Source organism: Perna viridis, chromosome 15, assembly GCF_037379345.1.
Source record: "Perna viridis isolate PV_CMFRI_1.1 ecotype Kerala chromosome 15, ASM3737934v1, whole genome shotgun sequence".
In the NCBI taxonomy this organism is placed as follows: Eukaryota; Metazoa; Mollusca; class Bivalvia; order Mytilida; family Mytilidae; genus Perna; species Perna viridis.
In genome coordinates this window covers 20866257-20938345 of record NC_142459.1, presented here as the reverse complement: position 1 = coordinate 20938345, position 72089 = coordinate 20866257, and the positions used below count along the sequence as shown (strand labels likewise).

Sequence of the window (72089 nt, the reverse complement as noted above, 5' to 3'; positions counted from 1 at the left end):
TTTTTTCTTAGCGAAATATAAAAAGTGTTCCACCCACCCATCTAGGACATCATATACATATTCTAGTTATTAATGCGTACAGAGAATGAATGACCTGGGTGTGAAATTCACCCATCACAGTGAAATTTATCTCAATGATCTATGCAAACACCATGAACACTGATAAATATTTATCAGCAGAGTTCACGAGGACCCAAGCCCACCCTACACCCGGACCTCAAAAATTAATTGGAAACCCATGAAAAATACAACAGGGGAGTCCAGGGGTCTTGTGAACATCCTCAATTTAATTGCAGAAATCTACAATATGTAATATGATTACAGGGGCGGATCCGGACACTTTGAAAAGGAAGGGCACCAGACAGGGCTCCTCGGAAAAAGGGAGGTGCTTCGACGATTTTACCTCCCACAGTCCACCACTGAATAACTTAACATGGGTCTGTCTTTTTACTCAAATACACTCAAATTAACATGTAAATGTCTTGAAATACTATTGAAACGGCAGTTAAATAGATGTTCAGGGCAAATTAATCATAAATATCCTAATATTTATGGCTTATGCTTTGATCTTGCAAAGTTGTAAAACATAGATACAATGAAGGATATGACACGAATTTCTGTACTGGATTTCAATGTCCAGCATAACTGATATTTTATTTGAAAGAAAAATGTCTGATGTTTATGATTACTTTGCCCTGAACATCTATTTAACTGCCGTTTAAACAGCATTTCCAGGCATTTCCATATTGATTTGAGTGTATTTGAGTATATTTAAGTGTATTTAAGGAAAAAGACAGACCGACTTAACATGAGGTCAATTAGCCGAATTTGATCGTTGAAAAAAAAAATGCAATCAACAGTAATATGCCATTAACAGAAATTGTCATTTCAAGGGAATGCACCTGCTATTTTCAATGTTTAAGTTGGGTATATTCTTTACTCATAGCTAATTAGATTCCTGCTTTAGTGTCTTGTGAAAAAAAAGAGAAAATATTGTTGTAAAAAAATTCTAAAGAAAACTGAGTATTTCACTGACAATGTTTGGTTGTTTTACCCATTTAGATAAATTTTAGTAAATTTTGAAATATACATATGCAGTTAAGAAGAATTTTTCTCATTTTAGACCTTGTGCTATGCAAATATGAGGATTTTTTTCACATGAATAAGATGGGAAATGTTTTTGTTCTTTGAGTTTTTATGCAATTAACAGAACAGATATGCAATTGGGTGGAATCCACTGTAGTCAAGCTCCAGGAACTGCATTACATCCCTGTTATGTCACAAAACCAGCTAACTCATTTATTAAGTACATATCATTTTATCTTTTTTCAAAATAAAGTTTATCATAACCTAAAGAAGATGGGAGATCTGCTTATACGAGATCATTACGCCCTGTAACATCATGTTCACATGAAGTCAGGTGTGCTTTTTCGAGCTATCAAAGAAAAATATTGGTAAGACTTTTGTTACGGGAAGGTCCATTTAGCTTTCCGTATTTTTGGTTTTATTAAATTAAAACTATTGATTTTGATAAAATTTGATATACATTTTATCCAAGACATTTCATTCATTAATCATTCATTACATCATCAGTTCATATTAACTGACGGACCAAATTTAAAAGTCAAATGCACCTTAATTTGAATGCACTCTTGCATGAAAAATATCACCTTTTTACTAACTGCCTGTAGTCATTACATTGTATGGGCATGCGTGGAACAGAGTGGACTGTTTTGCAACAGTGCCCTGTATTTTCAGATTAGTCAATTATAAATACAAAAAATGTTCGGAATTATTTAATAGTTCAATACGAGAAATGTTAAGCTCACTATTGTAATTTTATTTTATTTTCAGAATAACAAATATACAGGACGACATTTTTCTTAATGCAACAAAATACCCCGCAACACTTTGAAAGATTAAACAAATGATAACTTTTGTGATCAACTAAATTAAAATCAAACTTATATATTACTGTTCTTATCTAATCTTATCTATTTGTATCTACTCAAAATTATCTAATTGCGGTCACCAGACCTTGTCCATGTTAGTTTAATTGTTGTTAATAAAAGCTTACAATTTGCTGTTTTGAAGTCCTGTTTTAAAATGCTTCAGTGATAACAGACTAGATAATATAAGAGTCAGCATTGGGTTTTTTTGCAGAAAAAGCAACTTTTAAATTTGTGTCCCCAGCTTTGGGAATTTCGATTGTTACACCCAATTTTTGGGACTGCTAATGGATTATGAGGCCCCTAAGCAGCACTAAAACATATAGAAGAATCATCACTGTAGATCTTACGAGACCGGTTTCAAATAATCCACTGCTTTGATGGCAAGAACCAGTCCCTCAACCACCTTGTACAATTATGTCTTTGGCTTGTGCGTCGACATTACCTTCAAGATCTTCTAGTTGGGAGTCTGGCAAGCATGTTTGTGAAACTCCCTTCATCTCTAGAATAATAGTCACTTGTGATGAGTCTGGCTGCTTGTCTGCACTTGCTCTAATTTGCTTATGTGCGGAATGGTAAATAGGTACCACATGATAGCTCCGTATTCCATCATTGATCTTACTAGTGAGATATAGGCGAGCTTTTCGCAGTTGTATGTGCAGTAGTACAAGTGAGGTAGTCTAGGACTCATTTTATAATTTCAAGGGTAAAATATACAAAACCAAGGCCTAGCCCTAGGCATAACACTGGCCAAACTAAAAGCGGAGTTGTCAGATGTTCTTACCCACGGAGGCGACCAAGCAAAATAAAAATTAGCCTCCTAGGACGACATACTTATTCTGAACCAAACCTGAAGTATCAATATCCAAATAAAATATGTTTACGATGGCAATGTCAGACGAAATTTTGACTTTATTCAAAACTGTGTTACACTTACAGCTTATACACGTTCGTGGACAAAAAAAAATATCGACTTGACTTTGTGGTGTATTTTAATTCATTTGTAAACCAGTGTCATTTTCAGCTTACTTTTAGATGGTCCCAAATCAATGCGTGTTTGTCTCTACAATCAGCAGGGGATATCATAGGAAAAGGGGAAGGAAACAGAGAAATATGCCGCAAGAAAATGGCGATTATTTCCTCTCGGAAAAGCTTTGGGTTCTTTAAAAATGCCCGATAAATATATAAAGTAACGCTGTGTTCTCGCTAACGAGATGTTCATTTCATTGGCTGTAAACTTAGCCGAAATATAAACGAATATTGTAATTAGCCACGTGCATAACAGCTTTTGTTTTAGGTTAAACCTGTAGATTCGGCATCCTTTATATAATAATTTACATGAAAACTGATTTATTCAACGGGTCATAGTTTTCCTTTACTCGTTTGTCTACCCCGGACTTGACTTTTTATGAGCAACTCGGCGGGTGTTTCTAGAAAAGCAGAGGACGCTTACCCTACCGGTGCACCTGGTCCATGCTCCCAGTTTTTAGCGGAGTCCGAGTTGCTCATTTACTTTTGTTACTTTGTATGTATGATTTTAGTTACTTAATGTTCTTTGTTGTGTATGTCTGTTTTCCGTGTCTGGTCTTTGTCCCTGGATTACATTCTTTTGATTACCGCTATTACCTTGGTTCCCTTGATTACTCTTACAAATAATATTCAAACCGTAGACATTTATTTGAAAATTTAAACAAAGCAAGTACATATATCCAGGGGGTCATTTTTTTCTGTAAGTGGAAAAGGGGGTTCAGTTTTTTTATAACTTCAAAGAGGGGGGCGGTCATTTTTTTGCACATGGATTTCAAGGGGATCCAAATTTTTAGTTAAGCAGAGCATTACACCAGTCAAATTAAAACATATTTTACCACCATTAAACATTTTATTTCATTGTCACATGCATGATCTCTGGTAAAATCAAGTTCACACATCAACATAACCATCAGGACCTAAAACATTTACAGTTATTAAATCAAATTGGTCCGACTTATCTGCTGACGATTCAATTTCCTTACCAATATCTTGAATCTCAAGAGCTGTGTCTGATTCTGCTTGATTTTGATAAGACTTTTCCAAAGCATCAAGTTTTGGAATTGAAGACTTGAATTTTTTATTGTAAGAATTCTTTAACATCTCAACTGCTTTTGCTTCAAAGAGTAGTGAAGGGAACTTCGGTTATAACGGTAATAAGAAGAATGTTATCCAGGGACAAAGGCCAGACACGGAAAACAGACGTACAAAGAACATGAAATTTTGTTAAAATCAAATATACAAATTAACAAAAGCAAATGAGCAACTATGACTCCACTATAAACTTGGAGCATGGACCAGGTGCGCCAGTAGGGTAGGCGTCCTCTGCTTGTCTAAATACACCCGCCGAGTTGCCCATAAAAAGTTAAGTCCGGGGTAGACGAAAGAGGAAAGGAAAACCATGACACGTTGAACAATTCAGTTTTCATGGCGCAGATGGATACACCATAGCTATCCACGATTTCATGATGACGACCATAACATAAAACTTCTGTAGGGATGACTTCAATCTTGTAGCAACACAACCCTGTTCCAGAAGTTTATTTGTTAGAATTCTAGCGCGATACAAAAACTCTGCGTAGTTTCGGAAAGCTCTGGCATAATGTAAGAGTTGTTACATGTATATGAAAACACCATACGCATGTTTAATAGAGGGGGTATCACATTTAAAAAAAAAAGTTTTTAAAGGGGATAAGAAAATATCATGGGGGGGGGTCAAGAAAACTTTATATGATTTCGAAATGACCAGTTCCCCCTCCCAGGTAAATAATGATACATTTCTATATCCATTTGAATCGTAAGGGGAAAAAAGGGGGCTATATAGTCAAATTTTGTGTCCTGGGTCTTTTTATGTAATATTCAAACCAGAACCTTTTTTTTTCGCCTATTGCATCTTTGTATTTATATAAAATCATATATCATTGTCCTGCCTTTCTATTTCAAATGTGATCCTAGCCCCGACCCCATTCATAAAAATCAACATGGTTACTCGGAGGCGTATTCTGGTGGGGGAGTGCGCCCCCTAAAATTTGCAAAGCATGGGTTGTCATAGGTAGATTTAGGCGGTTTCAAATTGAAACTTAAAATTTCTCGCTAATTTTACCACAAAAGATATCTACATTGCACCCACTCTATAATGTTTCAAAAATTTAACCTCAAAATTTGTGTCACCTCGCCCTGCTCGGCAGAATTTTTACTGTGCGCCCCTATCTAAAATCCTGGATCCGTCCCTGTTACTCCTACAACGTACGAGGTTTGGAATTCCGTTCCTTTATACCCTAGGATGGCACCAAGTCAGAAAATAGCTTGCCAGACAACCTTTAGCATTGCTGGAGTATGGTATGGTTTGCTACTTAAGCATTGTATTTTTTTTATATATATTTTTTTATTGCTTTTATGGAGAATATTAAAATAGTTTCAAAACAGGCAACTTGTTTCATGCTAGACTGTAAAAGCAAAATATGATGAAAGCTATTTACAGATTAGTGAACAGGGACGACTCCAGACACTTTGAAAAGGAGGGGTGCAAGCCAAAGTGATGGTGATGCTAACACATTATTTTCCATGTTTTGTCAATTTTACACATGAAAATGACTAATTTTCTGGTAAAAAGGAGGTGTGCCAACCCCTTCTGATCAATGAACAGGTATTACCAGCACAGTTGACTAATAATTATCATTCGATAAGATGTCCTATTAAACAGGTGCATCATGAGCTTATGGTATGATTATCCTCACCTCAACATCTCTCTTAACTTGTGAACAAAAAAAAATCACAATTTACCAGTCTTGTAGAGTTTATACAAGGAAACCATGAATTCAGATCAATTCAATGTAAATTATAGGAAGTACATGGCATGATTATGATTAGCTCAAAATTCAACAATAAATCTCTTCTTTTTCAAAATGTTTAATGTCTGTGAATGTTTATATTTTATTCTATTTACCCATGGAACTTGTTGTTTTTTCATTGATTGGTTGTGGTTTCAATGCATATGGCAATTATTTCTTGCATTTCAGGACAAGAATGTTTTACTGTATGAAATGATCCTGCTTTATACTTCTCTACTATTATGACATTTTGAGGCGGTTTCATAGTGCAACCTCACAGAATCAACAGTTGCTTAGCCAAATAGTTGTTACACAAAATTACTTGTTCGAGAAGTAGTGAAAGATTCAGCACTCACTAGTCATAAGTAGAAAACTTAAATACATGTACCATTTATGTTTGCCAATGAGATAGTCATTCAAAAAACAAAGCAAGTAACCATTAATCTTCTACAAGTGAAATCACCACATGGATATCAATAATGGGCAAACTACATTCCATTAAGCAATCTATAAAAAGGCCCAAAACAAATAAAGTAAAAATACTTAAAAAAGACCATAATCAACCCGATCTACAGAAAACAATGAAGTAATTTTTTAGCTCAGTTGAAAGAGTGACAGCTTGCAGTGCAAGGGATTCTAGGTTGTATTCCAGGATGGTACTGTCAAGGAGTATACATGGCTGTTATTGTATACATGTATGAAAGTGACATTTACTTTTGAAGCACAACACATTTAAACCTTGTACATTTGCATAACAAATATGATTTTGAAAATATTTATTTTCCAACTTCAGCTTCATATCAGCTTTCATTACAGTGCAAGCAGAGATTTGAACAGCATTGAAGATCATCTAAATTATACATGTATGAATTCTTGTCAGTCATATATATATATGCCATGGATGACCTGGAAGTATAAAAATCAGTAATAAATATACATAATACTCATATTCAAAGTTATTGTGATTCATGAATCCTGTATTGAAGTAGACCTCTATTTAAGTAAACCATACATTATATGGCTCATTGGATGTTTTTTTCTTCAAACAAAACATCCAATTATGCTAAAATATTATGTTTATGTTACAACCTTCATTTAAGTGTCATGGGAACTGTAGTGCTACATTTTAAGCGATAAACACATATGGGATCTATCTATATTACACATGTAGAAATAATACAAATACATTTCTAAAATAAATTGACTAATGAGAGTTTCTAGTGAACAATCAAAAGACTTTGAAAGTGGGGGTCCAAGCTAATAATTTCCTCATTTTTGCAAAAATTTACCACATTACTTCCAACATTTCCCAACAAAAGAGGTGGGTCCTACCTTTGGAACACCCCAAATCAATATTAATTTTTTTTTCAAAAAAAGGCATAAAAATATTGTATACTGAACCTCAAATACCTACACAATCTATTATCATACTTCATTTGAACAGAGCTTCCTGTTATGTATGACTTGTCTGGTAACTTGTATCATTGGTAGGTGAACATGATGGCTGCATCCAAAATTTTCTGGAAAATATCAAAACATATTTCCTTTAAATATGGAAAGAGATACTGAAAATCAACATGGATAGACTTTTATCATACTGTGATGACTATGGTATAATTGTACATGTTCATGACAACATACTGTGCAAAAGAATTCTGATGACTGATAAAACTAGTTCCTTATCCTTAGTTACTGATATACAATGTAAGTTAACAGCTTGTATTTATGGATCTATTCAAAAAGTAAAAAAAAAATAGCAAGACAAACTTCTTAAAAAATTGAAAATTGTGTCATATACAAGGTCATACAAATGTATATGTTAATGTTTAGATTAATTTCCAAATCATATAATTCATGTAGTTTACTTCAAGTTATGTATGAAATGTTCTCATATGACTTACATGTACAATACCATGGAACATTTAATATTGCTTTTGATTGATCTTGGTCAACTGTTCAGCAATACTTGTTTCACTGGAGTTTCCTTGACCTTGTACATGAATTTATTTTTGTTCTCAAAAATGAAATATGGGGTACTGTATACACAAATAACAGATTCTTGTTAGGTTTTGTTTGTGTTACCCTCATCATGTTCAACAAGTTTGTATCATAGACTTTTTCATTTAAATGAAAATCAAGTCATTGACTCAACGACAACTCTTCAAGTCTTTATAAAAATGTTTGTATGGACTATGGAACATGTATACAGTACACATGTAAGGCTTTGTCGAAGATAGGGGCGTGTATGCGTGTGGGGGTTCTGGAAGCATGCACAATTACCTGTAATATATATAAATGGCACACACTGGAGTTATCTGATAGGAGTTGTTGGAACACACGTCCGACCAGTTCAAGATCCCAGGAATAACTCGTTGAGCCCAGTTCAGTTGTCCCACAATTACCTACTATTTATCTTATATTCCGCCTATCCCGGAGCACTCCAACACTCCTCCCCTTCATATCCTTTAAGTCCTGTCAGCAGATGTCTGGTAATTCAAATAGATATTTACAATTAAAAGTTGAAATGCGGAACACCCAACTTTTCCTTGTCCTCTATTTACACATACATTTAAAATTAATGTGCGGATATGTACAATATATACACGATGTACACAATGGTATCTACCCTTCCCCATATATCCTCCTCGTATTGCTGCTAGTTATGGTGACCACCTCCTTGAAAGATATCTGTAGAATCCCAGCTATGGCTTGTGCCACAAGGTTGACATCGGAAGGGCTGGAATTCTTTATGAAGGGGGCGTCAGACTCCAATACCAGATTGCCCACTCCATTTTTAGCAATTATCTCCTTTACCCCCGGGTATCGATGGGAAAGGATGAATGGCGTTACTCCAAAAACAATGTTATTAAAATACTTTTTCGCAGCATCGAAGATTGCTTGATTGCCACAGAAGCAATGCCAGTGTACATGAATGTCTGGAGAACATATTCTCACCAGTGACTGGAGAACTGTCTGGTGTAAGTTGGTGTCCCCTCTACAGTGCACTACCACAGCTAGGTTGCGTTGAACAGCTAGACTAAGTTGTTTTTCGAAGTAGCGGTGTTGTCTTTCTAGCTCATGGGTGTTCGGCTTATCTGTCGTATCCATTCCACATTCCTCAACTGTGACGGTTCTTGTTGACTTGACCAAAGTTTTGAGCTTGGCAAAATAATTATCAAGCGTTGTGGAACTCCCAGCATGAACTATGCGTGGATGGATTCCATAGGAGAAGACCACTGATTTATTTTCTCTGACCATGGAGCGTTTGGCCGAAGACGGGTAACGCTCTGGAAAACAGTAATTGGCCACAGCGAGGGTTAGTTCAGTTCCATACTGTTCAGTTGATCCAGAATGACAGAGCTCATGAAGGCCAGGGAAACCGGCTCTAGCCATGAGCTTGTCATAGTGGAAGTGGGCGTCACAGATAGGGATAAGTGCTGACTCTTCGGATACAGGACACTGAACTAAGTTTCCATTGTGATCCCTTCTCTCTGTGAAATTGATAATCCTTTGTTGATTATCGTGTGGCAACTCTAATATCAATGTTAGGATCAGGTTCCAGTGTAGCGTGGACTGTAGGGCAAAAGTAGCATTAGTCGACAGCACGGAATGTCCAAAATCAGGGTGACCATGGTACACGATAAAGTCTCTAGCAAGTTCCTTCTCCTGATCACTGAAAACTTTATCACGAAAGTCACCAGGATTTGCTATGGCATTCAAACGTTCCACTAGCCCATATGGAAAATCAGTTGAGAGAAGTCTTGCGATTTCCCATAGACAACCATTCACCAATTGCACCCACTCTTCCTTCTGTGTGTTGGGATCAAATTTCTTGGAATCGTCTCCATGGTGTTTGTCCTTGATGTGCTGTTCTAGTAAATTCCTGTTTCCAAACTGTTTTTGCACTCCCAACAACTCGTCCTACAAGCCCAAAACCAAGGCAAATGTGCTGCTATCACATGTCTACCTATGTGTCGAAATTCTTGATGGCAAGCCCCACATGTACTGGTCCTTATCATTCTCCTCTTCCTTATAACAATTCTTGTATCCGATGGTTCGGACTCTTCATCGTCCTTATCTTCCCAAGTACACTTGTAGTGTTCCACATAATCCAATTCTTCTTCTAATGAGGATGGCCGCTTCGACATACTTCCTCTGGAAAGACAGATAAAATCGTGTTGTATATATTGTTTTAGACAAATATTAATAAAACATATTAATCTATTTACATTTAATTAGACGATCCTATGTATAGTCTGTTTATATCTGTTTATTTATAGATTAGATATCAGAGGAACATACATAGTCGGCCAGATGGGCAGGGGGTCTCCTGGTTCTAACCTTCCTACCATCAGAGCGAGGCACAGGTTCAAAATCATTCGCGACTGAGTAACCTATGGTAGCGTCCAAATCGTCAAAGTCTTGCAATTCTGACAAATCAGTAATGACTTTGCGCTGTCTATCTATGTCCTCTGTATCACCAAGATCCTCCTCATCTAGTTGTGGAAATGCAGCATCCACCTCAACAGAATTTGGGCCAACCTGAGTGAGATGTACCTCCTCCGGATCACTCCCATCTTCAGCAAACAAGCCTGACAAGTCCACCTCTTCTTCACAGTCAAAAGTCTCATCAGCCTCCTCACGGACTGCATTGGAAAGCTTGTGACGGACGTATTTTACCCACTGCGGCAAATTCCTGTCTTCACAAGGCTTGAGTTGGTCATGATGTATAGTAATTTCCCGCTTTCGGTTCTTGACCTTGTATAAAACACTTTGCATACTACCAGAGGTCCCTGCCAATGTGGCTTCAACTTTTTGCTGTGGCCAATCTTGGTGGCTGCATTTAGTCTGTACACCACATCCCCAATGTTGTAGGTTTTTTGAGAGAGGGTTAGGTCGTAGTCCCTCTTCTGTCTCATTTGAGCAACATTCAGGTTTTCGCGTGCAATTTGCGATCTACATTCACCATGGCTGTTCCAAGGACAAGGTCAGCTGGCTGCATTACCTCACGGCCCAACATCATCATATTAGCAGAGACCCCTGTATTCTTGTTAAATGAGGAACGGACGGCTCCCGCCAGCAATGGTAAATTGTCGTCCCATTTTCGCTGTTTGCCTTCGAGGTAGCACCGGACTGTGCTCATGATAACGGCATTATACCTTTCCACCTGGCCATTGGAACAAGGTCTGTATGGTGTTGTCCTTGTTTTTGTTATCTCCAGTAGGCTACAGAGCTCATGAAATAATTGTCCGTCGAAATTCCGACCCTGGTCAGTATGGATCTGAAGAGGACATCCAAATCTTGAGAAAAAGTTATTAACGGCCGTCTTTGCAACTGACACTGCATTTTGATTGGGCAAGGGGAAGATCTCAATCCACTTAGTATATTGATCTATCATGGACAAGATGTATTTTTTGCCACTCTTACTTTCCACAAGTGGTCCTAAAATATCCATATGGACTCGTTCCATGGATATGCCGGCATGGTACTGGCCTAAACCACCCTTCGCGTTCCTGGAAGCAGCCTTGTTAACACTACACGCTTCACAGGATCTGACATACAAAATGACACCCTGTCGCATTCCGTGCCAAATGAACCGTTGCTGCAATCTGCCCAAAGTTTTGTACCTACCTAAATGGTCCGCGGATTTATTGTCATGACAGTTCTTAAGGACCTCCTTCTCCAATTCCTGTGGAACAAAAAACAGGAAACGGGATCCGACAGGTTCGATCCAATGATACACTAGACATCAATCGACAATTTCCAGCTGTTGTTTACAGCTCCACCAGTGCTTAATAGCTGCACTGGACAACTGAAGCTCAAGTTGTGAGGGTGGAACATTCTCCTGTAACCAGATCATTACTTTTCCCAGGTCTGGGTCAGCTTGCTGTTTCTTGCCAATGTCTGCACTACTAAAGCCAACCATCCAATTGGTGGCTGAACTTCCATGTTTTTCCTTGGACAGCTAATGGGACAACATTGTCTACATCATCTTCAAATTTCCGCCACTGATGGTGGGCTCTGGAGGAGTAGTTACATCCACCGCAAGGTAACGACGTCAGTTCAGCTCCTGCATAATAGAGTCACAGGGATCTATGGTATCTGGGATGCGACTCAGGCTGTCAGCGTTTATGTGCTTACGTCCAGATCTGTGTTGGATGACCATATCATACTGGGCAAGCTCCTCTAACCATCTAGCTAACTGTCCTTTTATGTTCTTAAAGCGCAAGAGCCACACCAAGCTATGATGGTCTGTCCTGACTACAAACTGCCTACCCATTAGATAAGTCCGAAATTGTCTGGTAAACGTAACTAAAGCCAACAGCTCCTTCCTGGTGGTACAGTAGCGTTTTTGGGCAGGTGTTAATACCTTGCTGGCATAGGCTATAACACACTCCTTTCCATCGTGTACCTGTAGTAGTTCGGCAGCAACTGCAGTGTCTGATGCATCAGTGTCCAAGATGAACAGTTCATCAGGGGTAAGGAAAAGCCAAGGTGACAGCGCTAACTATTGCATCTTTGATGGTTTCAAAGGCAGCTTGTTGTTGGTTAGTCCATTCAAACTTAGCTGTTTTCTTTGTTAAAGCGTGTAGTGGCTGTGACAATTCTGCCAGGTTGGGAATATGATCCCGATGATAGTTCGCATATCCAAGGAAAGATTGAACATCCTTTTTTGTGGCAGGTGGTGGCCATTTTCTGACGGTGTCAATGTTCTCTGGATTAATCGAAATGCCATGTTCCAAAATCAGCTTTCCAAGATATACAACCTCTTTTTGAAACAGAGAGCACTTCTTTGGCTTAAGTTTCAGGTTGTTATCACGGAATCTTGCTATCACCATGGCAAGATTTTTCAGATGACCCTCAAAGCTTTTCCCCAAGACGATTACATCATCCAGGTATGCCAAACATTGAGACCAAGTCAACCCAGACAGAATCAATTGCATTACACGTTGAAAGAAGGCTGGACTATTGCACAGTCCAAAACTTAGTCATACATGCTCAAACAGCCCATAATTTGTTATGAAGGCTGTTTTATGCCTGTCATCCTCATGGATCTGGAATTGATAATATCCAGAGGAAATATCTAGGCAGGACATAAATTTAACACCACGCAGTTGTTCTATGCATGATTCAATCCTTGGGAGTGGAAAAGCATCCTCACTTGTAAAGGCATTCAACTTCCGGTATTCTATACAGTACCGTATCTTTCCATCCTTCTTTCTGCAGATGACAGGGGCTGTGGCCCATTCGGATGAGGAGAGCTGAATGATTTTCTTGTTCAGCAGATCTTGTAGATGGTCCTCTTCCTCCTTCTCAAACGGTGTTCTTCTAATGCTTTCTTTGGTTGGTAAAGCAGCTCCCGTGTCTATTCGATGTTCAATCTTAGTGAAATGTCCTATGTCCATATCATCCTTTGTTCTGATATGTCGTTAACAGCTGCCATACCTGCTCGATTTGCTCTTAGGTAAGATATTTTTTGAACCTGTCTAATAAGTCACTTAAATATGGCGGGACAGGAACTTGTGCAACTTGGCGTACTTTCAGGGTGATATCTGGCTCAACACCAAGCACTTCCTCCACTTCAATTCCAACCCCTATTTCAGTATTCCTTGGGAGGGAAATGCAGTTGTCTGAGAGGTTCTTTATGACCACTGGTACCTTTGAGTTGGCGGAGACAATAGCGTGTGGCATAACAGCTCCTCTTAAATGAATTTCTCCATTAATTCTTTACGGTCGTCCTTTAACTCCAAGATGTGCTGTTTTGACTCGTCCAACTTTTGTTCATGTAACTGTCTTTGCGCCTGTAACTCAGTTTTTAAATTTTGTTGACTTATTTCTTCCTGGCTTTCCAGTTATTTTGTATATTGTTCCAGCCTATCTTCATTTTCTCGTAACCTCTTGTCAAGCAGTTCATTTTGCTTTCTTAACGTTTGAATTTCATCATTGACATGCGTTTGACTTGATATGATATTTTTAATTTGTTAAGCTCTAATGTAGTAGCTACCTCCCCTTGTTTTGCTATTACCGCTTCTGTTTTGTATTTTTCAACCAACTGTTTGAGATGTTCCATATCTGTCGTCTCTTCTACAGGTATGTCAAAGGTTATTCTACCTGCTGCAACTAAGGGATCCCATATTGTAGAAGGAATTCCCGAAAGTAACTTTAAATCTTCCAATGTGAAGCGTCCTTTAGTTTTCCTTTCTTTTAATATGGTAGTCGCTCTCTTTTCCCCGATGTCACGGAGTTGCATCAATTCCTCTTTTGTTGCCGTGTTGACGTTTACCGATGTACCCGACATGATGTTATATTAAAGTATTAATGTTTATATACACTAATATTATTTATCAATATATATTTTTAAACGTTGTTATGGTTTATTTATTAAATTAATATATTTCATATTAATGTTGTTTTAAATTATATTCTAGTTAGGCAAGGAAAACCTGCGCAATAACAAGAATATCGATAGTTATTTAATTGTTTGTTATTTTTAGCCGGCAAGGGAAACCTGCACACAGCTAAATTAGTATTTATTCTGGTTTTGGTAAGGGAAACCTACACAATAACCAGATTCGGTACGGTCACGTAATTATTTTAATGTTTATTAATGTTTCAACTAGACAAGGGAAACCTGTACATAACCAAAACACTGACTAGAGTAAATATGGATTTGTATGAACACAAAATTGCAAAGTTTAAATGTGTTCTTCAGTATAGATTATAAACTAATCAATACTGTAATCACTATGACTATCCATAATGATTAAGAACTAATTCATAAATTTTAATCATTATTAAATTTTAATTGTTATTAAATAATTAATAATAAGTTAAAAGTTTAATATACTAACCAAGCAAGGAAAACCTGCACTATGGTCAATAATATTCACACAAAAATATTACATACATGTACTATGTTAAGCCGCGGACTACACAATTTGTAATTAACGACTTTCAAAATATTATTCAAGACTAATAACAATGTAGCCAGGGAAACCGGCAGTTGGTTACAATTGTCCTGTTGTAATGGACCAAAAAGAAAAGCAAATGTTTGTTTTCATTATGTTATGTCTGTGTGAATGCAGATTTAATAACAACAGGCCAGTAGAACCGGCACTGAATTGCTATATGTAGGCCTAACTTATTGTCCTACCAAAGAATACCAAGGGTGAAAACCTTTTCAAAAATAGTTCGTTAATAAATAATTATCAACATAAAAACTATATTGATACTGAATGTACAAAAAATTTGCAGACTTTCACCCAAATTTATAACATATGTGTATGCACTAACATAATGGGGTGGGCTATTTTAATTGGTGCGAAATTGTGTAGTCCTACAACAAAAATAAACACAATCCGTATCAGAACTAATTCCTGACACACTACAATAATGGCAGCAGACTTGCTGACAGTCAACCGGTATTAAGCTTTATTGACAATATAATTGAGGATATTTATACATTGTCATAGTGTGTATGCATACTATTTGATTGTGTTTTTTATTTGCGATTGGAGGGGGGTTACAACGAAAATGTAACCTGCACGTATAAAGTGGCAAATAAATATCACGCCACCAAAACAAATCTGATGAAATGAACAAAATACAAAATCGATTCCAAACACGAGAATCAAAATAATTTTTTACACATTTTCCCGCGTAAATTTGACAGGTAATGAAAACAAAGAATGACAGTAATGTCACCGTGAATTTACACCTGACACCAATGTCGAAGATAGGGGCGTGTATGCGTGTGGGCGTACTACAAGTATGCACAATTACCTGTAATATATAAATGGCACACACTGGAGTTATCTGATAGGAGTTGTTGGAACACACGTCCGACCAGTTCAAGAACCCAGGAATAACTCGTTGAGTCCAGTTCAGTTGTCCCACAATTCCCTACTATTTATCTTATATTCCGCCTATCCCGTAGCACTCCAACAGCTTAAGAAAGTTTCTTGTGTACCATATCTCCTGTAATTTGTACTGCACACATTTACTTAGACTACAGCACATGATTTAGACAAATTATAATTAACAAATACATAGTATATGATAAACACTCAAGTTATTTATCATAATTCTTCATTATTGTAACTGTGTTCGAGCTAAATAAAATATTTGTATTTTCATCATGGCGGCACTGTAAACAATAATGAATGCATATCATTAATGTTCGTTCGTTTTGCTAATCAATTTTTTGATATATAAAAATATAAAAGCAAGAAAATATAGCAAACAATTGAAATAAAAACAAACTGTCATGTTCGAAATAAAAAATATACTCAAATAAAACATTAATTTAGCGACAAATATGCCGAAGTTCATAAGCAAGCTGCTGATGAAAAAACACAATAGAGAAAATTTTAAATAGTTTGGTGTTTTTTGTAGAAGGTTTGGAATTATCTCAAACTACGATTTTCAGGTTCACTTGTATTCACCTTAATGTGTCACTTACTTTTTGGTGGAATATATGTCCATATGTGAGTACACGAAACTCAAATTCAGACGACCCCCCCCCCCCTGTGACAGAATGGTTTTTCACAAAATACCGTTCGGAAGTCTGATTTTAGTTCAAAAGTCATATAAAAGTCCGATAATTCCGAACTGCTGTTTCCATGGGCTGCAATCAGGGTGCTGAAATCAACAGGAAGCAACGCGCACAGCACTGGTTTTCACCGTTGTCAATGAAGCGTGCCGTCTGGTTACCAAAGCTCATTCTTACTCTGGTAACAGTTCGCTGTACGACCAAATCGTATCTTTTTACTTCGTCCTTACTATCTATTAGAAAGTGAAAGCTTTTTACTTCGTCCCACACTAATCGAAAATGAAAGTTTTTTCAAAAAGAATTTTAATTTGTTTTGCTGTTGTTGTTTGCCAGTTCATTTTTCACAGAAAAAAATCATCGGAATATTTAAGAAATTAATATTGCACTTTTGCATTGAAATGGACGAAACAGTAAAAGGTACGAAATATCCGCCAACCTGCTACAATAACACCTGTACATGTATGTAACCGGTCTGTAAGTCACCTCTTCTACAAACATTTTGGGCTTATAACTATTCTTTCCTTCTTCCTTGAATAAATACCAATGGTACAGAAACAGATATGCGAAAGGGAATAAGATAATTCACATTACAGCCGTCATAATTAACAGAAATGTCAGAATAAAATCGATTTGTTGAACTGAAAATAGGAGCCTTAAAATAACATTTCATCATTGACATGCGTGTACCTGAGGCTGAGCAATATATAATATGCTCTTCACAACAAAGAAAGTAATACCAATGAACCAAAAAAAATTAAGAAAATAATTCAAGCACCATTCATTGACTATACTTTATTAGTACAAATTAATTAACAATTCATGGTGATGGCCTGTTCCAACAATAAATGAATAATGCAACATATGATATACAGCGTTAATCTTTTGATATTATATATTTATAATATTTCTGACAATTTATATGATTTCACTAGTACTATTGTTGATGGTAGTGAGTGCATGGGTGAGACGAGGATTATGCATATTTTCGTAGTTTTGTGAGGATAAATTGCTGTTTTGTTGTACTCCAAATCATACATAAGAGAGGCCCAAGGGGTACTTGTAGTTGTACACTATTACAAGTTAACCATTGGGGCACGAATGAGTTAGACAAACCGTCTTGTCATTCAGTTGCAGTCTCCAGAGGAAAGTTAGGGTACATTAAATTGTAAATTGATACAGGTAGTCTTTGGCTTCTGTGTGAATAAAAATAAAATAAATTGGAATAAATGAAAAATTAAAAAAAAAATGAAATAAAAACAAACACAAAAGAATAAAGCAAACAAAAAGCAAATGTATATTGTAATAAAAAATAATTTACTATGTGGATTAAAAAGTAGTCAAGAAACAAAATAAATCAACACAAAACTAAATAAAATAGGGCTCTGGACATCCCCCTTATTCTGATATAAGCAGTTTATCTGTAACTTATAATATACATTACTTTCATGTACATGTACAGTTGTACATGTAAATGACAATTTTTAAAGTGTTTGTTTTGATTATAATCCACATGTGTTTGCCTAAATTCGCCCCTATTCCTTGAATGCCTACAAAGTCTTTATGAAAATTGTCAGCAAATCAAAGGATGTTGGCATTTAAGAAACAAACCTCGAGCTAGAATATCTGTATAACAAATGGCAATATCAGGTAAAAATTTAAAAGTTGGAAACCTGATCACAGTGGTCCTGACTTGGTAACAGACATTTCCAGTAGAAATGGTTGGTTAAATTAGGTTTTATAATGCTTAACCTATTATAATTATTTCCAGTATGTTTGTGTTGTAATATATTTGAAATAATTAACCCTAATCATGACTAATGGAAGGTGGCGGTTCATCACTATAAAAAATTAAATAGCCACTGGGAATGTATATTAATGATTTTTCTAGGTAAAATAATTCACTTTGATGTGAGTTTCAACAAAGAAATTTTTGTGTCACGAGGTTACTTTTGTGGATATTTGTAGTTCAAATTACCCCAAACAAAAACCTCATTTATAGTATTCTCATATTCTGTTCTATCACTTTGTATCTTAAGTTATTGATAGATCATACTGTATACAATATACATGTATATGATTAATATGGACATAGTGTCAGACACCTTATACATGTAGAATGTACAACCAGAGCTACATGTATGAATGGCGAAAAAATATTTGGACAGAAGTGATGAAATTTGTAGACATGGAAGTAGATGATCGTGCAAGTGCAGGAGGCACTGTTTTTTTTTCTTTTAATATGTTGACAGATACAATTTGATATTTATTTATTTATTTAGTAATAATTTGGAAATTATTGGCTATGTAGAAACATATTCAGCTTTCCTGGAAGAAAGTCTCAAACATTCTCCTCACCAAATGAGACTCCTTACATAGCAACATGGTGGTGCACTGTAAACAAAGAATGAGCTCCATCCATCATATGCATAACCTAAAATTATATTAAAATGTATTAAGGAGGTAGACCTAGGGTAAGGGATATACATGTATCTCTTTAAATCAGTGATATGCTTGTATCATATTCAATATTACCAAAGCCTATCAAACTTTCATTTGAAACAGAATGAAAACAGCCCAAGTTAGTTTGATGCTTACATGGGTTTGATGTAAAATGATGAATACAGATGTTCCAATAATTTGTAAGAGTTGTGTCCCATACCCTAGGTCTACCTCCTTAAATGTCATACACTGACTAACTCTTTCATTTTCTTTCAAAAGGTTATGAGGCAGTCAGAAGAAAGACGTTCCAATCAAGTGTCTATAGTCTATTCCATTGGTTAGTTACATGTAGGTGCCTGTTTAATCAGCTGTGTTTAATATAGTAGGATATGATGGCACAGAACAGACTGAGGCCAGGTCTTTTCAAAGTGTTTTTTACGGCTGCTATACTGTTTGTTGGGCTTCAATTTTTAGATTTTGATTGGAATGTGATGAATTTACACCTTCTGGAAGGAGCACCGGTAAGTTGACAGTATATAGGATAGAGTGATGATTGGTTTGCTCATACATGTAGTCTTAGGTGTACAAGTGAATGTTTGTAAGATTCAGACAAAATGGGAAAAATTTGAAACATGTATGTCAAAACCCTACCGATATGACGATGTAATATCACTTAAGGATATTTTCTCTAGGTTTGAAAAGACCATTATTTGATATCTACATCACTGGCTTTACACAGAATCTTTCAATAGAATCTTAAAAAAAATAAGGTTTTTGACCGAGTTATCTGCCCTTGAAATGTTCATTTTCAGTGCATTTCAGTGAAATTGTAACTCAATGGTCCAGCATGGTATGAAAGATCTTGTCTGTTTTCCTTAATTCTGATGGTGCAAACATTCAAGTTACACTATCAAAACGATGGTTTTTTTTCATACTGCCTGATTCTTACAGGAACTGACACTTAACAAAGTTTTCTTTTTGCCAAAGGGAACGTGGAACATGATAAGCAATAGTCAAATGAGACTATCAAAATGATGTTTTTTTTTCATACAGTGTTTCTCTGACTACCTGATTCTTACAGGGACTGATACTTAATAATGTGTCCTAGTGAATTGGCATGCTTACCTGTGAACTGTTACCCCTTTGAGCTATCAAATTAACGATTTGGCTCAGTGTATTGGACAAGTGCAAAACAGGGTCTGTGTGATTGATCAAATATTCTCATACTGAAATATGTGATATATCTGCAATAAGATGCTCACAATCAATTATCTTCATTATATGTTTTTCAGTAGAGAAGGAAGTCCCCTTTTTTATACCATTGTTTTTCCTTCTTTCAAGTTTTGGACTTTAAACATGAAAATGGGGGGATACATAGCAGCTGTGTTTATCATTCTGTTGAATATTTCAATAATTCAAATAAATTCTGCTTATATGAAAATCACTAGATTTACAATGTGAGGAACAAAGGGAGACAATCATGTATTTCTTTTCTTTCTGTTATATGTATTACATGTACATGAAAAATATTTTTAATTGCTGATATAACTTTCAATTAAAATTTACTAATAAGATAATTTATTGAATCATTTGAAATACAGAAAAAAAAAGATTTTTTACTTACATGCATTTTAAAAAATATCTGGCGATAGAAATCTAACCAAAGGCAACGACTACACTGTAAATGTATTCAATCCCACTGAATAGAATGAAGTAAAGTTTTGTTTTTGTTTTTTGTTTACCACAATTTGCAAAATATCTTAATTTAGAATGTAACCTCACCACTCACTAGCAAGCAAGTGTTAATAACCTTACCATTATTCATGATTCCTCCAATGGAAATCAGTTTCCTGGATTTCTTAAATGCTGACTGATACTATTCATGTATTAAATGGATTTACAAATTATGAGGCTGTATTTGTTGAAAATAATCCATTTCTCAGGAATTTTTCTTTCTCTTTCTTTCAGAAGCTAGATTTCCAGTTTGCACAGTCTGTTGTAAAATTTTATGACCTAAACGATAAAGTTAATAAAACTGTTAAAAAACCAACCTCTGAGAGTCCTTTACGGAAGACCGACTGTGATTTACGTGCAATTGTGATAACATACAACCGAGCTAAATCAACAGTACGTTTGCTTGAGTCGTTAGAAGCTGCTGATTACATGGGTGATAAAGCCTGCGTAGAGGTCTGGATTGACAGATCTAAAACTGGAGTAATCCATGAGGAAACATACAAAAGTGCAAAAAGTTTTAATTTTACAAAAGGCCATTTAAATGTCTTTCCACAGGAGAAGCATGTTGGAATTTATGGTCAATGGATTCATACATGGCAACCAAAGCCAGATACGAAAGAAATTGCTGTTATATTAGAGGATGATTTATCTGTTTCTCCATTATTTTGGAAATATTTAAAAATGATTCATGCTCGTTATGACCATAAAGCTGAAATTAATGGATACTGCTTGATGGGATATACCATGAAGCATGCAGGGGGTGGGGATGTCATTGTGTCCAGTGAACACCTTGTATACAAGTATCCAATTGTAGGGTCATGGGGATTTTCTCCTCGTAGAGACAACTGGATAGGTTTCCAGAAGTGGTTTGATGTTGCCTACCAGAATATATCATTTGAGCCTTTAGTCCCAGGCATTTTACCCTCTGTGTGGTACAAACAATTAAATAGGGCCGGTAAACGTGATTCTATGTGGACTATGTGGCATATTTGGTATGCTTACAGTAAGAAAGAGTGGAGTTTATATATTAATCTTCCTGGAAGGAAGGGATTCTCAATAAACTGGAGGGAAAATGGTTTACATTTTAGTGGAAAAGCTCGAACAAAGGCAGATCCTATGGTGACAGAATGGATTCCAGGACTGGATAAACTTCCAGATGAACCTATACATATTAATGTACATGGGAAAGTTGTCAGTTAAGTGTCAGTAGGAGGAGCCTTGTGTTGTCAGTTAAGTGTCAGTAGGAGGAGCCTTACATTGTCAATTAAGTGTCAATAGGAGGAGCCTTGTGTTGTCAGTTAAGTGTCAATAGGAGGAGCCTTGTGTTTGTAATTAAGGGTTCAAGTTGTAAAATATGAAAGAGGAACACAATCATAGAAAAAATGCAGTTTTGATGCAATAATATGATCATATTTTTCTACTATACATTTTTTTCTGGCTCTTTGAAAAGATTTAAAGATGCATAGTTTTTTACATTGTAATGAACAGATTATCAGATTTTTCTAATGGTGAAGTTAAATGACAGTATTTTTAGCACAATCGTTAGCAATCAAGATTGGATAAATCTTTTTACCCATTAGTTTTAATGTAATACACCCTTTCTCTAATTTCTACCAAAAACAACCAAATTTACAGTAATTTGAATTTTCCCTACCTCTGTTTGTGTGATACATGTACATTTGTACATGTATCACAAAGCAAAACAACTTGTTTTGATGAAGTAAAAATGAAATTTAAACCAATTATTTGCTAAAAACAGGTATACATGTACAATGTATGAGATTATCAATATTTTATCAGTTGGTTGTATTATACGGTTATATTCACTTGGAATTAGAGGATCAGCACTGTTGATCATTTGTATGTACTTAATACATTTTTCCCATTTTCTTTTAATAGGTATATGTAGATGGGACACTGATTGCACTATTTTGCTTTATTTTTTTGATAGTATTTTTTTTTATTTCAGCAATTACATGTATATACATGTACTTTGTAAAAAAATACTCTCTGATCACCAAAGTACTTTGTATAATTTCATTTTTTATATAGTTCTTTTTTTTTATATATATGTCTATTTACATGAAGGTGTCAGTTTGAAAACTTCACTGGGAATATTAAAATCAATGAAAGCACAATTTTACAGCAAGATGTACCCCAGTACATGATGTACATACAAAATGTATACAAGTACATGTATCTTGGCTAGCAAAATTTACCGGAACATTTGTAAATCAACCTGGAATATTTTTTGGGGAAATTTAACTTGATGAAGTCAAAAGATACAAAAAAGTTTTATGTAAATACATGTACATGTGAAGACTATCATTATATACAAAGTGGATAAATACATGTATTTACTTGTATTTTTATGTATACATGTAGCTTGTAAATCTGCTTTTGTATATATGTACATATACTGTAACACATGTATATGTACAAAATGTACTTTACATGTTATTGTACTTCTTTACAAAATCAGTTGTTTTCAAATATTTTCACTAGTACAAATGTATTTAAGTACAGCTCAGCCTTAAAACCAGGCAGAAGCTTATGATTAGTGATTCATGCATTTATCAATCCAAAATATTTTTTTATTGGAAATGCCTCATAGAAACTGTATTCGAAAATAAAATGTAAAAAGGGAAGTTGCCCACCGAATATATTTACACTTAAAATTTGATTACATTTTACTGCAGAAATGTACAGGATATTTTCCCGCCAGAATTTTTACAATATAAAGAGGCAAAAATATTCCACAATTTATAGCAGATTCAAGGAAATGAACATAGGCAGAGTTGTTTTTAAGACCTAACAAATGTAATTGAACAGTTTCATTCATTTTCTATAAATACATGTACGATGAATCACCCCCTGCCTGATTTTTAGGATGAACCATACTTAAGTTTGAATTACTAATACGTGAAATTCATGAAAATAAATACACTCCAAATAAAGAATATAATTACATTTGTGGGATAAAAATAGTTATGCTTTATTGATGTGGTTAGTACAATTTAGCGGTAGTTAATTAAGTACTTCTCTGTTTAAGAATTGGGCAAAATGTTTAAAAGTGTGGCACACGATGGGAATTTTTTTCTGCACTTTTTCCTTATATAACTAAAAAAATATCTACGTCACAGATGCTTCAGAATAAATTTAAATAGCTTTTCAGTTGTTTTTTAAATGTATTTAATATACATTGTATTTGAGGCAAGAAAGAGTAAACTGAGAAAAATGATGTGCCACCCATTTCCTGATTCTTACACAGAATGGTATTTAAGTGGTGGTTGAAAAGTAGTAAAACATATGTGATATACTGTACATGTGTACTATCTGTAAAACAAGTGTACACATATAATGACTAAATTAAAAAAAAATACCATTCTCTTTATATTCAGTGTACATGTGCATGTACAAGTATGGTAATCCAAAGACTTGAAATGATTTCTTATTTAAGATACATGTACATGTACATACATTTATGACTAACAACTGGATGTTAACTTAGAAATACAAGAGAAGCTATTAACTCATTACAAATGGAAAAGTTCTCTTATGCAACAAATATCTGTCTTGTGCATGTACATGTATTGGTCCAGTTCTGACCGGGCCAATATTGTCACTTTGATTTACAGGTGCATGTTACAATGAATTATATATTGGACTAGGCAGTGAACTACTAAGGCTAGGTCAATCATATCCATGTATGCAGTTTCATTAGCATCACTACATGTACATCAAAATTTTATATCCATTACATGCATATGCCCTTTCAGTCAAGGTTCATTTACTTTGAAAGTTCTGATTTTAACATTTAGTTTTCGGATTAGGTCAGTCAAATATGAAACACATGTGTATGCCCCTTGGCTGCAATCAAATTACTCTGTAGTCACAGTCTATTCACTTTGAAATTTCTTTTTCAGATTGTAATGGTAAGTTCTCTGATTAGGTCAGTCAAAACATGTGCATATGCATCCGCAGTCAAGGTTTATTGACTTCGAAAATTTTTCTGTAGTATTTTTTTAAATGTTTTCTTATTAGGTCAGTTTGATATGAAAGATTTGTGCTAGATAAATCATATTTTGTATGCAGTTGTATTAGCATCACTACTTTTTAATTCCATATCCATTACATGCATATGCTCTTGCTTGCAGTCACAGTCTATTGACTTTGAAATTCCCTGCTTAAAGATTTAAATGTTGTTTTCTGATTAGTTCAGTTTTATATGAATGACTTGTGTTTGGCCAATCATTTTTGGTATGCAGTTGCTACAGCATCACTGAATCATAGCTCCATAACTGTTTCATACATATTCCCCTGCAGTCACAGCTATTGACTTTGAACATGTTCAAATTTGTTTTTAAGATTTTTATGTTAGTTAAGGAGGTAGACCTAAGGTAAAGGGCACAACTCTTTAGAATCATTGGAACGTTTGTATTAAGGCTCTTTATATCAATCTCATGTAATCATCTAAGTAACTTGGTCTGATTTCATTCTGTTTCAAATGAAAGCTTGAAAGACTTTAGTGAAATTGAATGCAATACAAACATACCACTGACTTCATGAGTTATGTCCCTTACCCTAGGTCTACCTCTTTAAACATGAACTACACATGCTAGGTCAATGGTATATCAAATAAATTGCATAATTTGAAAATATATATGTATATGGTATTAAGTGTGCATTTAATACAATCTTTTTGGTTTATCTTTGGTATCATTTTCATTAGTTTGATGTAACTTTGTTATTTATGTGTATAAATAGTTTAAATGTATCCTTAAATTTTGGTTTTTATATAGATTGCAGTGATTTATCAAATGTTCCCTGTGTGAAAAACTTCAATAATTCACATTGCGAAACAAATTTGGTAATTTCACTCTCCGACTTTTTTTGGTCAAAACATAAATAAAAAAATTCAGAATTAATGTTGAAAAAAGTAATAAATTTTGGAGAAAATCTGTATGATAGGATAATAACCAAAATAGTAAATAAAAAATGCACAATAAATTTGGCACTATCATAACAAATTGTCCGTTTCCAACGATATTTCCTTGGCCATTTCTGCCTTTTTATGAGTAAAACTTCAAAACACGAAAACGTAAAATTTGACATTTATACAAATTGGAAGGGAGCTTACTTCAATAGTTATGAACAGATCACCAAAGTTTCATTAAAGTTCGTGAAAGTGTTTTTGGGTAATTGTCACGAACTCTAAAAGATTTTACTTGGGCACGGAACAAATTCAGCACACTCACTAAATCTAGGAGTTCTTCAGCACTCTTGATGATATTTTGGTTATTCACTCTTTTCAATGAATTATTTTATCATAAGTTGAACAAACCATAGAAGCAAGGAAGTTTGTACCCATTACAATTTTTTTGTGATAAATCAGTGCATTTACCCAGTGATGTGGTAAATGGGGCCAGATGTTTTTGGGACCGTACAAGTACCACTCCAGCTAACACTTCTTGCCTAATTTAGGTCATTTTTTTTTCAAATTAAAAGCATTTTCCACTAAAATTGACAGAAAGACAATTGACAAAATTTGCCACTCACCCCTAATTTTGAAAAATTTTGGATGAGAATCTATGAAGATTTTATTATGGCCTGAATAAAACTTGGTTTTAGAACAAAAACTTAATTTTAAACAGTTTTGAAAATTTGGATTATCATCCTAAAATTGTCAATTATTTTATTTTTATTTTATTGTTTATTTGCCAACCAATAGTGAGATGCAAATAAATGAATACGGCATCACTAGTTAGATTGGTGTAATCTCCTATAATGTCATAATCAAATTTAACACAAAATTATATACATACCCCAACCTCCCCCCACTTAAAACCTCTACTAGCTTACAAGTGATAGATTGGTTTGTATAAATGGTTGTCTTTTAGGAAATCGAAACCTTTAGTACTATACTAATTTATAAAATGTTGAATGGAAGGATACAAAAAGTCTATTTTTATAAACGACAGATGTTTTACATATGTGTTAGGAATCTATACAGCAATATTTACAGTAATTACTGCGCATATGAACTTATTCAGTTTACATTATGACAAAATTTATTGTATAAAGGCAATGATATGTTTGAATGTATATACAGTACCCGAACCAGTCCGTGCAACAAAAAATGTGATCGGTCATCGATCACCGATCAGTTTCTGATTAGTCGTCAGTCTGTTAAATTGATCCATTAAACTGGTGATCGCATCACATGACCACAGAGCGGTCAATATATTTTACAGATTTGGTTGTCTCATTTCTCAATTTTACACATATTAACATAATGCTGTAGATTTTAACATCAATTGATACTTTTTTTTTACATTTCTTTTGTTTTTTAACAGATCATCTGTCATTTTACATGACAAAACTGCAATTGGATCGTTCATCGGTTATCGCTCCCTCAACAATTAGTCAGCGGTCATTGATCTGTCAAATCGTTGCACAAATTGGTTCAGGGACTGTAAGAAATTTAATAATTTAAGAAATCCAATATGTTTGTATTATTAATTTAAGCATACCAAATTCTATGTTTTGTTAAAATTACCTGTTTGTGTCATGCAATTTATCTATAAATACTCTTATGAAATAGCGTTTTGTCAATTATTTCTTAGGTTCCTGCCACAAAAGGTGGTAGACACCCTAGATTGGTCAGTCTGTCCGTCTGTAAAAAAATTGTCTCCAGGCTGTAATTTTTTTGTCTTGGTGTAGGCTTTTGATATTTTTCAGGAGGGTAGATTAGCTCAAAATTATGGGTCATATATCATGGTTTGTGGAATATGAACTTTGACATCAAGGTCAAGTAAATGATTTTGGGAGGACAGATTCATGTCGGGGCTGTAACTTATTTGTCTTTTTGCATGGGTTTTTGATATTTGGTGTGAATAGAGAAAGGAACAGATATGGTGAAACACAATAGATGCATTATATATCCTTTATAAAAGTAATATATAGTAGATCACCAAAAGGTCTTCAATAAGTGTAAACACACCTGAAAGGCCCCTACAACATAAGTTATAAAATCCATGGTAACAGAACGATCACACTTCTTCAAAATAACTAAAAAGTCAAATAATGACTCCAAAACTCAATATTGACCAACATCTCCTGACTGGACAGGTACATGTAGTGGGGTTAAACTAGTTTTATAAGGCTTTAATCATCCCCCTTTAATATAAGGTGAAAATTTAACTGAAAAACAGATAAACACACCATGAAATATCCAATTCTCTTTCATGGAATACCTTCACATACAACATACAGACAAAATGAGATATCCAATTAAAGAATGCTCACAGTTACTGAAAGCTAGCTCATGACATATCAAGAATGACAATACATTATACCATCAACATTACCAGCATTAGAAATAATTGGTGACTACAATTCCAGTGGACTGGATTTAGGGTAGTAATGTCATGTACTAAATAGGTAAGATTTGATGTAGTGCAAAACTAAAAAAAATGACTTAGTTTTTTTCGTATGGTTGCAATTAGGGGTCGAATATTTGTATTTGTGAAAATAGACCATAAATTGACAATTGTTTGAAGAGTAGATCAGCTCAAGACAATGTATCATACCATGATTGGTGACCTTTGATCTTAAACTTTGACAACAAGTTATATTAATGATTTTTGCATATCTGAAATGTGTCTTGGCTGTAATGAGTTTTGCATGATAAATTAAACGTGTTGTGCTTGCCAGCAGCTGATGTACAGGATATTAACCACAGCAGTGCCCACAGAGATGGATTCCATCTCACTGATATTTAGTATATATTGTTTCTATTGGAATAAGCACATGTTGTGCTGCTCTTTTCTGTGCACACTCATTAGTTTTTATACACCCCTCAAACAAAGTTTGGGGGTATATAGGTTTCAGTCTGTAACTATTTCTTGAGCAGCTTGCAGCATTGTTTTGAAACTTGGTAGGAGGTAATATAACCATATTGGGAATGTACACACTTTCCGCAACTCCTCCTCAACAACTTGCAAGATTGTTATGAAACTTGATGGCGAGTTCAATTACCATATAGGGATGTGCATATTTTCAACAATTAGCGTTTGGGTAAAAATATATACACCTTAAATCTTTTTGCGATTTGGAGTCGGGTAACAAGAAATAGCAGCAAATTGTGTGTCAACAAGTGCATACTTAATCCACCATAAAATTGTGTCCAATATTGGTCCCCCTGTGTAAAGGGCTCAACAGGCTTTTTGAGGTAAGAAGGGTATCAATCCTGTTAGGGACAATGTCTAGTTTGTATTGTTTCCTAGGAGGAACCCAAGATTTCAGGAGAAAAAATTGTCCACACCTGTATATTAAATTGGTTTTACTGCTTGGATTAATAAAATTGAAATTCTGAATCAACCTGAAATCGACACCCCCTATGAACTTGAAATTTGATTCACGAATCAACAAAATATTGACTGATTGATTGATTGTTGTTGTTTAATGCCGTTTCGGCCACCAGGGCCATATCACGGCAAGAACATTTAATGTAAGGAAAATATTAAAATCAAGATCAAAGTCTCTTCATAAAATCATAAAATTAAAACAAAATGCTATTTAGGTATAAAAAGGTACGCAAAAGTTAAATCTAAGACATAAAATACACTAAGAAACATTACTATCATAAAACATATAAAATATTAAAAAATGAAGAAAGGTATCAAATTTTGATTTTATTAAATAAACCGATGTCCCGTAAGAAATCGATAATGTTTCGAGATGAAACAGTCTTAAAGAAATCAAGCATATAGTCGCAGTCAAAATAATTTTGCCTGGTGTTGGCAAAATCCACACAATCTAGAACATGTTTGATAGAGAAAGGGCAATCACATGGGATACACTCAGGTCGAGGATCACCAACAAGCAAATGGCCATGTGTAAATCTATAATGTCCAATGCGACATCTAGTCATGACCACTTGCTCTTTGCGATTGCCCGATCCGGATTGATGAACGCCTAGATCAGATTTTATAGAATTGAATTTGTTGTGTTCAAGACCGTCCCATCGGTCCTGCCACATCTTCAAAATATATTTCCTGATTAAAGGTTTACAATCGGTGTATGGCAAACTAACGTCCTTTAGTATTTCAGTAAATGCCTTCTTGGCAACCCTGTCTACATCCGATTTCCCCTGAATACCAACATGACTGGGTACCCAGAGAAAAACAATCTCTTTATCAAATACCCGAAGTCGATGAATACAATATAAAATTTGTAAAATAAGAGTGTTTTTCAGTTTGTGATTCTTAATTGCCAAAAGACAGCTCAAAGAGTCAGAACAAATAATAAACTGTGACAGATTAGATTGAGTAATCAATTTAAGTGCTAACAATATGGCTCGAGTTTCAGCTATGAATATGGAAGCGCTCGATGGCAACCGTTCAGTTACAGTTCTGTCACCATTGACAGCAGCACATGCAACGCTATCGCCATCTTTTGAGCCATCTGTATACACCATCGAAAAATCCGGATAATTTGCTTTAATTTCAGAAAATTTTTGTTGTAAAAATAAAGGATTGGTATCGGACTTTTTATATTCACGCAGATCAAAAATGAAAGAAGGATGTGGAAGCTCCCATGGAGGGCATTTCGAAGTAACAACAGGTGTCACTGCATTGGTCTCCAGATGAATTGCTTCCAAATGAGGTTTTATTCGAATTCCAAAAGGAGGGGTTTTGCTTTCATGTTTTCGATAAATGTCGACATAAATAGGATTAATGACACAGTCGTAGGCAGGGCTATCTGGGTAGGCCATAAGTTTACTTACATATTGAAGACCTAATTTCAAACGTCTGTCTCCAAGGGATGGTTCATTTGCCTCGGCATAAAGGCTCTCTATAGGAGAGGTTCTGAAGGCACCAAGGCAAAGTCGCAACCCCTGGTGGTGAACAGCGTCTAAAATTTTAAGGTAAGATTTTTTGGCGGAACCATAAACAATAGATCCATAATCCAGTTTAGACCTAACCAAAGATCTGTATAAATTTAATAAAATTGAGGTATCAGCACCCCAATCGGTACTGGACACCATTTTTAAAATATCTAGTCCCTTAAGACACATAAATTTAAGTAATTTGATATGGGGAAGAAAAGAAAGTTTACTATCAAAAAGTAATCCAAGGAATTTTGTTTCTTCTACTATTTTGATTTTATTACCATAAAGAAAGAGATCTGGGTCCGGATGCAGCTTTCGCTTTCGACAAAAGTGCATACAAACAGCTTTAGATGTAGAAAACTTAAACCCATTCTCCAAAGCCCATTTCGCAATTCTTTTGAGGCAAAGTTGTAACTGTCTTTCAATATTACTCATATTTTGTCCCCTGTAGCAGATCAAAAAGTCATCTACATACAAGGAACCGTCAATATTGTCCTTCAAAACTTGGGCTAAACTATTAATTTTAATACTGAAGAGAGTGACAGAAAGAATACTTCCCTGAGGAACTCCCATTTCCTGTTCCTTCTCCTCAGAAAAAGTCGAATTTATCCTCACATTAAAATGACGATCTGACAAAAAATTAGACAAGAACAGAGGAAGCCTTCCTTTCAACCCCATATCAAATATATCTTTTAAAATACCATATTTCCATGTCGTGTCATAGGCTTTTTCTAAATCGAAAAAGACCGACACAACATGTTCATTTTTAGCAAATGCATTTCTGATGAGCGTTTCAAACCGGACTAAATGGTCAAGAGTATTTCTGCCTTGCCTAAAACCACACTGAATATTAGTGAGTAAGTTGTTGATTGATTGATTGATTGTTGTTGTTTATTGCCGTTTCGGCGACCAGGGCCATATCACGGCAAGAACATTTAATGCAAGGAAAACATTAAAAGCAAGATGGTCAAGAGTACTTCTGCCTTGAAAAAAAATAATGAAATTAAAACGAACAGCTATTTACATATAAAAAGGTACATAAAAGGTGAACCTAAGACATAAAATACATACAGAAACATAACTTCGATAAAACATTTAAAATATTGAAAACTCAAGGAAGGTATCCAATTTAGATTTTATTTTATTAACTGATTACTTAAAATACAGTGCAAATTGCCCATTTAATATAACAGGAAGTTGCATGGATTTATTACACCCGCATTTATACAGGGCAATGCCCTGTATTAAAAATTTTAATACAGGGCAATGTCCTGTATTAAAGTCGGGCAAATTCGGCTATTTCCGGAAACGTACAAATACGAAATGAACTATAGTCAAGTGTAATTTTCTGTAACAGACTATAGTTTTGCAGACGATAAACAAACAATGAACATGGCCGCACCAGAAAGAATGTCAGATCGAAAAGCAAAGAGCGGCGAGGATATGCTGGAGGTATTAGCACATGATATCATGAGATATGAAACATTGGCAGAAAATGATGAAATGTTAGCACTGGCATCGGCTCTCGCCGGGGAATCTGAAGAAGGGTGTACCATATACGAGATTGATGTCCCACTGCCACAGGCACAGGCACAGTTCGAGGCTGTTGACATTACTAATCCTGTCAATAATGTTAGTGATTCCGGAGCTGAAAAGGATGACATAAATGACAAAGAGAATGATGTACCAACTGGACAACAACGGGGACGCTTCATGCCTGTCACAGATGACGATACTGACCAGTTCTTGAGGGATAACATGAACAAAAATACAAACTATAAAACAAAATCTGACTTGAGGATATTTACTGATTGGTGTTTTAGTAATGATGAGCTGCGGGACGTGACAGACATACCAGCTATCGAACTGGACTCCCTCCTGTCTAGATTTTACCTAGGTATGCATGTACAGTATGCATTTGAGTCCTTCGTATGAGACGTTAAATCGAGTTTCCATGTAGAGGGAAAGGTCATGCCATGTGCATGTAAAAGAACCCCCATATAAGCCGTAGGTGCTTCTTGTCGAGGCCAAATTTTTCAAAACCGGTTCGATTTTAACACTATAAATGTTACGTGCATCCATTAGTAATACAGTCTGCAGTATGACATCTTTGTGACAGGCTCATAGAGAAATGTGTTTTTTTTTATGTCCTATGTTCATTAGTACCGAAAACATTTATCAGGTCTGGTGATTTGACACAATCCCTTGAATGGAATCCCAGGATTGTATGTTGTTTTGCAAGTGCTTTTTGGAATAAACTACGTCTACGTCCTCTTACTGATTGTCGCTGGAACATTCTGTCAATCTTTTAAATTATATCATATTTATTTAATTTGTAAATTTATAATTACAAGTGTACGAAAGAAGGATGGTTCTGAATATGAGCCAGATAGCATCACTAGCATTAAAAACAGCTTAGACCGTCATCTAAGAAACTGTAAAGTCGATATTGATATAAAGACAGACAAGATTTTCAGTCATTCGAGAGCTGTTCTTGAGTCTAAAAGAAAGCAACTCAAAGGAGCAGGGAAAGGCAGTTAAAGAAATAAAGCAAATCCCATCGATGAAGCTGAAGTCTTGATGTTATATGAAAAACAGATACTTGGTGGAAGTAAGTCTTTTATTTTATATGTTCCGTCACGATTCTTCACTGTTGCTGAATGAAAAAAGAATATAATCTTGCATGTGACATCTAAAAAGATTACAGTGATTCCAAAGGTATATTCACTTTTACCGGACATAGGGCAGGTAATCCTGTACATTTCATTGAAAAAAATTGAGATTTTTTTACCGGACCGAGCTAATTTTTACCAGATTTGTCTTTCCGATGACCTGCAGAATCGCTGAGATTAGCTACGATGTATGTATATTTTGCCGAGGTACATGTAAAACCAACAAGCTGGAACTGTTTCTTTATACTAAAACTTTTTAACTTTGTTGGGGTATATATAGTTTTTTGGTCTGTTCGTTCATCCATCCGTCCGTCTGTTGCTTCGTCCGTCGCAGGTTCACCTGTTTCGAACCAAGCTGCGAGCAGGGTTTCACTGTCGTGACACATTTCCTTGTTTAATCATATTGTTGGTCAGGAGTATAGGTACGAGGCAATGCCGAGGGCCTATGCATGTACAACTGACCAAGGCCCAATATGACTAGATAAGGATTTTTTTAGATAAACAAATTCAAGTTATATGTATAATCTTTTTTCAGGTAATCCACAGTCCTTGCTTAACACTGTATGGATGAACAATGGTATTTTCTTTAACTTCCGTGGTCGCCAGGATCATGTTAATCTGCTCAATGGGGATTTAGAACTAAAGAAGGACTCCAAAGGAACTGAATATGTTGAATTCACTGGTAATAATTATAGTAGAAATAATTGCTTAGAGAGAAAAAAACAGTTTCATTGGATCAAGGTAAGTTGTATATGCCTGAGGCAACGCCGAGGGCCTATATAACTTAACGAGATCCAATATAGCTGTATCATGGCCTTATGCATTGTTATGTAATTATGTCAAATATGAACTTGAGGGTATACAAATGTAATGCAAGTCATCAAAGATCGAGCGAGGTGAATTAATTAAGTCACACATGACACATGTTTCGACTCATAGTCTCCTCAATTGCGTTCACGAAAGATAATGAAGGGCCAAAATATACAAATAGAACTGTATAAACCAAAGTTTCCGAAAAGCACACCAAAATAGGGTAAGGATTAACTACACTTAATAGAAAAACACCTTTTTTATAAAAAAAAATAAATAACAGTTTCATTTGATCGAGGTAAGTTGTATAGGCCCGAGGCAATGCCGAGGGCCTATACAACTTATCGAGATCCAATACAGCTGTACCATGGCCATATATGAATTGTGTCAAATATGAAGGCAATTTACCGAAATTTATTTTTCATACATTATATTTTCTAGAGCGCAGTACCAAAACAAGAAGTGGTGCAAAAAGTGGTGACTACAGAAGAGTGACACCAAAGATGTTTTCACAGCCCGACAATGGGAATTGTCCAGTAGAAATGTACAAGACCTATGTTAATCACATGCCTGATGACGTTAAGACTAACCCAAATGCAAGATTTTATTTGCACCCATTACAAAACCCAAAATCGTCAGTTTGGTACTCACTTACCACTAGGAAGGAACACCATCGGTAAAATGATGAGAGCTATGGCTAATCTAGGAGAACTAGAAGGCAGAAAAACTAACCATTCAACACGTAAAACCTTCGCAACTACCCTCTTAGATGCTGACATTCCAAATACTGAAGTCGCCCAGCTCGGGGGCTGGAAGAGTATTCAAACATTAACAGACTATTCTGCCCCAAATATAAAAAAACAGAAAAATGTTTCTAACATCTTGTCAAGCACTTTTCTTCCGAACATACCGAAGCCAAAGGTAAATGATAATATTCAGGATGCAAAGGAAAATGAGAACACTTGCGAATCTGAAACCGTCTCTGATGAGTCAATAATTGTTATGAGGGAAAATGATGAAAACCCATCTAGATCGTCAAGTAAACTTTTGCCAATATCAACATGTCCAAGGGAACTCTCATCAAATGACATTTATTCTTGTAGGAAACCTGAAATACCAATATCTTCCTCCCAGTCAAATACTATGCAGCTTGCTCAAAGGAAGGAATCTAATCCATTCTCCTTATTTTGTGGGGCAACAATCAGTGGTGGAATTATAAACTTAAACATTTATAGTGGTAAAAGGAAACATGCTTATGATGATAATAGCAGCCAGGAATTTTGAAATTATATTTGACCAACAATGTTATTGATATTTTTCATGTTATTTGCCAAAAGTAAAACTTTACTGTACAATTGTTTTCATTTAGATAGTATTACAGTAAGACAAAGGTAACGGAAGCTGTATCTGTCATTCGTAACTCAAAATCCAAGGACACATACGACATCAGGAAAACAGACAAACAACAAACATCAAACACGAAGAACTGAAACCAAAAACACACAAGAAACTGAAAAATTAAATGAACGAATCGGACACCACTAAAAACTGGGAGTATGGAGCAGGTGCACCGGTAGGGTTTGCCATACAAATAAAAAGACGGGATATGGAATAAGCGCTATACGAATCAAAACCTGTACGAATGAATAAGAACTAATGGCAGTCATTTTAAGTTATCAGTTAATATAGGTGTCATGAAATGGGTATTTTCATACAAAGCCTGTATTATGTCCTCTGTACGAATAAATACGAACTAATGGCAGTCATTTTAAGTAATCAGTCAATAAAGGTGTCATGAAATGGGTATTTTCATACGAAGCCTGTATTATGTCCTCGTACAGTCGTATTGGGTCTCGATCATCTGTATAGACCCTCGGCGTTGCCTCGGGCCTATACAGCTGACCTCGACTCAATACCACTGCCTCGGACATAATACAGGCTTCGTATGAAAATACCCCTTTAATAACACTATAAAATAAACCGATGTCCCGCAAGAAATCGATAATGTTTTTAGATGAAACGGTCTTGAACAAATCAAACATATTGGCGCAGTCAAAATAATTTTGCCTGATGTTGGCAAAATCCACACAATCTAGAAGAACATGTTTGATAGAGAAAGGGCAATCACATGGGATAAACTCAGGTGGATTTGAAGGATCCGTATGATCTTTTCCTGGTTTTGGAATAGGGACTACTGAAGCCGTTTTCCAGATGGACGGAACGTTACCAGAAGTCCATATCTCGTTCATTAACGCAAGAAGTGTATGTAGAGATGGATCAGGAAGATGTTTCAAAAATTGATTGATTGTTGTTGTTTATTGCCGTTTCGGCGACAAGGGCCATATCACGGCAAGAACATTTAATGCAAGGAAAACATTAAAAGCAAGATCAAAGTATCTTCATAAAATAATGAAATTAAAACTTTAAGGTGTTTCACTGAAGAATTCGAATTTTTTCCTTTTACTTTTCTAATAAAATTCCATACTTTAATGAGGGGAGTATGAGATTTAATACTAGAAACAAAATTTTTCCAAGAGGTTCGTCTGGCTTGTTTCCATGTACGTCGAGCTTTTGCTCGAAATATTCGGAAGTTTGACAGATTTGCTGGTGTAGGAGTTTTGTCAAACCGGCGATGGGCCTTGTTGCGTTCTTCGATCGCTTTGTCGCACTCATCAGTAAACAATGGTTTACTAGGCCTTTTTGGATTTGTCGAGGTTTTAGGTATTGTTTTATTAGCAATTGATGTCAGTCTTTCATTAAATAATAAAATGGGATCTTCAACATCCTTCATCGTTTCTAATCGTAATTCTTCAAGACAGTGGGCTTCAAATGAAGCCCAATCTGCTTTCTCAAGTTTAAAACGATTGATTGACTGATTGATTGATTGTTACCTTTTAATGCCGTTTCGGCGACTAGGGCCATATCACGGCAAGAACATTGAATGAAATGGAAATATTAAAAGCAAGATCAAAGTCTCTTCATAAAAAAAAGAAATTAAAACAAGCAGCTATTTACATATAAAAAGGTACATAAAAGGTGAACCTAAGACATAAAATACTTATAGAAACATAAATTCGATAAAACATTTAAAATATTGAAAAACTAAGGAACGTATCCAATTTAGATTTTATTAAATAAACCGATGTCCCACAAGAAATCGATAATGTTTTTAGATGAAACGGTCTTGAACAAATCAAATATATTGGCGCAGTCAAAATAATTTTGCCTGGTGTTGGCAAAATCCACACAATCTAGAAGAACATGTTTGATAGAGAAAGGGCAATCACATGGGATACACTCAGGTGGAGGATCACCAACAAGCAAATGGCCGTGTAAATCTAGAATGTCCAATGCGGCATCTAGTCATGACCACTAGCTCTTTGCAATTGCCCGACCCGGATTGATGAACGCCTAGATCGGGTTTTATGGAATTGAGTTTGTTGTGTTCAAGACCGTCCCATCGGTCCTGCCACATCTTTAAAATATATTTCCTTATTAAAGGTTTAAAATCGGTGTATGGCAAACTAACGTCCTTTATTATTTCATTTAATGCCTTTTTGGCAACCCTGTCTACAACTGAATTCCCCTAAAAATACCAACATGACTGGGTACCCAGAGAAAAACAATCTCTTTTTCAAATTCCCGAAGTCGATGAATAAAATACAAAATTTGTAAAATAAGAGTGTTTTTCAGTTTGTGATTCTTAATTGCCGAAAGACAGCTCAAAGAGTCAGAACAAATAATAAACTGTGACAGATTAGATTGAGTAATCAATTTAAGTGCTAACAATATGGCTCGAGCTTCAGCTGTGAATATGGAAGCGCTCGATGGCAACCGTTCAGTTACAGTTCTGTCACCATGGACAGCAGCACATGCAACGCTATCGCCATCTTTTGAGCCATCTGTATACACCGTCGAAAAATCCGGATAATTTGCTTTAATTTCAGAAAATTTTTGTTGAAAAAATAAAGGATTGGTATCGGACTTTTTATATTCACGCAGATCAAAAATGAAAGAAGGATGTGGAAGCTCCCATGGAGGGCATTTCGAAGTAACAACAGGTGTCACTGCATTGGTCTCTAGATGAATTGCTTCCAAATGAGGTTTTATTCGAATTCCAAAAGGAGGGGTTTTGCTTTCATGTTTTCGATAAATGTCGACATAAATAGGATTAATGACACAGTCGTAGGCAGGGCTATCTGGGTAGGCCATAAGTTTACTTACATATTGAAGACCTAATTTCAAACGTCTGTCTCCAAGGGATGGTTCATTTGCCTCGGCATAAAGGCTCTCAATAGGAGAGGTTCTGAAGGCACCAAGGCAAAGTCGCAACCCCTGGTGGTGAACAGCGTCTAAAATTTTAAGGTAAGATTTTTTGGCGGAACCATAAACAATAGATCCATAATCAAGTTTAGACCTAACCAAAGACCTATATAAATTTAATAAAATTGAGGTATCAGCACCCCAATCGGTACTGGACACCATTTTTAAAATATCTAGTGCCTTAAGACACCTAGATTTAAGTAATTTGATATGGGGAAGAAAAGAAAGTTTACTATCAAAAAGTAATCCAAGGAATTTTGTTTCTTCTACTATTTTGATTTTATTACCATAAAGAAAGAGATCTGGGTCCGGATGCAGCTTTCGCTTTCGACAAAAGTGCATACCAACAGTTTTAGATGTAGAAAACTTAAACCCATTCTCCAAAGCCCATTGCTCAATTCTTTTGAGGCAAAGTTGTAACTGCCTTTCAATAGTACTCATATTTTGTCCCCTGTAGCAGATCAAAAAGTCGTCTACATACAAGGAACCGTCAATATTGTCCTTCAAAACTTGGGCTAAACTATTAATTTTAATACTGAAGAGAGTGACAGAAAGAATACTTCCCTGAGGAACACCCATTTCCTGTTCCTTCTCCTCAGAAAAAGTCGAATTTACCCTCACATTAAAATGACGATCTGACAAAAAATTAGACAAGAACAGAGGAAGTCTTCCTTTCAACCCCATATCAAATATATCTTTTAAAATACCATATTTCCACGTCGTGTCATAGGCTTTTTCTAAATCGAAAAAGACCGACACAACATGTTCTTTTTTAGCAAATGCATTTCTGATGAGCGTTTCAAACCGGACTAAATGGTCAAGAGTACTTCTGCCTTGCCTAAAACCACACTGAATATTAGTGAGTAAGTTGTGCTTCTCAAGGAACCACACAAGGCGATCATTGACCATTCGTTCCATAGTCTTGCAGACGCAGCTTGTCAATGCGATCGGGCGATAATTTGAAGGATCCGTATGATCCTTTCCTGGTTTTGGAATAGGGACAACTGAAGCCGTTTTCCAGATGGACGGAACGTTACCAGAAGTCCATATCTCGTTCATTAACGCAAGAAGTGTATGTAGAGATGGATCAGGAAGATGTTTCAAAAGTTGATAGTGAATATTATCTAGCCCACTAGCTGTATCGTGGACTTTAGCCAGTGACGATTTTAGTTCCTCTATAGAAAATTGAGAGTTGTAGGATTCAGCGTTATTTGACTTGAAGTTTAATTTTGTCTTTTCTGCAGATGATTTAATTTTTTGAAAATCCGGTTTGTAGTTAGTTGAGGATGAATGTTTAGCGAATGTTTCAGCTAGCTTATTGGCGATATCTTTTTCGGTGGTTAGAGTGGTATTACCAACTTTAAGGTGTTTCACTGAAGAATTCGAATTTTGTCCTTTTACTTTTCTAATAAAATTCCATACTTTAATGAGGGGAGTATGAGATTTAATACTAGAAACAAAATTTTTCCAAGAGGTTCGTCTGGCTTGTTTCCATGTACGTCGAGCTTTTGCTCGAAATATTCGGAAGTTTGACAGATTTGCTGGTGTAGGAGTTTTGTCAAACCGGCGATGGGCCTTGTTGCGTTCTTCGATCGCTTTGTCGCACTCATCAGTAAACAATGGTTTACTAGGCCTTTTTGGATTTGTCGAGGTTTTAGGTATTGTTTTATTAGCAATTGATGTCAGTCTTTCATTAAATAATAAAATGGGATCTTCAACATCCTTCATCGTTTCTAATCGTAATTCTTCAAGACAGTGGGCTTCAAATGAAGCCCAATCTGCTTTCTCAAGTTTAAAACGAGGTTGACGTTCCTCCGTTTTGGAGGATAAATGCTCCAAAATAATTGGAAAATGATCACTCCCGCACAAGTCATCATGAACTCGCCATGTAAACTCTGAAAGTACGAGAGGATCACAAATGCTTAAATCAATAGAAGAATACGATCCATTGCCTGAATGAAGGAACGTTGAAGATCCGTCATTAAATATGCACAAATCTTCTTGCTGAAGGAGCTCCTCAACTTTTTTACCTTTATCATTCGTATGATTACTTCCCCATAAAGGATTATGAGCATTAAAGTCACCCAAAATAATAAATGGTTTGGGCAACTGCTTAACCACATCAACTAATTTATTTCTGCACAAAATTGAATTTGGGGGAATGTAAATGGAACAAACGGTTATGGTTTTATCAAGGGATAACCGAACGGCCACTGCTTGTAGATCGATAGTTAAAGGAACTGAACTATGTATTACTCTGTCCCTAATAAAAATGGTAGATCCACCAGCAGCTCGTTCATTTGCCTCAGCAAATGTACTATACATTGTATATCCTTTTACGGAAATTTGATCCGTTTCTTTTAAATGAGTCTCCTGGAGACATAATGCAACTGGTAAAATAGACTGAACAAGAAGAGTTAATTCCAAAATATTAGCCTTTAAACCTCGACAATTCCATTGAAGTAATTTGGCCATTTTTATGGGTGACGAATGGGGGATATTTTCTCTGACTTGGATCCGCGACCACGACTCGATGACCTTCTAGTACGAGTGCCACCATTAAGGTCAATTCGAATTGACTGAGCGCGCTGCTCCTTGTATTTTTTCATGGCAACAGGATCTGTTTGGTCAATCTGATCAAGGTCGGGACCCAGCCAGTTTTCACCTGGACAAAGTCCATGATCTGTTGTTTCCATGTCAGATTCGGAATCCGAGTCCGACACCACAGGCGACACAATCTGTCGCCTAGGCTTGGATTTCTCCAAGTCCTCTACACGGAAATTCCCCAACTTTTTTGGGGGTTGGACATTCTTCTGTTGAGATTTGGAAGACGATGACTGTTGTGATGATGGAGATGATTTTGAAGATGATCCGGAATTTTGGGATGACTGAGTCTGGGAACATTGGTGAGATTTCTTAGCTCTGGCCTTTTTAATTTCCTCTAAACATTTTTTGGATGGTTTCATTATTTTGGTGGATACCTCAGTGGGCAGTTTGGCAAGACCATTGATATCCTCTTTCCAACTCATGATCGTCTGCACCTCAACAGTCGAGGACAGACAAGCACGCTTTGCAACACTAGCATAAGATGTTTTGCCAGATGCAAGAAAATTGTTGGAAAGGGACCACTTCTGGCGAGCTTCACTATATGAAATTTTGTTTTCAGTTTTTATCTTTAAAATATCTTTTTCTTTCTTATAAAGAGGGCAATCTTTAGATGATGACATGTGAGCTTCCTCACAGTTTCTGCATTTCAGATCTTTTCTGCAGTCGATTCCCTCGTGTCCTTCTTCAGAGCATCGGAAACAAAACAGTTTTCCTCTACACTGGCCCTTTCCATGCCCAAACTTCTGGCATTTAAAACACCGAAGTGGGTTAGGAATATACAGACTGACAGCTGTCCTGTATGGACCAATGTAGACATGAGATGGCACTGAAGTGGAACTAAATGTTAACAGGATTGTTCTCATTGGTGTGGTTGCATCTGCACGTCGAGAAGTAAATCTTTTCACTGACTTAACGCCTTGTGATTTCAGTTCCTCACAGATCTCTTCATCAGTCGAGGTCTCGACCCCGGTATTTAAGGACACCCTGTGACTGATTTAGTGACTTGTGTGCAGATGAAACCACATCAAGGTCACCAATCCTGGTTAATTTTAACAAATTTGATGATTGGCCAGGTCTGAGGCATTCAATTAAAATTCCTGATCTTATTTTCTTTGTATCTTTAACATCACCAGCTACACCCTTGATAGTTTTCTGTATTAAAAAAGGAGAAAGGTCATTAACAATTTTGTCTTTATCTTTTGCAGAAATTACAATAAATCTTGGCCAGTTTTTATCACTTTCGTCAGAAGAATTGCAGACATCACTTTTTCGTTTTTTTGAATAAGAAACATTGGACTCCCCGTTGTTTTTTGTCGCCATGTTAAGTTTTAGTAAGTTTCATCGTCTCTGTTCCCCACCCGCCACCGAGTGCCAACACGGGCGATGCTAGGACTCTACGGATTTCCAGCAGATAGCATCAGGGATTCCAGAGACGACATACTCGAACAGAGCGTATCTATCAATGGTGCATAGACAGCGTACTACTCGATTGACCCATGAGCCACCGCCTTCTTCATTTGCCATTTGTAAGCTTTTGAAAATCTTAGAAACATTGGATTTAACAAAATGCCATCAGTAAAGCAGGTGGACAAATGAAGGGCATGGCGTGACCAGCCGATTGATCGAACCGGGTCCATCCGATCTCCCGTTTAGATGACCTAAGAGCCGAGTGGCATATACAGCCGTATCCTCGATCATCCAGTCATCGATGACACGGGGGTTACGTCACGACTGGAGTCTAGATACGACCTTCATCCACTAGGACCTCCTCGCCCACCAATAACTCACGGGTTGCAACTCACGGCAAACAAGTAGGTGAACCCACTTTTTATTTTAAACACCGGGCCCACGGTCGATGTTCGGATCGCTTTAGTCTGGCCTCTAACCTTTGACCTTTCCAGCATGGGTAACCCTACCAGGAGAAAAAACTCCAGCTGGCATAGCTCTTAGGATCACTAAGACACGCAAGCCCCCCTACCACGACAAGGATAGCGATCCACAGGGGGGAAACCACTATATGAGACTCATACCTGATGTGGCAGCAGATACTGGATACCAAATATCAGATGGCTGTGAATACTAGTTTCAAAGAAAAGTATTAAGAAAATAATTTCCTGTAAGCCTGCCCTTACCAACCCATCTACATTCACCACACTATAACTCTATTTTCACTATGCGGCTTAGTAATAAATCAACCTGCTAAAAATGTAGGAAATATTGATCAAATTTCTCCATAATAGCCTTCAGGGAATTTTCAGATTTCAGTATCAAGATAGATTCTATGACTTACCTTTCACTGCCTTAACTCTCTCTTTGTCAAGAGCTGGCTTGCATTCTCCTGGTTTGGGTTTTGTCAAACCTTGACCTCTGGAGTTTCATCATCTGATTCCTATGACATGGGCATTACAGATGATGAACGAGATATTTACTTTGATGCATCTGATAGTAGTGAGGAAGAGGCTGATTGGACTGCTAAACAAGATAATGATGCCGATAATGAACCAATGTACCCTGGAGCCAAAACTTCTATTGGGACATTTATGTTATTATTAGCAACATTTTGCTGTAATCATAACATTACTGGAGATGGAATACAACAGTTACTTCAAATCATTGCTTTGGTGCTTCCTGACAACCATATTGTATGCACTAGCTTACATTCATATAAACAGTTTTTCAAAAATCTGAAAAACCCATTGGTTTATCACTATTCCTGCCATCAATGCTTGGGGCCCATTGATGATGACACTGTCAAACAATGCCCGAATAAAGTGTGCAGGAAGGATTTAAAAAAAGATGATTATTTTTTGGAGATTCCAGTTGTCAGTCAGCTAAAAGCCCTGTTTTCTCAAGTTGGTTTCTATGGATTATTACAACACAGATTCAACCGCAATGTCCCAATAGGCACATATGAGGATATTAATGTTTGTTTGTTTGTTGGGGTTTAACGTCCGAGCAGCAATATTTCAGCTATATTCAGACAATGAATATGAAATGGATGATAAAATGAACATGAAATGAAAAAAAAAGGATGGGTCACAAGGATAATAGGGTCGACAAATTTTAATTGCCACTGGAAAAAAGGGGGAGATGGGTAACGTCGGGCAATTTAGCCTCCTGTGGCGGAGCGCAAAGGTTCCTACTCCTATCGAATACCACAGCAGGGTTCTTTAACGTGCGAGGAACGTGGCGTAGAATGTCTAATGCGGCATCTAGTCATGACCACTTGCTCTTTGCGATTGCCCGACCCGGATTGATGAACGCCTAGATCGGGTTTTATGGAATTGAGTTTGTTGTGTTCAAGACCGTCCCATCGGTCCTGCCACATCTTTAAAATATGATTGATTGTTGTTTATTGCCGTTTTAAGATGTTTTGCCAGATGCAAGAAAATTGTTGGAAAGGGACCACTTCTGGCGAGCTTCACTATATGAAATTTTGTTTTCAGTTTTTATCTTTAAAATATCTTTTTCTTTCTTATAAAGAGGGCAATCTTTAGATGATGACATGTGAGCTTCCTCACAGTTTCTGCATTTCGGATCTTTTTTGCAGTCGATTCCCTCGTGTCCTTCTTCAGATCATCGGAAACAAAACAGTTTCCCTCTACACTGGCCCTTTCCATGCCCATACTTCTGGCATTTAAAACACCGAAGTGGGTTAGGAATATACAGACTGACAGCTGTCCTGTATCATCTTTAAAATATATTTCCTAATTAAAGGTTTAAAATCGGTGTATGGCAAACTAAAGTCCTTTATTTCATTTAATGCCTTCTTGGCAACCCTGTCTACAACTGAATTCCCATGAATACCAACATGACTGGGTACCCAGAGAAAAAACAATCTCTATATCAAATTCCCGAAGTCGATGAATAAAATATAAAATTTGTGAGATAAGAGTGTTTTTTAGTTTGTGATTCTTACCTGTATGAAATTAACCGCCTGGCTAAGACACGTAATCCAGGGGTCAAATTAGGAATCCAGGCGTAACCCTTACACTATAACCAAATGTGAAAAACTGGCGTCAAATGAGGCGGAAACCAGGCGTAAACTGAGACGTAATATTTAAATTAGATAATTCCAGCTGAAAAAAAAGACAGGCGTAATATGCAAATCCAGCTTGTCTCCCTGACCAGGTGCCATCATGACTGGGCGTAAATAAGACCAGGCGTACAAACATGACCAGGAATCACTTGACTATTAGCTAGAAAATAAATAACCTGAGTCATGTGGAATAAATGTACTTAACAAATAACTTCATATCAATTCTAAAATTGGCTTGATTTATTTTTTTTCTAAATTCTATCTTCATGCAAATTCACTCATTGCATGTTCACAGGTCACATCAGTCTTCGAAATTGACTACCTGCCTGACAGCCTTGGCTGGTAAAAATGCTGGTTGGCTTGCAGAATTGGGCAATAATGCCCAATAATTACTGTTTTAAGTTCATTAAAATTGTTCAGTTTGGGCTTGTAGTCAGAAATTAGTATGGCAAAGACTGTGACACATTCACACACTGTTAGATTGTTCAATGGTAATTCTCTTCCTTAGTTTTTTTCCTGCAATGGGACACTTGTTCTGTAATTGCATTGTCGAGTTCTGTTTCTAATGGCAGCGGTAACTCATTCTTTTACACCATTTGCTGGAATAGTCTGAAAAAGAGATTTTGTTTGTTGGGGTTTAACGTCCGAGCAGCGATATTTCAGCTATAATCAGACGATGAACATGCAATTGATGATAAAATGAACATGAAATGATGATATGAAAAAATGGATGGGACACAAGGACAATGGGGTCAACAATATTTGATCGCCACTGGAAAAAGGGAGAGGTGGGTAGGGTTGGGCAATATAGCCTCCTGTGGCGGAGCCCTATGGTTCCTACTCCGGGAGAATACCACAGTAGGGTTCTTTAACGTGCGAGGAACGTGGCATCTTTCCCAACACGGTGCACCACTATGGTTTACGGTCAGGTTTTCCGTATTATAACCTGACAACCCCAGCATGTAACACGCCAGGGGTACCCCATTCCACCATCTGGGGCACACATCCCAGTTGCTCTGTGGGCAGAGCGCCCTAGACCCGGCTAGGGTTCTGAGCACTGCTTAGTCGCCTTTTACGACAAGCTTAGCGCTGCTGCAGGCCTATTCTTTTAACACCCGGACCTGCACGGGGCTGGAAAAGAGAAACAATATAAAATATTACATTGGAAAATATCTAACTTAGTAAAATTACATGATACAGGTCCTTATTGTATGCACTAGCTTACATTCATATAAACAGTTTTTCAAAAATCTGAAAAACCCATTGGTTTATCACTATTCCTGCCATTAATGCTTGCGGCCCATTGATGATGACACTGTCAAACAATGCCCGAATAAAGTGTGCAGGAAGGATTTAAAAAAAGATGATTATTTTTTGGAGATTCCAGTTGTCAGTCAGCTAAAAGCCCTGTTTTCTCAAGTTGGTTTCTATGGATTATTACAACACAGATTCAACCGCAATGTCCCAATAGGCACATATGAGGATATTAATGTTTGTTTGTTTGTTGGGGTTTAACGTCCGAGCAGCAATATTTCAGCTATATTCAGACAATGAATATGAAATGGATGATAAAATGAACATGAAATGAAAAAAAAGTATGGGTCACAAGGATAATAGGGTCGACAAATTTTGATTGCCACTGGAAAAAGGGGGGATGGATAACGTCGGGCAATTTAGCCTCCTGTGGCGGAGCGCAAAGGTTCCTACTCCTATCGAATACCACAGCAGGGTTCTTTAACGTGCAAGGAACGTGGCATCTTCCCAACACGGTGCACCACAATGGTTTGCGGTCAGGTTTTCCGTATTATAGCCTGACAACCCCAGCATGTAACACGCCAGGGGTACCCCATTCCACCACCTGGGGCACACATCCCAGTTGCTCTGTGGGCAGAGCGCCTAGCCCCCGGCTAGGTTTCTGAGCACTATTTAGTCGCCTTATACGACAAGCTTAGCGCTACTGCAGGCCTATTCTTTTATCACCCGGACCTGCACGGGGCAGGATATTAATGATGGCCGCTTGTATAATGATTGATTGTTACCTTTTAATGCCGTTTCGGCGACTAGGGCCATATCACGGCAAGAACATTGAATGAAATGGAAATATTAAAAGCAAGATCAAAAGTCTCTTCATAAAAAAATGAAATTAAAACAAGCAGCTATTTACATATTTACATATTTATATTTTATATTTATATTTATATTTACATATAAAAAGGTACATAAAAGGTGTTAGTTTGTTTGTTGGGGTTTAACGTCCGAGCAGCAATATTTCAGCTATATTCAGACAATGAACATGAAATGGCTGATAAAATGAACATGAAATGAAAAAAAAGGATGGGTCACAAGGATAATAGGGTCGACAAATTTTATAATACGGAAAACCTGACCGCAAACCATTCGACTTTGGTTTTCAGCTGACTTCTCTAAATATAGTTTTAGAGGAAATGATTCAGTCTGTATTGTTGATGAAAGTTTGCGACCAACACTTGATATATCAAGACTCCCTAGATCTATTAACAAAGACCTGAAGTACTGGAAAGCATCTGAATTTAGATCTTTCTTACTATTCTATGGGGCCATTGTTCTGCAGGGAATATTAAATCATCAACAATACAGCCATTAGCTACTCCTTGTTAATGCTACGCATATTTTATTGACGACTGGTTTTACTGATGAAAAAGTATGTTATGCAGAAAGATTATTGTACAACATTTGTGAAAACTTCGAAATTCTGTATGATGAATGTTATATGACTCAATGTGCACCAGCTATTGCATCTTGCAGACAGTGTAAGAGATTTAGGCCCTTTATATACAAACAGTTGTTTTTCTTTTGAAGATTCAAATGGGTTTGTACTGAAAATGATACAAGGTACTCAAGGCATTGACAACCAAATAGCTACTGGAATATCTTTTGTGCAAAAGTTACCTGAACTGAAAAGCAAATGTATTAAAAAGGGATCTAAAGAGGAGGAGCTTTATAATATTATAAATTCTCCAAATTCTTTGATTGATTGATTGTTGTTGTTTATTGCCGTTTCGGCGACCAGGTCCATATCACGGCAAGAACATTTAATGCAAGGAAAATATTAAAAGCAAGATCAAAGTCTCTTCATAAAATAATGAAATTAAAACAAACAGCTATCTACATATACAAAGGTACATAAAAGGTGAACCCAAGACATAAAATAGATATAGAAACATAACTTCCATAAAACATTTAAAATATTGAAAAATCAAGGAAGGTATCCAATTTAGATTTTATTAAATAAACCGATGTCCCGCAAGAAATCGATAATGTTTTTAGATGAAACGGTCTTGAAAAAATCAAACATATTGGCGCAGTCAACATTATTTTGCCTGATGTTGGCAAAAATCCACAAGGGCAATCACATGGGATACACTCAGGTGGAGAATCACCAACAAGCAAATGGCCATGTGTAAATCTAGCATGACCACTTGCTCTTTGCGATTGCCCGACCCGGATTGATGAACGCCTAGATCGGGTTTTATGGAATTGAGTTTGTTGTGTTCAAGACCGTCCCATCGGTCCTGCCACATCTTAAAAATATATTTCCTTATTAAAGGTTTAAAATCGGTGTATGGCAAACTAACGTCCTTTATTATTTCATTTAATGCCTTCTTGGCAACCCTGTCTACAACTGAATTTCCCTGAATACCAACATGACTAGGTACCCAGAGAAAAACAATCTCTATGTCAAATTCCCGAAGTCGAAATTCTTTGAGAAGAGGTCATAAAATTTGTGATGGAATTTATGTTTTAGGCTCAATAAAAAAAAGAACTGTCACAAATCAAGAATTTCAAGCACTTTCAATATATTGTGGAGAGGTTTTACAATTAGAAGAATTTTTATGTTTTAAGAGAATTGCATTACATCAAATGTTGATTTATAGTTTATAATACGAAAGAATGATAAAAAGAGACAATTCAACAATTTTATTACATGACAACAGTGGGAGAAAAATAGGTAGAGTTGTAAAATTTCTGCAGTTATCAAACCAAGATAATGAAAATGAGACAGATACAACAGTTCATACATGTATTGCTATTTTTAAAATCTTGAAAACAAATAATTTAAATGAAAATAGTAACATCATAGCTGTTGAAATAACAGATGAACTGAAGGTTGTTTCGGTAAAAAATATCTTATCTAGTTGTATGTTTTTAACATTAGATGCAAAAGGAAAAAATGGTTTTGTTTCCTTTTTTCCAAACAAACTTGAGTCTAACTAAGAAGAATTCATTGTTAGTATGCTGATTAAAATGTACAACATAATGTTCCTTTCTCTGCTGAACATCTGATACTGTTGTTAGTTATACCTCATTTTGTATACTTCCTGTATACTTTACAATGATTGATTGATTGTTGGGGTTTAACGTCCGAGCAGCAATAGTTCAGCTATATTCAGACGATGAACATGAAACATGAAATGATGATGAAATGAAAAACGGGATGGGACACAAGGACAGTAGGGTCGACAAATTTTGATTGCCACTAGCAAAAGGGAGGGATGGGTAAGATCGGGCAATTTAGCCTCCTATGGCGGAGCACAAATGTTCCTACTCCTATCGAATACCACAGCAGGGTTCTTTAACGTGCGAGGAACGTGGCATCTTTCCCAACACGGTGCACCGCTATCGTTTTCGATCAGGTTATCCGTATTATAGCCTGACAACCCCAGCATGTAACATGCCAGGGGTACCCCATTCCACCACCTGGGGCACACATCCCAGTTGCTCTGTGGGCAGAGCGCCTAGCCTCAGGCTAGGTTTCTGAGTACTATTTAGTCGCCTCTTACGACAAGCTTAGCGCTGCTGCAGGCCTATTCTTTTGACACCCGGACCTGCTCTTTGCGATTGCCCGACCCGGATTGATGAACGCCTAGATCGGGTTTTATATGTATATATATATTGGCCAAAGCTAACGGTTTTGGAGATGTATGCAAAAAAAACTACTGTACGACCCCCATGTTCTATTTTTAGTAATAGCAGCCATGTTTTAACCGATCAAAAATCCAAAATGTCATTTTGTTAAGGATACCCTAAAAAACAAAAATACCAACTTTCAATGAATTCTGTATAGTAGTTTCTGAGGAGAAGATTTTTGAAAGTAATAACATCAAGAATTTTCACCACAGATAGATCTCATCATGCTGAATACTTTTACCCATGTCAGAATTAGGCTAAACCTAATGGTTTTGGAGATACATGCTTGTTTGTTGGGGTTTAACGTCCGAGCAGCAATATTTCAGCTATATTCAGACGATGAACATGAAATGATGATGAAATGAAAAAGGGATGGGACATAAGGACAATGGGATCGACAAATTTTGAGATGGAGATACATGCAAAAATCTGCTGACCCCTATGTTCTATTTTTAGTAACGGCAGCCACGTTCTATAACTTATCAAAAATCCAAACGTCATTTTGTTAAGAATATCCTAAAAAAACAAAAATACCAACTTTCATTGAATTCTGTAGAGTAGTGTCTGAAAAGATTTTGAAATCAATTATATCAAAAACAGCAAAAAATGTCCAGAAAGTACAAGAACTCAAAGATGGGTCAACAGGTCTTCACCAAAATTTGACCAGACATCTCACCATGCTAAATATTTTATCCCATGTCAGAATTTGATTAAACCAAACGGTTTTGGAGATCCATTCAGCAGTTTCAGCAAAATGATTGCCACTGGAAAAAGGAACCACACAAGGCGATCATTGACCATTCGTTCCATTGTCTTGCAGACGCAGCTTGTCAATGCGATCGGGCGATAATTTGAAGGATCCGTATGATCCTTTCCTGGTTTTGGAATAGGGACTACTGAAGCCGTTTTCCAGATAGACGGAACGTTACCAGAAGTCCATATCTCGTTCATTAACGCAAGAAGTGTATGTAGAGATGGATCAGGAAGATGTTTCAAAAGTTGACAGTGAATATTATCTAGCCCACTAGCTGTATCGTGGGCTTTAGCCAGTGACGATTTTAGTTCCTCTATAGAAAATTGAGAGTTGTAGGATTCAGCATTATTTGACTTGAAGTTTAATTTTGTCTTTTCTGCAGATGATTTAATTTTTTGAAAATCCGGTTTGTAGTTAGTTGAGGATGAATGTTTAGCGAACGTTTCGGCTAGCTTATTGGCGATATCTTTTTCGGTGGTTCGAGTGGTAATACCAACTTAAAGGTGTTTCACTGAAGAATTCGACTTTTTTCCTTTTACTTTACTAATAACATTCCATACTTTATTGAGGGGAGTGTGAGATTTAATACTAGAAACAAATTTTTTCAAAGAGGTTCGTCTGGCTTGTTTACATGTACGTCGAGCTTTTACTCGAAATATTCGGACGTTTGACAGATTTGCTGGTGTAGGATTTTTGTCATACCGGCGACGGGCCTTGTTGCGTTCTTCGATCGCTTTGTCGCGCTCCTCAGTAACCATGGTTTACTAAGCCTTTTTGGATTTGTCGAGGATTTAGGTATTGTTTTATTAGCAATTGATGTCAGTCTGTCATTAAATAATAAAATGGGATCTTCAACATCCTTCATCGTTTCTAATCGTAATTCTTCAAGACAGTAGGCTTCAAATGAAGCCCAATCTGCTTTCTCAAGTCTAAAACGAGGTTGACGTTCCTCCGTTTTGGAGGATAAATGCTCCAAAATAATTGGAAAATGATCACTCCCGCACAAGTCATCATGAACTCGCCATGTAAACCCTGAAAGTACGAGAGGATCACAAATGCTTAAATCAATAGAAGAATACGATCCATTGCCTGAATGAAAAAACGTTGATGTTTGTTTGTTGGGGTTTAACGTCCGAGCAGCAATATTTCAGCTATATTCAGACAATGAACATGAAATCGATGATAAAATGAACATCAAATGAAAAAAAAGAAAGGATGGGTCACAAGGATAATAGGGTCGACAAATTTTGATTGCCACTGGAAAAAGGGGGAATGGGTAAGGTCGGGCAATTTAGCCTCCTGTGGCGGAGCGCAAAGGTTCCTACTCCTATCGAATACCACAGCAGGGTTCTTTAACGCGCGAGGAACGTGGCATCTTTCCCAACACGGTGCACCGCTATCGTTTGCGGTCAGGTTTTCCGTATTATAGCCTGACAACCCCAGCATGTAACACGCCAGGGGTACCCCATTCCAGTTGCTCTGTGGGCAGAGCGCCTAGCCCCCGGCTAGGTTTGTTTGTTTGTTGGGGTTTAACGTCCGAGCAGCAATATTTCAGCTATATTCAGACAATGAACATGAAATGGATGATAAAATGAACATGAAATGAAAAAAAAAAGAATGGGTCACAAGGATAATAGGGTCGACACATTTTGATTGCCACTGGAAAAAGGGGGGATGGGTAACGTCGGGCAATTTATCCTCCTGTGGCGGAGCGCAAAGGTTCCTACTCCTATCGAATACCACAGCAGGGTTCTTTAACGTGCGAGGAACGTGGCATCTTTCCCAACACGGTGCACCACTATGGTTTGCGGTCGGGTTTTCCGTATTATAGCCTGACAACCCCAGCATGTAACACGCCAGGGGTACCCCATTCCACCACCTGGGGCACACATCCCAGTTGCTCTGTGGGCAGAGCGCCTAGCCCCCGGCTAGGATTCTGAGCACTATTTAGTCGCCTTATACGACAAGCTTAGCGCTGCTGCAGGCCTATTCTTTTATCACCCGGACCTGCACGGGGCCCCCGGCTAGGGTTCTGAGCACTATTTAGTCGCCTTTTACGACAAGCTTGGCGCTGCTGCAGGCCTATTCTTTTAACTCCCGGACCTGCACGGGGCTCAGAAGGAACGTTGAAGATCCGTCATTAAATATGAACAAATCTTCTTGCTGAAGGAGCTCCTCAACTTTTTTACCTTTATCATTCGTATGATTTCTTCCCCATAAAGGATTATGAGCATTAAAGGCTAAAAACCACTAATTCCACTTCCCATAGGCTTCTATGCTAATTTCACAATATTTTATGGCTTCTCTGCACTTTACCTTAACTTTAACCTGCAGAGGACTATATATCAGCATGATTCTACATATGTCAGCTCACAATCCTCAGAATGGCATGTGGGGTTAGCAGACTTGCAGTGCAGTACTAGTCACCGGAAGTGAAGGATCTATAACTAGCATGGGAAATCCCAGTGTTTTCACAAGATAGGGGTATATTTAAAAATCATTATGGAGATTAGGCTTCACATCACAAGAAGCAAAATGCACCTATAAAATGTACAGAAATGTATTTCCTTTCAGAAACTGTTTAAATTTTTTAAATAAGATTAGAACTTTTTTCACAGCACTATGAGGTAATTTCTCCGTAGGACTATTTTTGCGTACGTTCCAAATGCTCATTGGTTCAATTGGTGGTCTGTAACCTAAAGCCACCCAAAATAATAAATGGTTTGGGAATCTGTTTATGTTTATTTGTTTGTTGGGGTTTAACGTCCGAGCAGCAATATTTCAGCTATATTCAGACAATGAACACGAAATGGATAATGTTTGTTTGTTGGGGTTTAACGTCCGAGCAGCAATATTTCAGCTATATTCAGACAATGAACATGAAATGGATGACAAAATGAACACGAAACGCAAAAAAGGATGGGACACAAGGACAACACGGTCGACAAACTTTGACCGCCACTGGAAAAAGGGGGGATGGGCAAGGTCGGGTAATTTAGCCTCCTGTGGCGGAGCGCAAAGGTTCCTACTCCTACCACAGCAGGGTTCTTTAACGTGCGAGGAACGTGGCATCTTTCCCAACACGGTGCACCACTATGGTTTGCGGTCGGGTTTTCCGTATTATAGCCTGACAACCCCAGCATGTAACACGCCAGGGGTACCCCATTCCACCACCTGGGGCACACATCCCAGTTGCTCTGTGGGCAGAGCGCCTAGCCCCCGGCTAGGTTTCTGAGCACTATTTAGTCGCCTTTTACGACAAGCTTAGCGCTGCTGCAGGCCTATTCTTTTACACCCGGACCTGCACGGGGACGAAATGGATAATATAATGAACATGAAATGACAAAAAGAAAGGATGGGTCACAAGGATAATAGGGTCGACAAATTTTGATTGCCACTGGAAAAAGGGGGGACGGGTAAGGTCGGGCAATTTAGCCTCCTGTGGCGGAGCGCAAAGGTTCCTACTCTTATCGAATACCACAGCAGGGTTCTTTAACGTGCGAGGAACGTGGCATCTTTCCCAACACGGTGCACCACTATGGTTTGCCGTCAGGTTTTCCGTTTTATAGCCGGACAACCCCAGCATGTAACATGCCAGGGGTACCCCATTCCACCACCTGGGCCACACATCTCAGTTGCTCTGTGGGCAGAGCGCCTAACCCCCGGCTAGGTTTCTGAGCACTATTTAGTCGCCTTTTACGACAAGCTTAGCGCTGCTGCAGGCCTATTCTTTTGACACCCGGACCTGCACAGGGTCGCACGCTAAGGAACCCTGCTGTGGTATTAGATAGGAGTAGGAACCTTTGCGCTCCGCCACAGGAGGCTAAATTGCCCGACCCTACCCACCTCTCCCTATTTTCAGTGGCAATAAAAATTTGTCCACCCCATTGTCCTTGTGTCCCATGCCTTTCTCATTTCATAATTATTTCATGTTCATTTTATCACCAATTTCATGTTCATCGTCTGGATATAGCTGAAATATTGCTGCTCGGACGTTAAACCCCAACAAACAAACAACCCAGAGAAAAACAATCTATTTGTCAAATTCTCGAAGTCGATGAATAAAATACAAAATTCCTCTCATATTTACAACACGGGATTTGAGTATAAACACGAAATTAAGTAAATTCAAGGAAAGACAGTTCCTTAATGCTCTTTGTACACCAGACAACAATGTCGGAATAGGCTAATATAGTTTTCAGTCAGTATGAAAGTTGCACGCTGCCTATTATTGTGATCGCCTTGTTCAGGTGATCCATAACATTTCACAATTTTCAACTCCATGATCTTGAACTTCATGATCACAATGTTTTGTTACTCATTTCAGATTTCTGTTCTCAAAACAGGAATTACTACAGGAAAGCAGACACAAATTACTTTTTTACAGTTTCATCTTTCATTACATACTTAGCCTTCACTTTAAAGGAGTCATTATAGAAGTGAATATAAATCTCGAAGCGCATGTCCAAGTGGGAGCGCTACATCCAGTGTTTCAGACATGGGACGAGCTTTGATGTCCCATGGCCCCAGCTCGTCTGGCAGTTCAGCTGTTTGACGTTAAAGAAATCTCAGAGTTGCAACTGTTTAGCTTTGAATGGAACCAGTGACAAAATGCATGCAAACTAATCAAGACATATCTTAGCCGACTGTTGTAAACGTATCGAAACTGATCACAAAGTTCAAGATTATGAGTGGAAAGCTCGGCGAATTTAAAATGAATTGTGGGTGAATGTTTGTTTGTTTGTTGGGGTTTAACGTCCGAGCAGCAATATTTCAGCTATATTCAGACGATGAACATGAAATGGAAAAAAGGAATGGGACAAAAGGATAATAGGGTCGACAAATTTTGATTGCCACTGGAAAAAGGGGGGATGGGTAAGGTCGGGCAATTTAGCCTCCTGTGGCGGAGCGCAAAGGTTCCTACTCCTATCGAATATTACAGCATGGTTCTTTAACGTGCGAGGAACGTGGCGTCTTTCCCAACACGGTGCACCACTATGGTTTGCGATCAGGTTTTCCGAACCATTTGTTATTTTGGGTGGCTTTGGTGCTTATAATCCTTTATGGGGAAGTAATCATGCGAATGATAAGGGTGAGGGAGTTGAGGAGCTCCTTCAGCAAGAAGATTTGTGCATGTTTGGTGACGGATCTTCAACGTTCCTTCATTCGGGCAATGGATCGTGTTCTTCTGTTGATTTAAGCATTTGTGATCCTCTCGTATTTGCGGAGTTTGCATAGCGAGTTCATGATGAGTTGTGCGGGAGTGATCGTTTTCCAATTATTTTGGAGCATTTGTCCTCCAAAGCGGAGGAGCGTCGTTTTGGACTTGAGAAGGCAGATTAGACTTCATTGTCTTGAAGAATTACGATTAGAAATGATGAAGGATGTTGAAGATCCCATTTTATTATTTAATGAAAGGCTGACATCAATTTCTAATAAAACAGTACCTAAAACCTCGACAAATCCAAAAAGGCGTAGTAAACCATGGTTTACTGATGAGTGCGACAAAGCGATCGAAGAACGCATCAAGGCCCATCGCCGGTTTGACAAAAATCCTACACCAGCAAATCTGTCAAACTTCCGAATATTTCGAGCAAAAGCTCGACGTACATGTAAACAAGCCAGACGAACCTCTTGGGAAAATTTTGTTTCTAGTATTAAATCTCACACTCGCCTCAATAAAGTATGGAATTTTATAAGAAAAGTTAAGGAAAAAATTCGAATTCTTCAGTGAAACACTTTAATGTTGGTAATACCACTCTAACCACCGCAAAAGATATCGCCATTAAGCTAGCCGAAACGTTCGCTAAACATTCATCCTCAACTAACTACAAACCGGATTTTCAAAATATTAAATCATGTGCAGAAAAGACAAAATTAAACTTCAAGTCAAATAATGCTGAATCCTACAACTCTCAATTTTCTATAGAGGAACTAAAATCGTCTCTGGCTTAAGCCCACGATACAGCTAGTGGGCTTTATAATATTCCCTATCAACTTTTGAAACATCTTCCTGATCCATCTCTACATACACTTCTTGCGTTAATGAACGAAATATGAACTTCTGGTAACGTTCCGTCCATCTGGAAAACGGCTTCAGTTGTCCCTATTCCAAAACCAGGAAAGGATCTTGCGGATCCTTCAAATTATCGCCCGATCGCATTGACAAGCTGCGTCTGCAAGACAATGGAACGAATGGTCAATGATCGCCTTGTGTGGTTCCTTGAGAAGCACAACTTACTAATATTCAGTGTGGTTTTAGGCGAGGCAGAAGTACTCTTGATTGTTTGTTTGTTTGGGTTTAACGTCCGAGCAGCAATATTTCAGCTATATTCAGACGATGAACATGAAATGATGATGAAATGAAAAAAGGATGGGACACAAGGACAATGGGGTCGACAAATTTTGATTGCCACTGGAAATAGGGAGAGGTGGGTAGGGTCGAGCAATTTATCCTCCTGTGGCGGAGCCCTATGGTTCCTACTCCGGGTGAATACCACAGTAGGGTTCTTTAACGTGCGAGGAACGTGGCATCTTTCCCAACACGGTGCACCACTATGGTTTGCGGTCAGGTTTTCCGTATTATAGCCTGACAACCCCAGCATGTAACACGCCAGGGGTACTCCATTCCACTACCTGGGGCACACAACCCAGTTGCTCTGTGGGCAGAGCGCCCTAGCCCCCGGCTAGGGTTCTGAGCACTATTCGGTCGCCTTTTACGACAAGCTTAGCGCTGCTGCAGGCCTATTCTTTTAACACCCGGACCTGCACGGGGCTATTTAGTCCGGTTTGAAATGCTCATCAGAAATGCATTTGCTAAAAATAAACATGTTGTGTCGGTCTTTTTCGATTTCGAAAAAGCCTATGACACGACGTGGAAATATGGTATTTTAAAAGATATTTGATATGGGGTTGAAAGGAAGACTTCCTCTGTTCTTATCTAATTTTTTGTCAGATCGTCATTGTAATGTGAGGGTAAATTCGACTTTTTCTGAGGAGAAGGAACATGAAATGGGAGTTCCTCAGGGAAGTATTCTTTCTGTCACTCTCTTCAATATTAAAATTAACAGTTTAGCCCAAGTTTTGAAGGACAATATTGACGGTTCCTTGTATGTTGACGACTTTTTGATCTGCTACAGGGGACACAATTTGAGTAATATTGAAAGGCAGTTACAAAAGAATTGAGAAATGGGCTTTGGAGAATGGGTATAAGTTTTCTACATCTAAAACTGTTGGTATGTACTTTTGTCGAAAGCGAAAGCTGCATCCGGACCCAAGTCTCTTTCTTTATGGTAATAAAATCAAAATAGTAGAAGAAACAAAATTCCTTTGATTACTTTTTGATAGTAAACTTTCTTTTCTTCCCCATATCAGATTACTTAAATCTAGGTGTCTTAAGGCACTAGATATTTTAAAAATGGTGTCCAGTACCGAATGGGGTGCTGATATCTCAATTTTATTAAATTTATATAGATCTTTGGTTAGGTCTAAACTTGATTATGGATGTATTGTTTATGGTTCCGCCAAAAAATCTTACCTTAAAATTTTAGACGCTGTTCACCACCAGGGGTTGCGACTTTGCCTTGGTGCCTTCAGAACCTTCAAGGGAGCTTCCACACCCTTCTTTCATTTTTGATCTGCGTGAATATAAAAAGTCCGATACCAATCCTTTATTTTTACAACAAAAATTTTCTGAAATTAAAGCAAATTATCCAGATTTTTCGACGGTGTATAAAGATGGCGATAGCGTTCGATGTGCTGCTGTCCATGGTGATAGAACTGTAACTGAACGGTTGCCATCAAGCGCTTCCATATTCACAGCTGAAGCTCAATCAATCAATCAATCAATCAGCCTCTTCGTCACTACGCCCCGTGCAGGTTCGGGTGTTGAAAGAATAGGCCTGCAGCAGCGCTAAGCTTGTCGTATAAGGCGACTAAATAGTGCTCAGAAACCTAGCCGGGGGCTAGGCGCTCTGCCCACAGAGCAACTGGGATATGTGCCCCAGGTGGTGGAATGGGGTACCCCTGGCGTGTTACATGCTGCGGTTGTCAGGCTATAATACGGAAAACCTGACCGCAAACCATAGTGGTGCACCGTGTTGGGAAAGATGCCACGTTAAAGAACCCTGCTGTGGTATTCGATAGGAGTAGGAACCTTTGCGCTCCGCCACAGGAGGCTTAATTGCCCGACATTACCCATCCCCCCTTTTTCCAGTGGCAATCAAAATTTGTCGACCCTATTATCCTTGTGACCCATCCTTTTTTTTTCATTTCATATTCATTTTATGATCCATTTCATGTTCATTGTCTAAATATAGCTGAAAAATTGCTGCTTGGACGTTAAACCCCAACAAACAAACAATTGTCTTCGGGAATTTGATATAGAGATTGTTTTTCTCTGGGTACCCAGTCATGTTGGTATTCAGGGGAATTCAGTTGTAGACAGGGTTGCCAAGAAGGCATTAAATGAAATATTAAAGGACGTTAGTTTGCCATACACCGATTTTAAACCTTTAATAAGGAAATATATTTTAAAGATGTGGCAGGACCGATGGGACGGTCTTGAACACAACAAACTCAATTCCATAAAACCCGATCTAGGCGTTCATCAATCCGGGTCGGGCAATCGCAAAGAGCAAGTGGTCATGACTAGATGCCGCATTGGACATTCTAGATTTTCACATGGCCATTTGCTTGTTGGTGATTCTCCACCTGAGTGTATCCCATGTGATTGCCCTTTCTCTATCAAACACGTTCTTCTAGATTGTGTGGATTTTGCCAACACCAGGCAAAATTATTTTGACCGCGCCAATATGTTTGATTTGTTCAAGACCGTTTCATCTAAAAACGTCATCGATTTCTTGCGGGACATCGGTTTATTTAATAAAATCTAAATTAGATACCTTCCTTGATTTTTCAATATTTTAAATGTTTTATCGAAGTTATGTTTCTATAAGTATTTTATGTCTTAGGTTCACCTTTTATGTACCTTTTTATATGTAAATAGCTGCTTGTTTTAATTTCATTATTTTATGAAGACTTTGATCTTGCTTTTAATATTTCCATTTCATTCAATGTTCTTGCCGTGATATGGCCCTAGTCGCCGAAACGGCATTAAAAGATAACAATCAATCAATCAATCAAAGGCTGAAAGAATTTTTATCTTATCACGTTTAGTAGAAAGACATTTGCATTCAAGACAAAAAATTGAACTTTGCAGACACAATTTCAAACCCAAAAAAAGTAGTTCAGCAACTAGATCAGCAGTCAAAATTAAATGTACAAAAGAAATTCAATCGAATCAAAATAGTACTACATCAAAAAAAAGAAAAGAGCATGAAATACATACAAATAAATCACAACAAAAAGCCACAAAACAATTTGAAACTACATGTATATCAGAAACAAATTTTGACAGTAGCATAATTTCACATACACATTCAGAAAATGTTACAACTTTAAAAAAAATAAATAAAAAATAGACTATTCTTATGAAAATTTGAAAAAAACCCTCATCTGTTAGTTGGAAAAGAAATAAAGCATAAATGGAAGTACAAAAAAAGAACTTTATTTTTGAAGGGAAAAGTTGTTGGTTTAAGTGCGGACACTACTAGCCCACAAGATTCTGACACAGAAGAAAGAACCAATGAAACATGTTTTGATTTCAAATACAAAAAAATGACAATACAATGTATCACTACATAATTTTACCTGACATTTTAAATGGTGATCTTATTATTGTAAATAATGATGATCAATAACCAATTATTTTATTGTCTATATCAATTATAAGAATTAATTATAATTTTAAGAATATGCATGTTTACCTATACATGTTAAATTTGCAGCAAATCTTAGTATCTTACAATATGTAGCAATGTTGTTTTTCATTTAAAACAAAAAAAAAATTTTTTAGTTTACCATGCCGAGCGGAAAGAAAAATCTGTTTTCTCAAAAGATAAAGACATGTCCAGATCTGGAGAACATCTTACTTTTTTGTTGTATGTTTGTTTGTTTGTTTGTTGGGGCTTAACGTCCGAGCAGCAATATTTCAGCTATATTCAGACAATGAACATGAAATGAATGATAAAATAAACATGAAATGGTGATGAAATGAAAAATGAGATGGGATACAAGGACAGTAGAGTCGATAATAGGGTCGATAAATTTCGATTGCCACTACAAAAAAGGGAAGGATGGGTAAGGTCGGGCAATTTAGCCTCTCCCTGTGCAGGTCCGGGTGTTTAAAAGAATAGGCCTGCAGCAGCGCTAAGCTTGTCTTATAAGGCGACTAAATAGTGCCCAGAAACCTAGGCGGGGGTTAGGCGCTCTGGCCACAGAGCAACTGGGATGTGTGCCCCAGGTGGTGGAATGGGGTACCCCTGGCATGTTACATGCTGGAGTTGTCAGGCTATGATACGGAACACCTGACGCAAACCATAGTGGTGCACCGTGTTGGGAAAGATGCCACGTTCCTCGCACGTTTAAGAACCCTGCTGTGGTATTCGATAGTAGTAGGAACATTTGCGCTCCGCCACAGGAGGCTAAATTGCCCGACCTTACCCATCCCTCCTTTTTCTAGTGGCAATCAAAATTTGTCGACCCTGTTGTCCTTGTGTTTTCCGTATTATAGCCTGACAACCCCAGTATGTAACATGCCAGGGCCACATTCCACCACCTGGGGCACACATCCCAGTTGCTCTGTGGGCAGAGCGCCTAGCGCCCGGCCAGGTTTCTGAGCAATATTTAGTCGCCTTTTACGACAAGCTTAGCGCTGCCGCAGGCCTATTCTTTTGACACCCGGACCTGCACGGGGCCCAAGTGCTTGAATGGGGTACCCCTGGTATGTTACATGCTGGGGTTGTCGGGCTATAGTACGGAAAACCAGACCGCGAACCATAGTAGTGCACCGTGTTGGGAAAGATGCGACGTTCTTTGCACGTTAAAAAAACTCTACTGTGGTATTCTCCCGGAGTAGGAAACAGGGCTCCAACACAGGAGGCTAAAGTACACGACTCTACCCACCTCTCCCTATTAACAGTGGCAATCAAAATTTGTCGACCCCGTTACTCGTGTCCCATCCCATTTTTCATTTGCCCGTGCCGGTCAGGGTGTTAAAAGAATAGGCCTGCAACAGCGCTAAGCTTGTCGTAAAAGGCGAGTAAATAGTTCTCAGAACTCTAGTCGGGGGCTAAGGCGCTTTGTCCACAGAGAAACCGGGATGTGTGCCCCAGGTGGTGGAATGGGGTACCCTTGACGTGTTATATGCTGGGGTTATCAGGCTATATTATGGAAAACCTGACCGCCAACCATAGTGGTGCACCGTGTTGGGAAAGATGCCACGTTCCTCGCACGTTAAATAACCCTAATGTGGTATTCTTAAGGATTAGGAACCATAGGGCTCCGCCACAGGAGGCTAAATTGCCCGACCGTACCCACCTCTCCCTATTTACAGTGGCAATCAAAATTTGTCGACCCCATTGTCCTTGTGTTCCATCCCTTTTTCATTTTAATCATCCATTTCATCTTCATTTTATCATCAATTTCTTGTTCATCGTTTGAATATAGCTGAATTATTGATGCTCGGAGGTTAAACCCCAACACTCAATCAATCATTCGCGCTGCGCCACAGGAGGCTAAATTGCCCGACCCTACCCATCCCCCTTTTTCTAGTTGCAACGGAAATTTGTCGACTCCATTATTCTTGGGTCCAAACCCTTTTTCATTTCCCCCTATGGATCGCTATCCTTGTCGTGGTAGGGGGGCTTGCGTGCCTCAGTGCTCCTAAGAGCTCTGCCAGCGGGAGTTCTTTCTCCTGGTAGGGTTACCCATGCTGGAAAGGTCAAAGGTTAGAGGCCAGACAAAAGCGATCCGAACATCGACCGTGGGCCCGGTGTTTAAAATATTTGTTTGTTTGTTTGTTTGTTTGTTGGGGTTTAACGTCCGAGCAGCAATATTTCAGCTATATTCAGACGATGAACATGAAATTGATGATAAAATGAAAAAGTGATGGGACACAAGGACAATGGGGTCGACAAATTTTGATTGCCGCTGGAAATAGGGAGAGGTGGGTAGGGTCGGGCAATTTAGCCTCCTGTGGCGGAGCCCTATGGTTCCTACTACGGAAGAATACCACAGTAGGGTTCTTTAACGTGCGAGAAACGTGGCATCTTTCCCAACACGGTGCACTACTATGGTTTGCGGTCAGGTTTTCTGTATTATAGCCTGACAACCCCAGCATGTAACACGCCAGGGGGTACCCAATTCCACCACCTGGGGCACAAATCCCAGTTGCTCTGTAGGCAGAGCGCCTTAGACCCGGCTAGGGTTCTGAGCACTATTTAGTCGCCTTTTACGACAAACTTAGCGCTGCTGCAAGCCTATTCTTTTAACACCCGGACCTGCACGGGGCCGGTGTTTAAAATAAAAAGTGGGTTCACCTACTTGTTTGCCGTGAGTTATCGGTGGGCGAGGAGGTCCTAGTGGATGAAGGTCGTATCTAGACTCCAGTCGTGACGTAACCCCCGTGTCATCGATAGCTGGATGATCGATGATACGGCTGTATATGCCACTCGGCTCTTAGGTCATCTAAATGGGAGATCGGATGGACCCGGTTCGATCAATCGGCTGGTCACGCCATGCCCTTCATTTATCCACCTGCTTTACTGATGGCATTTTGTTTAATCCAATGTTTCTAAGATTTTCAAAAGCTTACAAATGGCAAATGAAGAAGGCGGTGGCTCATGGGTCAATCGAGTACTACGCTGTCTATGCGCCATTGATAGATACGCTCTATTCGAGTATGTTGTCTCTGGAATCCCTGATGCTATATGCTGGATATCCGTAGTGTCCTAGCATCACCCGTGTTGGCACTCGGTGGCGGGTGGGGAACAGAGACGATGGGGTAGGGCGCTCTCCCCACAGAGTAACTGGGATGTGTGCCCCAGGTGGTGGAATGGGTTACCCCTGGTGTGTTACATTCTGGGGTTGTCAGGCTATAATACGGAAAACCTTATCGCAAACCATAGTGGTGCACCGTGTTGGGAAAGATGCCACGTTCCTCGCACGTTAGAGAACCCTAATGTGGTATTCTTCAGGAGTAGGAACCATAGGGCTCCGCCACAGGAGGATAAATTGCCCGACCCTACCCACCATTCCTATTTCCATTGGCAATCAAAATTTGTCGACCCTATTGTCCTTGTGTCCCATCCCTTTTTCATTTCATCATCACTTTGTCATCAATTTCATGTTCATCGTCTGAATATAGTTGAAATACTGCTGCTCGGACGTTAAACCTCAACAAACAAACAAAATCTGTTAGTTCCTCAGTCTTCTTACTTAACCCCCCCCCCCCGCCCCCCGTGGATCGCTATCCTTGTCGTGGTAGAGGGCCTTGCGTGCCTCAGTGATCCTTAGAGCTATGCCAGCTGGAGTTCTTTCTCCAAGTAGGGTTACCCATGCTGGAAAGGTCAAAGGTTAGAGGCCAGACTAAAGCGATCCGAACATCGACCGTGGGCCTGCTGTTTAAAATAAAAAGTGGGTTGCAACCCGTGAGTTATTTGGGGGCGAGGAGATCCTAGTGGATGAAGGTCGTATCTAGACTCTAGTCGAGACGTAAACCCCGTGTCATCGATAGCTGGATGATCGAGGATACGGCTGTATATGCCACATCCAAAAATTGAATATGTTTGTTTGTTTGTTGGGGTTAAACGTCCGAGCAGCAATATTTCAGCTATATTCAGACAATGAACATGAAATGGATGATAAAATGAACATGAAATGAAAAAAAAAAGGGATGGGTCACAAGGATAATAGGGTCGGCAAATTTTGATTGCCACTGGAACAATGGGAAGTGGGTAAGGTCGGGCAATTTAGCCAAGACGGTGCACCACTATGGTTTGCGGTCAGGTTTTCCGTATTATAGCCTGACAACCCCAGCATGTAACACGCCAGGGGTACCCCATTCCACCACCTTGGGCACACATCACAGTTGCTCTGTGGGCAGAGCGCCTAGCCCCCGGCTAGGTTTCTGAGCACTATTTAGTCGCCTTATACGACAAGCTTAGCGCTGCTGCAGGCCTATTCTTTTAACACCAGGGCTTGCACGGGGCGAATTGAATATGAAAAAATGGCAAAATTCAGGGCCAAATAAGCACTTCTTGAACCTACTCCCTTTGTATATAAACTACAATGTAGATATATCATGATCCCCTGCATTTTTTATTGCATTTTCGATTTTTTAACAAAGAAAATATGCTTTTATGAGAATACAATCACTTTTGTTTTCACTTCAACTATTTGGGAAAAAATCGCCACCGTCGACCAGAAATATGGACCAAAACTGACATTAACAGAGATGGTTGAGAACATGGGCGTGTCATGGTTTGATGCATGTTTGACTGTTAAGATGAAGAAAAACTCCCATGTTAGAACATGGGCGTGTCATGGTATCATGAATGTTTGACTATTAGATAAAGAAAAACTCCCATGTTATACGGATCCGTGCAGGTCCGGGTGTCAAAAGAATAGGCCTGCAGCAGCGCTAAGCTTGTCGTAAAAGGCGACTAAGTAGTGCTCAGAACCCTAGCCGGAATTTTCAGTCCTTATCCCTATTAGGTTCTTTCCTAAAGAGCAGCTGGCTGATTTTCAAAATACCTTATGTCGCTCGAACTAGCCGGACTGTGAGTAGAAAAGAAAGTTATTTTTACCTATTTTCCATCTTCTCCACCTTGTACTTGAACTCAGTGATATGTTTTTAATTAGTATGATATACTGATATACATGACAATATTCACTTTCGTACTTATAAATTACTTGAACCCTACTGGCAGAGTGATAAAAAAATATGTACTTTTGTGCGAAACCTTTTGAAATTCTGACTGTCATAAATAAGATTTTTTTTTTAAATCAGACCAAATTATACCTAATCGTATAGTTATTTTTATATTTATATGATTGTTGTTTAACGCCCGAGTAACAATATTTCAGCTATATTCAGGCGATGAACGTGAAAGGGATGATAAAATAAAAGTGTATGAGTTCCTTTGTCTAGCCTACAGCGAAAAACATCACTTTAAGTGTATATGTCCAATTATCATCTTGTAATCTTTAAAAATTCACTTCGGTTAAAATGATAAATGACCTGAAACAAAAACAAAACACTTACCAAACAAATGAACCAAGATATAGAAGAAGAAAAACAAACAAACCACTTAGCAAAAAATAACCAAGGTTGATTATTAAGTATGATTGAAAACCACATAAGTGCTCATATTTTTAAGTGTTCATTGAAATTGGTGCGTTTTATGATCCTAGACCCATATTGAGTGTGTAATAAATAACCGTAGAAGTACTTCCTAGTTGTAACATCTAAAAATACCCTGTATGAGGTTATAATACCAGTGTCACTATGATGCTGTACTTCGAAAAGTTCAGGCATCTGTCCGTTCGATTCTTTCAAACTGTCTACGCCCCGTGCAGGTCCTGGTGTCAAAAGAATAGGCCTGCAGCAGCGTTAAGCTTGTCGTAAAAGGCGACTAAATAGTGCTTGGAAAGCTAGCTGGGGCTAGGCGCTCTGCCCACAGAGTAACTGGGATGTGTGCCCCAGGTGGTGGAATGGGTTACCCCTGGTGTGTTACATGCTGGGGTTGTCAGGCTATAATACGGAAAACCTTATCGCAAACCATAGTGGTGCACCGTGTTGGGAAAGATGCCACGTTCCTCGCACGTTAGAGAACCCTAATGTGGTATTCTTCAGGAGTAGGAACCATAGGGCTCCGCCACAGGAGGCTAAATTGCCCGACCCTACCCACCATTCCTATTTCCATTGGCAATCAAAATTTGTCGACCCTATTGTCCTTGTGTCCCATCCCTTTTTCATTTCATCATCACTTTGTCATCAATTTCATGTTCATCGTCTGAATATAGTTGAAATACTGCTGCTCGGACGTTAAACCTCAACAAACAAACAAAATCTGTTAGTTCCTCAGTCTTCTTACTAACCCCCCCCCGCCCCCCGTGGATCGCTATCCTTGTCGTGGTAGAGGGCCTTGCGTGCCTCAGTGATCCTTAGAGCTATGCCAGCTGGAGTTCTTTCTCCAAGTAGGGTTACCCATGCTGGATAGGTTAGAGGCCAGACTAAAGCGATCCGAACATCGACCGTGGGCCTGCTGTTTAAAATAAAAAGTGGGTTGCAACCCGTGAGTTATTTGGGGGCGAGGAGATCCTAGTGGATGAAGGTCGTATCTAGACTCTAGTCGAGACGTAAACCCCGTGTCATCGATAGCTGGATGATCGAGGATACGGCTGTATATGCCACATCCAAAAATTGAATATGTTTGTTTGTTTGTTGGGGTTAAACGTCCGAGCAGCAATATTTCAGCTATATTCAGACAATGAACATGAAATGGATGATAAAATGAACATGAAATGAAAAAAAAAAAGGATGGGTCACAAGGATAATAGGGTTGGCAAATTTTGATTGCCACTGGAACAAGGGGAAGTGGGTAAGGTCGGGCAATTTAGCCAAGACGGTGCACCACTATGGTTTGCGGTCAGGTTTTCCGTATTATAGCCTGACAACCCCAGCATGTAACACGCCAGGGGTACCCCATTCCACCACCTTGGGCACACATCACTGTTGCTCTGTGGGCAGAGCGCCTAGCCCCCGGCTAGGTTTCTGAGCACTATTTAGTCGCCTTATACGACAAGCTTAGCGCTGCTGCAGGCCTATTCTTTTAACACCAGGGCTTGCACGGGGCGAATTGAATATGAAAAAATGGCAAAATTCAGGGCCAAATAAGCACTTCTTGAACCTACTCCCTTTGTATATAAACTACAATGTAGATATATCATGATCCCCTGCATTTTTTATTGCATTTTCGTTTTTTTAACAAAGAAAATATGCTTTTATGAGAATACAATCACTTTTGTTTTCACTTCAACTATTTGGGAAAAAATCGCCACCGTCGACCAGAAATATGGACCAAAACTGACATTAACAGAGATGGTTGAGAACATGGGCGTGTCATGGTTTGATGCATGTTTGACTGTTAAGATGAAGAAAAACTCCCATGTTAGAACATGGGCGTGTCATGGTATCATGAATGTTTGACTATTAGATAAAGAAAAACTCCCATGTTATACGGATCCGTGCAGGTCCGGGTGTCAAAAGAATAGGCCTGCAGCAGCGCTAAGCTTGTCGTAAAAGGCGACTAAGTAGTGCTCAGAACCCTAGCCGGAATTTTCAGTCCTTATCCCTATTAGGTTCTTTCCTAAAGAGCAGCTGGCTGATTTTCAAAATACCTTATGTCGCTCGAACTAGCCGGACTGTGAGTAGAAAAGAAAGTTATTTTTACCTATTTTCCATCTTCTCCACCTTGTACTTGAACTCAGTGATATGTTTTTAATTAGTATGATATACTGATATACATGACAATATTCACTTTCGTACTTATAAATTACTTGAACCCTACTGGCAGAGTGATAAAAAAATATGTACTTTTGTGCGAAACCTTTTGAAATTCTGACTGTCATAAATAAGATTTTTTTTTTAAATCAGACCAAATTATACCTAATCGTATAGTTATTTTTATATTTATATGATTGTTGTTTAACGCCCGAGTAACAATATTTCAGCTATATTCAGGCGATGAACGTGAAAGGGATGATAAAATAAAAGTGTATGAGTTCCTTTGTCTAGCCTACAGCGAAAAACATCACTTTAAGTGTATAAGTCCAATTATCATCTTGTAATCTTTAAAAATTCACTTCGGTTAAAATGATAAATGACCTGAAACAAAAACAAAACACTTACCAAACAAATGAACCAAGATATAGAAGAAGAAAAACAAACAAACCACTTAGCAAAAAATAACCAAGGTTGATTATTAAGTATGATTGAAAACCACATAAGTGCTCATATTTTTAAGTGTTCATTGAAATTGGTGCGTTTTATGATCCTAGACCCATATTGAGTGTGTAATAAATAACCGTAGAAGTACTTCCTAGTTGTAACATCTAAAAATACCCTGTATGAGGTTATAATACCAGTGTCACTATGATGCTGTACTTCGGAAAGTTCAGGCATCTGTCCGTTCGATTCTTTCAAACTGTCGACGCCCCGTGCAGGTCCTGGTGTCAAAAGAATAGGCCTGCAGCAGCGTTAAGCTTGTCGTAAAAGGCGACTAAACAGTGCTTGGAAAGCTAGCTGGGGCTAGGCGCTTTGCCCACAGAGCAACTGGGATGTGTGCCCCGGGTGGTGGAATGGGGTACCCCTGGCATGTTACATGCTGGGGTAGTCAGGCTATAATACGGAAAACCTGACCGCAAACCATAGTGGTACATCGTGTTGGGAGAGATGCCACGTTCCTCGCACGTTAAAGAACCCTGCTGTGGTATTCGACAAGAAGTAGGAACCATAGGGCCCCGCCACAGGAGGCTAAATTGCCGACCCTGCCCATCCCTCCCTTTTTTGTGGCAATCGAATTTTGTCGACCCTATTACCCTCGTACCCCATCCTTTTTTTTCATTTCATCATTTCATGTTCATTTTGTCATCCATGTCATGTTCATCGTCTGAATATAGCTGAAACATTGCTGCTCGGACGTTAACCCCAATAATCAATCAAAAATAAGTACAAATACTTTCATTGGTTTATAGATGGTAAAATTGAAAAAGATGAATTCTTCGGCGCGTTTATCAGCACCGGAACTACCAATGGTGAGTTTTAGTGCATTGGGTTTGTTGGGGTTTAACGCCCGAGCAGCAATATTTCAGCTATATTCAGGAGAAAGTGCATTGGGAGAAGATGGACGAAAACAAAGATGATTTTTATCACAATTGAGGTGTTTGACCATGACAACTAATAGTCAATTTCGAAAATCACATTTGATATAGTTTAGCTATGCAGCGTCACTTTACATTTTCTGAATGAATATACCTACATTTTACTTCGGTCGGTAATGGCCAGAAATTTAATTTCGTATGCAATATATTCACTTTCAGAGGTTATACAATTTTGTGATGCCCCGTGCAGGTCCGGGTGTTAAAAGAATAGGCCTGCAGCAGCGCTAAGCTTGTCGTAAAAGGCGACTAAATAGTGCTCAGAACCCTAGCCAGGGGCTAGAGCGCTCTGCCCACAGAGCAACTGGGATGTGTGCCCCAGGTGGTGGAATGGGGTACCCCTGGCGTGTTATATGCTGAGGTTGTCAGGCTATAATACGGAAAACCTGACTGCCAACCATAGTAGTGCACCGTGTTGGGAAAAATGCTACGTTCCTACTGTGGTATTCTCCCGGAGTAGGAACCATAGGGCTCCGCCATAGGAGGCTAAATTGCCCGACCCTACCCACCTCTCCCCATTTCAAGTGGCAATCAAAATTTGTCGACCCTATTATCCTTGTGTCCCATCCCTTTTTCATTTCATCATCGTTTCATGTTCATTTTATCATCAATTTAATGTTCATCGTCTGAATATAGCTGAAATATTGCTGCTCGGACGTTAAACTCCAACAAACAAACAATTTTGTGATAGGAGATATTGAAGATTTGACCTTAATTTATCATTGTGCCACTGGCATATAATCTATAACTCACTTTATTGAAGCTATTTTTAATGATGTTTGGGTTAATTACTCGTTTTCCTTGTTTTGTCGACCCCATTATCCTCGTGTCCCATACCATTTTTCATTTCATCATTATGTCGTGTTCATTTTATCATCCACTTCATGTTCATTGCCTGAATATAGCTGAAATATTGCTGTTCGAGCGTTAATGATTGATTGATTGAATGTTGGGATTTAACGCCCGAGCAGCAATATAATAGCTATATTCAGACGACGAACATGAAAAAGATGATAAAATAACATTAAATGAAAAAAGGGATGGTACGCAAGGACAATAGGGTCGACAAATTTTGATTGCCACAAGATAATAGGGAGGGATGGGTAGGGTAGGGCAATTTAGCCTCCTGTGGCGGAGCGCGAAAGTTCCCACTCCTATCGAATACAACATCATGGTTCTTTAACATGCGAGGAACGTGGCATCTTTCCCAACACGGTGCACCACTATGGTTTGCGATCAGGTTTTCCGTATTTTAGCCTGACAATCCCAGCATGTAACACGCCCAGGGTACCCCATTCCACCAGCTGGGGCAAAGATCCCAGTTGCTCTGTGGGCAGAGCGCCTAGCCCCCGGATAGGTTTCTTGGTACTATTTAGTTGCCGGTTATGAAAGCTTAGCGGTGCTGCAGGCCTATTGTTTGGACACCCGAACCTGCATGGGGCTGTTCTGGCGTTAAACCCCGTTAATGAATGTTAGTCAAGGAATGAAACCTAATAATTCTAGAAGCTCATCGAATGCGAACTAGACCTGTGTTCTAACATAAATATGATCTGGTATGAAAAAACGTTTTATATAATTACGTTTCGTCATACATTTCATTTAAATATAATCGATTTAAGAAGACATAATTCACTTGAATGTGTACCTTATTAGATATCTTCGTAAATTGCATCGAATTTAAAACATAATTTAATATCATGCCACCAGTTTGAAAAGGGACTGTCGGACAGACGGCCTGATTACTAGTTTCAACGTCGCACTATAGAACTGAGAAAAAAACAACCTTATAGTATATAATAATATAATCAGGTACATACACCTCTAGTTGTCCCATCCGTATTTCATAGAACAATAAAATGTTTAACACTTGACGTCTGCGGTTTTTAAATTTACTTAGAGCTTCCGATTTCGGAGGCGCCTTGATCATTTATAAACCCGCGCATTTCGCACAAAATTATCGCCACTGGGAAAAGAAATAAGGTGTACTTACTAATTTTAGGTAAGAAAGTATTTTTGTTTTTTATTTTGAACTATGTCTGGTCACTAACATTTAAACTCAACTTATTTGTGCTCGATCATGCCCATGTACACACGAGTAAGCATCAATTTAACTGAATTCAGATTTCAAAGCAAATCAACATTTCGAGATTTTTCCGAATTAAACTTTAAGGGTTAAAACACTTTTTCTGGAATTCCGTATTATAGCCTGACAACCCCAGCATGTAACACGCGAGGGGTACCCCATTCCACCACCTGGGGCACACATCCCAGTTGCTCTGTGGGCAGAGCGCCCTAGCCCCCGGCTAGGTTTCTGAGCACTATTTAGTCGCCTTTTACGGCAAACTTAGCGCTGCTGCAGGCCTATTTTTTTAACACCCGGACCTGCACGGGGCCACCGTGTTGGGAAAGACGCCACGTTTCTTGCACGTTAAAGAACCCTACTGTGGTATTCTCCTGGAGTAGGAACCATAGGGCTCAGCCACAGGAGGCTAAATTGCCCGACCCTACCCACCTCTCCCTATTTCCAGTGGCAATCAAAATTTGTCGACCCCATTGTGTCCCATCCCTTTTTCATTTCATGTTCATTTTATCATCCATTACATGTTCATCGTATGAATATAGCGCCCCGTGCAGGTCCGGGTGTTAAAAGAATAGGCCTACAGCAGCG

At 38.1% G+C, this 72089-nt stretch overlaps 4 protein-coding genes and 2 pseudogenes across 7 annotated transcripts in view; 4 read left to right on the top strand and 2 right to left on the bottom strand.

Moving 5' to 3' along the window:
* The window catches only part of LOC148597434 (uncharacterized), a 13221-nt gene extending 10057 nt beyond the window's left edge, over positions 1–3164 (bottom strand). The window contains exon 1 of one of the 2 annotated variants that reach the window (XM_088562724.1): positions 2979–3164. The gene's annotated coding sequence lies outside the window, so the exon portion shown is untranslated. Of the gene's footprint in view, positions 1–2886 lie in introns of both variants that reach the window. The other variant, XM_088562725.1, reaches the window with a different exon arrangement.
* A 3403-nt stretch (positions 3165–6567) lies between these two features.
* LOC148597433 (uncharacterized) lies at positions 6568–10585 on the bottom strand. Its single transcript, XM_088563033.1, has 4 exons — positions 10109–10585; positions 8087–9727; positions 7221–7326; positions 6568–6712 (listed from the first exon to the last, which is right to left on the bottom strand). The coding sequence occupies exons 1-2, from the start codon at positions 10583–10585 to the stop codon at positions 8429–8431; spliced, it is 1776 nt and encodes a 591-aa protein (XP_088419159.1). The 3' UTR covers positions 6568–6712; positions 7221–7326; positions 8087–8428.
* Positions 10586–16779: 6194 nt separating this feature from the next.
* LOC148597432 (uncharacterized) lies at positions 16780–23905 on the top strand. 2 transcript variants are annotated; one of them, XM_088562722.1, is made up of 3 exons: positions 16780–16832; positions 19077–19318; positions 20766–23905. In XM_088562722.1, the coding sequence occupies exons 2-3, from the start codon at positions 19187–19189 to the stop codon at positions 21729–21731; spliced, it is 1098 nt and encodes a 365-aa protein (XP_088418848.1). In that variant the 5' UTR covers positions 16780–16832; positions 19077–19186; the 3' UTR covers positions 21732–23905. The 2 variants fall into 2 exon arrangements, with proteins under 2 accessions (XP_088418848.1, XP_088418849.1); XM_088562723.1 differs by having other exon boundaries at positions 16798–16817.
* Positions 23906–31573: 7668 nt separating this feature from the next.
* LOC148597431 (uncharacterized) lies at positions 31574–35263 on the top strand (annotated as a pseudogene). The gene is made up of 4 exons (XR_015919156.1): positions 31574–32329; positions 32786–33037; positions 33634–33780; positions 34350–35263. The product of XR_015919156.1 is annotated as an uncharacterized LOC148597431 (transcript).
* Positions 35264–42851: 7588 nt separating this feature from the next.
* Positions 42852–47909, top strand: LOC148597430 (uncharacterized; annotated as a pseudogene).
* A 23360-nt stretch (positions 47910–71269) lies between these two features.
* LOC148597429 (uncharacterized) overlaps positions 71270–72089 on the top strand; it is a 4502-nt gene continuing 3682 nt past the window's right edge. The window contains exon 1 of the mRNA XM_088563654.1: positions 71270–71420. The gene's annotated coding sequence lies outside the window, so the exon portion shown is untranslated. The remainder of the gene's footprint in view (positions 71421–72089) is intronic.

Coding starts and splice junctions, on each gene's coding strand:
- LOC148597432 (XM_088562722.1), top strand. CDS start 19,187: ATGATGGCACAGAACAGACTGAGGCCAGGTCTTTTCAAAGTGTTTTTT. Junction 19,319..20,765: donor ACCTTCTGGAAGGAGCACCG/GTAAGTTGACAG, acceptor TCTTTCTTTCAG/AAGCTAGATTTCCAGTTTGC.
- LOC148597433 (XM_088563033.1), bottom strand. CDS start 10,585: ATGCAAAGTGTTTTATACAAGGTCAAGAACCGAAAGCGGGAAATTACT. Junction 9,728..10,108: donor CTGCCCATCTGGCCGACTAT/GTATGTTCCTCT, acceptor TTGGGCTTGTAG/GACGAGTTGTTGGGAGTGCA.